This window comes from Schistocerca nitens, chromosome 3 (assembly GCF_023898315.1).
Source record: "Schistocerca nitens isolate TAMUIC-IGC-003100 chromosome 3, iqSchNite1.1, whole genome shotgun sequence".
Taxonomy (NCBI): Eukaryota; Metazoa; Arthropoda; class Insecta; order Orthoptera; family Acrididae; genus Schistocerca; species Schistocerca nitens.
Window position 1 is genome coordinate 568,074,460 of NC_064616.1, and position 72,089 is coordinate 568,146,548.

At 40.5% G+C, this 72,089-nt stretch overlaps 1 protein-coding gene across 3 annotated transcripts; it reads right to left on the reverse strand.

Annotated features, from left to right (window-relative positions):
* Positions 1–3,794: 3,794 nt before the first annotated feature.
* On the reverse strand, positions 3,795–49,370 carry LOC126248474 (ribitol-5-phosphate xylosyltransferase 1-like). Of its 3 annotated transcripts, XM_049949486.1 has the most exons (5): positions 49,154–49,370; positions 44,518–45,061; positions 43,365–43,463; positions 12,341–12,511; positions 3,795–4,609 (listed from the first exon to the last, which is right to left on the reverse strand). In XM_049949486.1, exons 1-5 carry the CDS (start codon positions 49,254–49,256, stop codon positions 4,216–4,218), a joined length of 1,311 nt encoding a protein of 436 aa, XP_049805443.1. In that variant the 5' UTR covers positions 49,257–49,370; the 3' UTR covers positions 3,795–4,215. The 3 variants fall into 3 exon arrangements, with proteins under 3 accessions (XP_049805443.1, XP_049805444.1, XP_049805445.1); XM_049949487.1 differs by lacking the exon at positions 43,365–43,463 and having other exon boundaries at positions 49,154–49,369; XM_049949488.1 differs by lacking the exons at positions 12,341–12,511; positions 43,365–43,463.
* Between the last annotated feature and the right edge of the window lie 22,719 nt (positions 49,371–72,089).

The following is a 72,089-nucleotide window of genomic DNA, read 5'->3' on the forward strand; positions in this document are numbered from 1 at the left end:
TAAAAGCTCCATTGCCCACTCTATTATCTTTGGGTGCCTTCTGGATGCGGTGAATAAAATGGACTCCACACCGTGTCAGATTGGTACGCAGCTCTTCATCAGTTTGTAGCGTTAGGTCCAGATGGAGGATAACACCTTGATTCTGTTGAGCTTGTTATGAGGAGAAATGGTGCCTAGTATATCTCCTATCTTTACATATGCCTGAGGTGCATGTGATCGGTTGGCGTGCGATGTTTTGATCAGCAAAGATGCATTTCTCATACTTTTTATTTCTGAAACCTCCCCAAATCAATCCTCAATATTTTCAACAAAAAACAGTGGCTTTGTTGTAGCAAACGGTCAACCATCAGTTTAGAAACAAACCAAGAACTCAGCAAACTGTCCACTTCCATTTCTCTTGATCTGGCTCTCATCTTGAGGCACGGTCAAAAGTGGAAATGCCATAAGATTGTAAACCTCTGTGTTAAAATCACTATTTCCAACTGTTGAGACAGCTGTGTTGGCACAGCCGCCATCTAGTTTGATCAATTTCATTGCAGACCATCCACCCCGATGCCACTCACTCTGATCACAGGCTCTCCTTACGGGCGCTATCCTGCCAAGGCAAAGGCCACCTGGCTCAGCAGCCATTGCCTGAAGTCCCAGTACCCCGAAGTTGATAGGTACCTACTCCTTAGCTGACACGAGGAGGTATCAGGCATCAGCAGTGCGATCCCTACATTGTCAGGGGCTACCTCCGAGAGGGTACATGACAACCACACTATAATGGACTGGCTACTGTGCCAGATTTCGGGTGCAGAGGCAGATCCACTTGACTGGTAGGTGCAAAAGATAACAACGCATAGTGGAGAGTTAATGCATGACAGTAAGGTGTCCTTCCCCAAGTGGTTCGCACTTCTGTAAAATTTGGAAAGTGGAGATCAAACCCAAAATGGGGACCAGAATTTAAAAATCCAAAAAAGGTGAGGGGGAAAAAGCGTTAAAAATTAAAAACCTTAGGAAGTCCAAAGTATAGTCAAAATACCAAGGTAAAAACATGACCAAACAAAAAGAATCCTATTAGTCGCCTCTTACAACAGGCAAGGAAGGGCTGCGGATCTATTCTACCTTTTTCTACAACTCACATTCCACCTAGTACTTTCCATTGCCATCTTAGATTTAACAGCTTGTCACCACCTTTCTTCAATAAAAGAGAATGGGGAATCAAAGGAACAATGGAATGAAGTAAGTGGTGGCGTTGTGGTTTTGTGTGTGTGTGGGGGGGGGGGGGGGGGAGGAGGTAGGGACGGGATTGTAGCATCTCTAGATGTAAAATATGATATGATATGATATGATGTGATGTGATGTGATTAAGGTCACTATATTTATTCCTATTTCAGATACAGGAATACATTTCTAAACACAATTCTGTATACACTAGTATGCACAATTATGGATACCGCATGTCAGAGTGTGATGGTGGTGGTGGTGGTGGTGGTGGAAATGATGATGATGGTGATGCCCGATTAATAAGTCATTATTCAGCAACACTTTGAATAATGTATATCAATATTTTCATCAGTCTGATGAGAAAGCCACATCAAAATGAGAAATGATTGATCATGTGTAAGCAATTAGTAAATGATTGCAGCCACTGTATTAAAATACAAGTTGCATGAATATGTAACATACAGAAAGTGTCTCAAGAGTGGACTGAGCAGAGGGAAGTAAATATTAAAACTGATGGGTATTGATGAAATACGTAGACTGTAACTGATTGAAGAGTCCACACAGAAAATAGTCACACGTCATAAGGGAGTTCTCCATCTACTGATAGAAAACCCTATCAGCTGTGCCACTGCACATAACTACTGCCTATAAAACACCCTTTTGGGAAATTTGTGTGATGTTCTTCCGAGGGGCAAAGTTCTTAATGCTCCTTTCTTAAAATGACTACAGGAAAGCAGTTACAACTAGAGGTGAAACATTTCCACTCTAGGTGAAGTATGCACTCTGCTGAAAATTAGTGGCAACACGACCACTATCAATCAAAGTACCTACCACATGTGATATCTAAGTAATCATACAGTACACACAAAAGTAAGCTGCACAGCATACCACTGGCAGAAAAAGATGGACTGAATACTGGAAACGAAATCTTGTGAAAACTGTAAGATTTCCATAACTAACTGAATAAAGTCATTTAAATGTCTGAATGGATTAACAAAGGGCTTAAATTTCCAGATATAAGTTTGAATACAATTTTTAATGTATTTTCTTAACTTGAAACATGTTTAACACTCAATATAAAAGATTGGTATTTTCTGAGGACCACATGCTTCGATGCATATGATGCAACAAACTGTTTTTATCTATGTGAAATATGATGTATAGAAATAACAAGAAAATCTTAGTTATCACACAATGAACTGTTTTGGTTTTAACCATTTCAGTATTAGGAGATCCATAAAGAGATACAGAAATACAGTACATTGATAATTTTTACTTCTGGACCTTCTAACTACAACTGAATGAAATAATTTTCATGCCGTACGTATTTTGCCTTTTTCCCCTGCATGGCATGTTCAATAGCCTGAAATATGTACATATTTTTACTATTTAGTTTACATTTTGGGGCAATTTATCTACAGGTTATAAACAATTCTGGTGGTTGGATAGAGATACATTGCCCCAAGAGATAAACTAAATAGTAAAAATATTCCAGGCCACTGAAAATGCCTTGCAGAAAATAAAGGCAAAATGCGTATGGCACAAAAATTGTTTTTCATTCAGTTGTAGTTAGACAGTTCAAAAGTAAAAATTATCAATATACCATATCATTACCAAGCAGCTGAGGAAGACAGGACTACAAAAGTTAAAGATGTTAGATACAGAATTATCACCCACATGTCACAAAGGTGTTGACAGTTTCCGACTTCTTGAGCATCCAGTGCAAAATGAGAAGTGGCTCAAATTCCAGTTTCCATAGGTAACCAAATATTGCACTCCAGTGTTGCAGATGAAGTCGAATCTATAAATCTATTCTGAATAAAAACAATGCTTTGTAGTATTTACTGCATAGAAATTTTCAGGAGTGGTTAGGCATGTTAACATTGCACAGAACATTACATCTCAGCCTCTGACATGTATTCCATATAGCTGCAAAAGTAAATGTCTTAAATAGTCTTATCCTATGGGCTACAAAAATTTTTGTTATTTTATTGTGGTAGTTAGTGTTTTTGTCTCCAACTTTAAAAATAGTAACTTAAAAATAATTGATGGTGCCTGATGAAGGGGGACTCATGATTTAAAGAAGTTGCTCTCAATTTCAAACTGTAAGTGGCTTACTTCAGCCATTATTTGTCTATAATAAATGGCATCAAAAAGAATATGACTTGTACAGAACATTCTGCATGTTCTTTGTCTTTCTAACTATCCCTTTTAAGATTCTAATCTCTGATTCTTTCTTCCAGCCATCAGCTACCCTTCTCACCCTTCCCCTTTTCTCCTCACCACTACTCATCTCAACACACACCTCGTGTGTGTGTGTGTATGTGTGTGTGTGTGTGTGTGTGTGTGTGTGGTGTTTTCTGTTTTACTTAGCTCTGCAGGAAGGCACTGAAAGCTTATTAATGTTCCCAATGTTGTTTATATTCCTACTGTCTGCTCAACACCTCAACTGTAGGATGAGTTGCTATCTTTACTCTTCCCTTCCACCAAGAGTTTTCTATTTTCATAGCTATAAAAACTAGCTTAATATTAAGTGCATTATCACTGACTTCATGTGATCAGTTTCACAACATGTGAAAGCTGGGTTCCACCCACGATAAATTTTATTGGAGTTATTAAATCAACTACATCAACATACAAAAAATATCAAGTCAAGAAGTTTATAACATACTGAAGATAAACAAAACAAAGTGTGGCACACTATCTTTGTTCCTATTTGGCACATTAGATAAAATGTATGTACATTTGTTACTTTAAAAAATAAATTTTAGCAAACACATACTTTGTATTTCAAGAGCAAAAAGCTCAAACAGTTTTTTTCATATACAGTAATAAATTTGTTCTGGTTTTCTGTCACAATGACAACAGCGGATCATATAAGGTTCTTAACTCTATTTAAATATCATCTACCAGAAATATTAGTTCCACAAAAATTACCTGCTAATACTGAACAATAGAATATAGAAACTGTAATTTGTAGTATACAAAATGAAAAGTATATATTTTTTATAAAAATTTCTTTTCAATTAATTGAACAAATGAGGCACTCATATGTGTCTTGAAATTTTTGTACCATTCAGTGACTTGTATTCTCCTTGCAGCTTTTTCCTCAACAGTCAACTGTGATTCCTGGTGAAGCACAATATGAAGCTGGTGCCAGCTTTTAACATAAATGATTGGGGCCCCATACTGCTTCAATAACCTTAGTGGAGAGTCTGCAGACGTATCACAGTTTCCTGGAGTAACAACATCTTCTACAACTGGGACACTCCCTAATGACATTGCTTCATAAATACGGTAACACTCAGTATTTTTTCCCACTGGACTAAGTGTTAAGTCTGATTTAAGAAGAGCTGACATATATATCTTGAGTGTTTCCGGAGTTTCATTTGGCTGCCACCTGATACAGAAATGTCAGAAGAACGAATGAAAAGATTTTACAAAGGGAATCTAAAGCATGCATACTAGAGGTACTGTAAGAAAATACACACACACACACACACACACACACACACACACACACACACACACACACACACACACTTCTTCTGTGACAAGGTTATAACTATGCGGCTGTGTTCACTGGACAGCTTTCATTGTGGATGCGATCGACTAGCCACATACACAAATGGTCATGGCCACATTTTGACAAAAAACAGAATCAGGAACCAAATTTTAGAGCAATCTGCTCAGCACAATGCAATGAACTTCCAATGGCTGTTTGATCAGCCATGTTATCTGGATCCTGTTGATAATCACCTTTTCTAAGTTTTGCGGATAGGAATTATACCTCCTGAAGATCCTATGGATCTGTAACCCTCCTGTCTCAATTTCCAGCAGTCTTAGCTTGCCACCTGCCTTTTCTCATGTACCCTGTTATACTAGAAAACCGTAACCATGTTTCTTTCTTTACCTACCCATAATAAAAGTTCACACTTAATCATTTTGCCACCTGTACCTCAGTCCCCGACTCCTCACATACTAATAATGCTTGTTTTTAGGTTTATCATTTCATTCTCTCTTGCTCTGGGGCTTCTGCTCACTTTCCACATTTTTGTCAGTGATCACCTCCAATCTGACAGACCCCGTCCCACTCACTAATCCATGTGCCAGAAACAAGACCACTACCCCATTAGAAGGATAACGGTTCTGAAAAAAATAAATGTGCTGTAGAGCTCATAAACAATTATTTTACAACAAACAACACAGCACATAACATGTAAGGAATGTTCTTTGGGAAGCCCTTATAGTGTAATTTTTTGTTCCATATGATAATTTTGAATAAATGTAACTCACAAAGTGCTACCTTACATTCACTGCACTGGTAGCTAGCACTTCTGTAGCACACAATTCTGCTTAGTCTCTTGCCCCTCTAGGAACACACTACACAGTATTTTCAGCTTAGTTCGTTCCCTACTTTTTTTAACTGTTTGTTAATTATTTAGAGTGTCTAAATGAGTTGGGCACTGTTTCCATGTCTCCATATCATTGTGTAATAAACATACACAGTGTTAAATATTTATCTGACACTATTCTGAAAGAATGTGGGACTTTACCAACACCATCATATATATATGGAAAGCCACATTTTCTACCCATTCACTACATAATGCTCAAACACTCCATACATCAAGCGCTATTCAGACAAACCAACACTTAAAGTATTTTTGTTGTAATCTACCTAAACACAGATTTTGACCTCTCCCTGCCCCTCCACCTCAGAAGTTTGCCCCTTGCTTATCATGTGTACATGTCATTTCTCCCCCTCACACAGTGCCAAAAAATTCCCTCACTTACAACATTTGAAACCTTCCATTGCATGAGGTAATGTACCTGAATTTTCATGTTCCCACAAAAGCAGTATTTGTAGCCCCCATCTCTGAAATACTGGGTTTTCTATTGTACTCTGTAGTAAATGGTTCAGAGCACTATGATGGCAGTGGAGCTATACAGGGTGGTCCATTGACAGTGACCGGGCCAAAAAACTCACAAAATAAGTGTCAAACGAAAAAACTACAAAGAACGAAACTCCTCCAGCTTGAAGCGGGAAACCATATGCCACTATGGTTGGCCCACTAGATGGCACTGCCATAGGTCAAACGGATATCAACTGCGTTTTTCTTTTTTTAAATAGGAACCCCATTTTTTATGACATATTCCTGTAGTACATAAAGAAATATGAATGTTTTAGTTGGACCACTTTTTTCGCTTTGTGACAGATGGCGCTATAATAGTCACAAACGTATAAGTACATGGTATCACATAACATTCCGCCAGTGCCGACAGTATTTGCTTCGTGATACATTACCTGCGTTAAAATGGACCATTTATCAATTGTGGAAAAGGTCAATATCATGTCGATGTATGGCTATTGTGATCAAAATGCCCAACAGGTGTGTGCTATGTATGCTGCTCGGTATCCTGGACGACATCATCCAAGTGTCTGGACCTTTCGCCGGATAGTTGCGTTATTTAAGGAAGCAGGAAGTGTTCAGTCACATGTGAAACATCAACCACAACCTGCAAAAAATGATGATGCCCAAGTGGTGTTTAAGCTGCTGTAGCAGCTAATCCGCACATCATTAGCAGACAAATTGCACGAGAATCGGGAATCTCAAAGACGTCGGTGTTGAGAATGCTACATCAATATTGTTTGCACCCGTACCATATTTCTATGCACCAGGAATTGCGTGGCAATGACTTTGAACGTTGTTTACAGTTCTGCCACTGGGCACAAGAGAAATTACAGGACGATGACAGATTTTTTGCACGTGTTCTATTTAGCGACGAAGCGTCATTCACCAACAGCGGTAACGTGACCCAGCATTATATGCACTATTGGGCAATGGAAAATCCACGACGGCTGCGACAAGTGGAACATCAGCGACCTTGGCGGGTTAATGTATGGTGCGGCATTATGGGAGGAAGGATAATTGCCCCCATTTTATCGATGGCGGTCTAAATGGTGCAATGTATGCTGATTTCCTACATAATGTTCTACCGATGTTACTACAAGATGTTTCACTGCATGACAGAATGGCGATGTACTTCCAACATGATGGATGTCCGGCACATAGCTCGCGTGTGGTTGAAGTGGTATTGAATAGCATATTTCATGACAGGTGGATTGGTCATCAAAGCAACATACCATGGCCCGCACGTTCACTGGATCTGATGTCCCCGGATTTCCTTCTGTGGGGAAAGTTGAAGGATATTTGCTATCATGATCCACCGACAACTCCTGACAACATGCGTCAGCTCATTTTCAATGCATGTGCGAACATTACGGAAGGTGAACTACTCGCTGTTGAGTGGAATGTAATTACACGTATTGCCAAATGCATTGAGGTGGATGGACATCATTTTGAGTATTTATTGCATTAATGTGGTATTTAGAGGTAATCACGCTGTAACAGCATGCGTTCTCAGAAATGATAAGTTCGCAAAGGTACATGTATCACATTGAAACAACCAAAATAAAATGTTCAAACGTACCTACTTTCTGTATTTTAATTTAAAAAACCTACCTGTTACCAACTATTCATCTAAAATTTTGAGCCATATGTTTGTGACTATTGCAGCGCCATCTATCACAAAGCGAAAAAAGTGCTGCAACTAAAACATTCATATTTCTTTACGTACTACACGAATATGTAATAAAAAATGGGAGTTCCTATTTTTTTAAAAAAAAGCAGTTGATATCCGTTTCATGGCAGCACCATCTAGTGGGCCAACCATAGCGCCATCTGGTTTCCCCCTTCAAGCTAGACAAGTTTTGTTCTTTGTAGTTTTTTCATTTGACATTTATTTTGTGAGATATTTGGCCCAGTCACGATCAATGGACAACACTGTATATATTCATAAGTTCTGAAATAGCAGCAGAGCTGCACAAGCCTGGTTTGAAGCAGTGGAACTACAGAAAAAAACAATGCAGAGAAGGGTGTAGTTGCTTACAAAGTGAATCAAGAACCAAATTGTACCCAAAATAGAAGACAAGTAGTCATAAGCCCGGTTGAGAAATTAAGAGTAAAGTCTGAAGTATAAACAAAGGAGAGCCGAGTAGTATACAGGTATATGAATGTCACTTCATGTACGCATTTTACTGAGTGTCAGGACAGTGTTGTTATTGGTCACAGCATGCTGCACCCCCCCCCCCCCCCCCCCCAACAACCATTGGACTAGTTTTGCATATCCCACCTAGTTCTGCCTGGAAATTAGAAGCTTAGAAGCTCTCTGCCATCTTGTCCTAGTTGATATCTTCATCAGAGGGTAATGTGTAAAATGCATCTACATAGAAAATGTAAATCTTCCTACATAAGTTGTGTAGCAATTCTTTACTATGGTCAGTGTCACACCTCTCACATGCAGAAACAACGATATTCTGTATGTAAACTGCATCTGATAGTATGAACAGATTGAGGTCACATTTCTTTAGTTTTTGTATGATGTCCCGTCCAAAATACACATGCCCATGTAAGTTACTCCATCCAAATTAAGATTCTGTATGATAAAACAGATAGAAATCTGTAATGGCTTGTCACAGAAATTGTGTAACATTAAATGAATAAAAAAATTAAGTTCAGTTAGATTTAAAATATATACAACTTCAAACGATCATGGACAAGAGTAACTGGTGGTAATGACATTAGATAATTACTTTAATATTTATACTAACTGCAAAATTCACTAAACTGGCCATAGTCATTCAAAATTAGCATTAGTTTGTTTGTGTGGATATATGGTGGCCATATCACAATAGTAGTGGGAGAGTTTAACTTGGCTAATATTGACCATGAAAACTACACATGTTACCAAAGGTATACACAAATGGTATTGCAAAGTAATCTTGAACACATTACTACACAACTGTCTCAAACAATTAGCCTGCAAAGAGTTGTGGTTGAACCTCAAACATATGACAAATTGTGCTATAGTGAAAAGCTTAACAAATAAGGTAATAAATGATGTGAAAGATGCATCTTCTGGAGACTGATACAAAAAAATATTTTTACACTTTCACTTCAAACTAGACTGCAGGTAAACTGACGGAGAAAACCAAATGGTAACACATGCATCCATAAAGGAGTCTATACATAATGCCTACAATTTCTACAACCAGATCCTTGAGAAAGACCAATCTGAAAATACTAGTAAGTTCTGTTCCTATGTCAAGTCAATAAACTGAACCAAATCTTTCATTTGGTCTCTTGTGGATCAGTATGCTATTGAAACTTCCAACAACATGCAGATGACACAAATATGAAATCTACAATTAGAAATACATTCACAAATCAGGATGTTACGATCATACCAATGTAAAACCACCACATATACATTCAAATGAAGGTTCTGAAATAAGCTTAAATATTAAAAAGCTAAAGTACTGAAAATGAGCAATATCCTGATTCAATTACTGTTAAATTTTACATTTAATACACCATGGAATTAGCTTCTCACCAGCTCAGTTCATACTCCCAGATCAGTACTCCTAAAGTCTGTCTACTGCAGGAATCTCAAGCATATTCTATGCTCAAACACATAAAAATTAATGAAAGAAAGGCAGTTTCTCTGTAATATTCACCATGGGTTCAGGAAAAATACAGTTTCTATTTTTCATACACATTGTCTGCAAAGAATAGATGAAACCAAACAGGTATATTCTGTCTCCCTAGATTTTCACAAGACATTTGAAACTATGCCACATCATTTACTAATAACCAAGATATGATTTAAAGGAGTATATTCTCAGATACATGACTGACTCAAGAAAGTTTACACTGATTTGACACAGTATGTCATACTGGATTGCAAACATTCAACAGAAATGGAAGTAATTTTGTAGGAAAGTTCCAGTAGAATGTAAATTCTTTAGGTTTAAAGGAAGCCATGCACCGAAAAGTAGAAGTGTTGAGTCACTGAAAGGCACACACAAAAATATAAAGTAAATTTGTAAATTTGCTAGCTTTCAAAGTAATCCTTTTTCAAGCTACAGTACACACACACAAACACGCACACACACACACACGGAGAGACACGTGGGGAGTACGGAAAGGGTTCATATCAGATACATGGTTCATATCGGATGACCATCTGCCGGTTCATCTATGGTTTTACTGCGGAGTGACAGGTTCTTATGTGCACTTGCACCTTGGAAGTCATGGCGCTAGAAGTAAGGGTTTTATATGATCTGCAGATATACCTCCAAGGTATGAAACCAGTCATCATGCAGGGGGAAAAAAAATAAACAAATAAATAGAAATTGTGGATTTGGACTTTCACTCAGTTTAACATAGATAATTTTATCATCTTTGATTTTAAATTGTTTGATTGTCCTTCACATTATGTACAAGTTCTTTAGCTGTAGTTGTCCGACCTATAATGTTGTTTGTCTTTCCATTTTTTTCATGTCCCCATTCTCAAAATATGATTATGAAAACCATTTTCATGAAGCTATTGAAACATAAAAACACGACAATTGTGAAATTTACATGGCTTAAGTATTTTCATAATACCAGTTTGAGAAACACCCAGAAATTTCCCCAATGCTTCCAATGGTTTTTTGTGTACATTTGTATCATACAAGTAATTACACAATGTGAGGCAGAAGAAACAACTGCTAGGACAGAAATTTTTTGTGAGTAAAAGTAATTCACTGTTTCATGTTTCTAGTTAGCACCCACTTTCTTTGACAATAAACACATCAACAACATAATTAGTAAAGCACAAGGTTATTTATTACAGATGTATGTTTCTTTCAGATCCACCACAAATAATGTTTGTATTAGGCATCCCTATCTGTGAAACTAGATGAACTCCACTGCCAAACTAAAGTGAGCCTGATAGATGTATCACTTACTGCAGCATAAAGTAGATTTTCCTTGTGTAGGACAATAAACAGAAATAGAAAACAACTTTTAACATTATATCTGTACGCTTTGTTTGGTACAACAAGGTCAAATCAATGGAAGTTCTTCTTAGAAGGGTATTGAGTTAAAGAAGGGGCCATGTACAAATAAACAAGATTATAGGGGATATGTTCCAATAAAAAAGAAGAAACTAAACGAGGTGAAGATTATTCTATAATACATACCAGATGAACAGAAACCATTCTATAACAGCATCTGCCAGAGTTTTGCTGTATTTTGCTTGTAGTTGTATTTTGAGTACATTATGAATAAACCTGTGTGCTCATAACACACATTTTTATTGCTATAATGACTACAAAAAAATATAAATTTGCATAGCACAATCCTTCAACTGGAAACATACTGCTAGTTGCCTCATCAACATTGCCAGGTTTGAAAAGGGATGTTCTCCAGTACATTCAAATTCTATTATGAACCACAGTCAATGGCTAAAGTATATTGTAATGATGTATATTGTTCCATACTGGGGCCAACTGCTATGTAGCAACTTCATGACACCATGCTTAATCCCACTGCGTAGTAAATCAGTTTTTTGTCCCTCCTGAAAAATTTACTTTCTGGCACATGACATTTTTTCCAACTCACTGATCCAGCTATTTAGTTAGTTAGGAGGACTGTAATTTTTTCTCATGGGATTTAACACTCCAATAAAAAAATAGAAATTCCAGTTAAAAAATTAAGCTACTGCTGATTTCACTATTAAAAACATCATCTGTTAGAAAACTGATAGCAATATTTATTACCCCCTTTGTATAATTAGGTTTGCTTATGGAGAATTTGTTTTGTTATTCGTATTTCTCAAGACACTTTGATGTATCTTGCTTCATGCAGCAAATACACACAACTGAAGTAAAAAGGAACAGAACAAAAATCTTCAATATACTGAACTTGAAATAATTTCAGATAGAAGCCTGTAAACAATTTAAGCATATTTGCACATGATGTAAATGTTCACATGCACCATGAAAACAGGCAAAGGTTGCTGCACAGCATGATATACTGAAGCCAACATTCACTGCCTACTGGCATTTATATATAGGCCTAAAACAATGCAGAATATTTATAGATATGTGTAAGAAAATCAACTACGGCGAAGAAGGAATTCAATCTAAAATCTAACACAACAAAAAACACGTTGTTCAAAAAAGGTATATCGCAGTCATTAGAGATTAAAGATGGTACAGATAACAAAGAAAAATACTAACTTCTTACGGCCTTTTATGTAACAACTATCCTGCAAACCAGACTTTTTTATTACATCCGTTAGTAACTGACGTGATGAGTTCTCGTATATTGTTCCCAAAAAGTTACAGGTGAGGGATCGAGATGACTTGAGATCCAAATCTTTAGGTTTCACATCCGGGAAGCCCCGGTAACTGGAAAGAAAAAAAAAAAAAGAATAGAGAGAGACTGGTGCAAAAATAAAACATGACATGTAAAATCTGTAATGGAAATAAATCATCAACTGCTCACTGAAAATTATGAGCACACACGTGAGAACTGCCAAAGGCACTGCTCACTCTCACAAGGCATATTTGACCATTGTGCTCCTAGCTATGTTAGGCTTTATGGTTTATCACAGCAACATCTTACAGGTTTGATAACTACAAGCACCACTGCATGAAGCCATACCTCCTCAAACAAAAATAAAATAAAATAAAAAAGCTGAATACTGCTGAGTTTAACACTCCTACATCTGATTCACAAAGGACCAGGTGTCTTTAATAGGTGAAAATTTCATTTATCAATCCAGGAAACAGTCGTATGGTTCCATTGAGTGAGTGGTCTGCAGTTGGCCTAGTTAGAAAAGCAGTTTCGCTCATATGCTGCTGCCACTTCAGTCTACTGCCTTTTAAGGTCTTAGGTCATCTGGTACCACTCATCTTTCTTTCAAGCAGCATCCTGACGTCATACCTTTCACTTCTGTTACAAACCAAAATGTGGCTGTTCTAACACAAGCACACTTTTTTAATTTGTTATAGCACAGAGCACCTTGAGTGGCTCTATTATATAGATTTGGTGACATATACTATTATTCTTTATCTTGCCCATTGTTTTCTTGAAAATTCTGTTTCCCATCTGGTACTACACTACTGGCCATTAAAATTGCTACACCAAGAAGAAAAGCAGATGATAAATGGGTATTCACTGGACAAATATATTATACTAGAATTGACATGTGATTACAGTTTCACGCAATTTGGGTGCATAGATCCTGAGAAATCAGTGCGCAGAACAACCACCTCTGGCCATAATAATGGCCTTGATACGCCTGGGCATTGAGTCAAACAGAGCTTGGATGGCGTGTACAGGTACAGCTGCCCATGCAGCTTCAACACGATACACAGTTCATCAATAGTAGTGACTGGCGTATTGTGACGAGCCAGTTGCTCGGCCACCATCGACCAGACATTTTCAGTAGGTGAGAGATCTGGAGAATGTGCTGGCCAGGACAGCAGTCGAACATTTTCTGTATCCAGAAAGGCCTGTACAGGACCTGCAACATGCGGTCGTGCATTATCCTGCTGAAATGTAGGGTTTCGCAGGGATCGAATGAAGGTTAGATCCACAGGTCGTAACACATCTGAAATGTTACGTCCACTGTTCAAAGTGCCGTCAATGTGAACAAGAGGTGACTGAGACATGTAACCAATGGCACCCCATACCATCACTCCGGGTGATACGCCAGTATGGCGATGACGAATACACGCTTCCAATGGGCGTTCACCGCGATGTCGCCAAACATGGATGCGACCATCATGATACTGTAAACATAACCTGGATTCACCCAAAAAAATGACGTTTTGCCATTCACCCGCCCACGTTTGTCATTGAGTACACCATCGCAGGTGCTCCTGTCCGTGATGCAGCATCAACGGTAACCGAAGCCATTGTCTCTGAGCTGATAGTGCATGCTGCTGCAAATGTCATCGAACTGTTCGTGCAGATGGTTGTTGTCTTGCAAACGCCCCCATCTGTTGGCTCAGGGATCGAGATGTGGCTGGACGAACCATTACAGCCATGCAGATAAGATGCCTGTCACCTCGACTGCTAGTGATACGAGGCCGTTGGGATGCAGCACGGTGTTCCGTATTACCCTCCTGAACCCATCAATTCCATATTCTGCTAACAGTCATTGGATCTCGACCAACGCAAGCAGCAATGTTGCGATATGATAAACCACAATCACGATAGGCTACAATCCGACCTTATCAAAGTCGGAAACATGATGGTACGCATTTCTCCTCCTTAGATGAGGCATCACAACAACGTTTCACCAGGCAACGCCAGTCAACTGCTGTTTGTGTATGAGAAATCGGTTGGAAACTTTCCTCTCGTCAGCACGTTGTAGGTATCGCCACCGGCACCAACCTTGCGTGAATGCTCTCAAAAGCTAATCATTTGCATATCACAGCATCTTCTTCCTGTCAGTTAAATTTCGCATCTGTAGCACGTCATCTTCGTGGTGTAGCAATTTTAATGGCCAGTAGTGTATTTAGGCTGTATGTGGTAACTGGTAGAAAGGAGCTCTTGTAGAATGCTTTTCTGAAAGAAAAAAAACTTACTTTATTCTGAAATAGTAAACTCATGCTGTTTTCCATCTTTTACTATTACAATTTCTTGAAATGTGCACTTATCATAACTTCTTTTCTGTATAATGTAGCATTAGTACTTATCGTTAGGCAATGAGCAGTGGCACCAAAGTTTTTTGTGACCTGTCTTGACACTAGAATGCAGTTCCTTTTTACTTAAATTTCACTTCTGCCTCATTCAACATCATTAATCATGGCAAGCAATTTAAATTCAGATAGTTTTCAGAACTTAATTCTCTTCTTTATTTGCATGTGTCAGAACTTAATTCTCTTCTTTATTTGCATTTGTCAGAATTTAATTCTCTTCTTTATTTTAACTACTACATTAATGAATAAAAGCTTGTATTGTATGTTGTCTTGTTTTGGGCTGAAGCAATTGGAACACTGATTACCACTGAACACCGAGCGAGGTGGCGCAGTGGTAGCAAACTGGACTCGCATTCGGGAGGACGACGGTTCAATCCCGTCTCCAGCCATCCTGATTTAGGTTTTCCGTGATTTCCCTAAATCGTTTCAGGCAAATGCCGGGATGGTTCCTTTGAAAGGGCATGGCCGATTTCCTTCTCAATCCTTCCCTAACCCGAGCTTGCGCTCCGTCCCTAATGACCTCGTAGTCGACGGGACGTTAAACACTAACCACCACCACCATTACCACTGAACATAACTTTGGAATTTTTCATTCATCAGTTTGACTTAATAAGTATGTGTGGTGTACATCTATCCTCCACACATTACTAAGTCCCTGAGTTTTTTATCACCACCATAATCACTAGTCTTTCAATCAATGATAATAAAGATAATATGTTCCTTTTCCTCATAAAATTTCTCAATAATCAGCCATACAGGTAATGACTAATCCATTGTAGTCATATTTTCCTAAAACCATACAACTGTTCTTCGCTGCAGTTCAAAGGATGCTCACATCACTATTTTATGACTATCAAAAATTGAAATATTTATATTTCATTGGCATCTACATTTCATTAGCATCAAATGAGGCCAAATGAATGTAGTGTGTTTTCCTGAAAATGAAAGAATAAATTTATAATTTAACAGAGTTGCAGATGAAAATGTGAGCTAATTCATAAGCTAATAAGTCATGTTTGAAAAGTAATGTTTGACACTCAAGTTAGAATTAATTATTTTATGTATATACACCAAGAGAAATTTCCTGTGTCACTTTAAAGAAATTAAAAAGAAACTGTCCATATGATTAGCTTGTTATCTCCTGTAATCATTTACAGCCTTCTAAGTTACAAAATGTAGAAGTATTGAACCGTACATCTGAAGGCGACAATGACAATGGCGACAACGATGACAACAACAACAACAACAACAACAACAACAATAATAATAACCCATCATTTCATTTGCAAACAAATAATGTACTCAGTACAAGTAATAGAATACTTCGATGTCATCATCAAGGAGGGACATTTAGAATTGTGCTTCTTGTTGGTGTCAGAACAAACAGAAAATACCAGAACTTGTGTTTCAGTGATGAAATGCAATTTTAAGTATAAAACCTATAACCTCTCTTTACACAAAAGGAAAAGTCATGGTCTGGTACTCATGTGAATAAATGTAGCAATAAGATGAGCACTATGGTTCAAATTGATAACATACTGGAATAGGATAATTTAATTTTTAAGAACTCTAAAGTCAGCATTCAAAATAAAAGCACTGTGGTAGATGAAGTGTTAAAGCACAAGGTGGGGGCAAAAAAAATTGAAATTTACTACAGATTTAAATGCAAAGCAGCAGAGGTATTCAGAGGAACTATCAGTCTTCTCATAGAATAAAACCCGAGAATACTGATCAGCTGAGAGTCGTCACTCTAGAAACCAATACCAGTGATAGTAACAATATGTTAACAAGCCTTACAAGGGGTAGCCATTAAATTTTATCACTGCGTCCAGAAAAAAAGTTATGTATTTATTTTTGTTTGCTTGCGTGTACATAAAAACAATCCTTATACACACTGAAATCCCCTAGCCACAGCACAACAGCATGCTGCTACAGGAGTGGAAACAAACTGATGCATTCCATTAATAAAGTCGATTACCTACTATGGGTAGTCATCAAGTTTTAATTATTACTTCGAAAAATCAAGTCATGTAGAGAATTTTTTTATGATTGCATGTAAATGTCTAAAGTCCTGGTATATACTGAAATTCTTGGGCCTCAGTACCACACCACACAATTAGAAGCCAGTACAAACTGACACACCGCAAACTAAATTTTATCAATGGGCTGTGCCTTGTGTCTTGGCTCCTCTGGCAGCGTGCTATGATACTATAGCACAAGGATTTCAATGTTTACCAGGTTTGCACATATGTATTTGCAAATGAACAAAAAATTAGTTACGTAATTCTGTATTTTTTAGGTGATAATGCAATCTTTATAACTACCTCTTGCAATGCTTACAAGAAATGTGGTAGGAGACATCTGTTCTTCAGAAATTAGACATCGAAAGCAGCAGTAAATCTCAAAATATCACACTAAAATGTTTAGATTTATGACAACAATAAGGCAGTCTGTGCCTCTTCAGCTTATCGTGGCATACTCCATGACAAAATAGTTCACAGGTGAGTGGCCAGATGTCAGTGTCGAAGAGGCAAAGTATTTTGGCAAGTGATCTTGTTGCCATTATCAGGTACACTGATGAATTGGCTGCTTAGGGGCTAGAGTTGCATTTTTCTCTCTTCCTCTCTTCCCCTCCCCCCCTCCCTGCAATCTGCCACTCTGTCCGTCATCTATGCCCAGCATAATCTCCCCCACACCTCTCACCGACACGGTTGCTCCATACTCGTACGTGTGCTGGCAGTTCGAGTCCAGGTATGCAGGCTGTGTCACCTCTGCTGTTCCTCCTCTTGCCTCCACACTTGGGTCATAGTAGGATACCTCCTTGCTCTTCTTAATCAGACTCAGTGCAGGTTCCCAAGCCTTACAAAGGATGTAGCTGCTATCACAATTGATCAGTGGTTCCCTCACTCAAATCTCGACAGATTCTTTAATAACACAGTTCCAGAAGTTAGACATCCTTGCAGGAAGCATCACATAGCTGTCTCTCTTATATACACTCTAATTTTGATGTCTGACATTCAGGACCTCTGAGAAGACTAGAAGACTGAAACTGATCCTACCAAGAGGGTGGGGAAGAAGACTATAGTGTTTCTCAAAGAATCCAGCTTGCCAGACAACTTTGTTAAGAAGCTACTACACACAGCACCAGATCCACTGAGACTTTATGAACAGCCAAAACCTCACAAAGATGCAGTGCCTTTTACGACCCATTGTTACCAACGTCGGTGTCCCGATGTACTCACTTGCTAATCACCTGAAGAATTTGCTTAGCCCCTACATCAGGAAGTGTTCACATCACATATGCAACTCCATAGATTTTGTCGGATGCTTATTTCAATATGTCATATCTGTGACAATGTGAGGCATTCAACACTGCTATGGTAGTTCCATATTTGTGAATACATTTTTAAGCAAAGAATTTCAGATTTCCACTTTGTGTCAGCTGTCTTCAATTTCAGGACCAGACTGACCCATGACAGACTGTATGGAATGCTTGGATCTATTCACTGACTTTACCCATACAACCAGAATTTTTTAGGATATTCTGACAGATCTTACATGAGGATCTGACTGTGGAAATCACTCTATGCTTCACTCATATATCTTTTCACGGATGCACCTAATTAAATTATGTTATCTCTGCGACTTTCCCAGCACTCTCTTTTGTAGTGAGCAAGTAGTAACCTGTGTTTATGAAACAATTCTCTCAATGGTAGCATTAAACCAAGGTGGGTATTTGCTGTCTTTTATTACTTCACATGGTATGTTTTTGTCTGGAACATGGTTGACCTCTTTAAATTGAATGTCCTCAATTCATGTTTGAAATAGGTTGATGGTGTGCACTGATCAGCCAGAACATTCAATCATGTACCTAATAGCTGGTATGTCGACCTTTGGAACGGATAACAACATCGACGCATCGTGGCATGGAAGCAATGAGGACTTGGTACGTCGCTGGAGGGAGTTAGCACCACATGTGCATACACAAGTCACTTAATCCCCGTAAATTCCAGAGAGAAGGGTGATGAAATCTGAGGCCATGTTCAATCACATCCCAGATGTGTTCAATTGCATTCAGATCTGGTGTGTTGGGGGGCCAGCACATCAATTGGAACTCACCACTATGTTCCTTGAACCATTCAGTCACACTCCTGGTCTTGTGACATGGCACATTATCTTGTTGAAAAATGATACTGCCGATAGGAAACGTGACCGGGTCTGAAACCAGTGTACAATACCTCTTTGCCATTATGGTGCCTTGCATGAGCTCCATTGGATGCCCATGTGAATGTTCCCCAGAGCATAATGGTGTTGCTGCCAGCTTTTCTCAATCCCACACTACAGGTGTCAAGGAGCTGTGTCCTGGAAGATGACGGATTCATGTCCTCCCTTCGGCACAATGAGGAAGGTATCTCCATTCATCAAACCATGTGATATTCTGCTACTGCACCAACATCCAGTGCTGATGGTCACATGCCCATTTCAGTCATAGTTGCCAATGTCATGGTGTTAACACTGGCACATGCATGGGTCATCAGCTGCAGAGGCCAATCGTTAGGAGTGTTTGGTGCACTGTGTGTTCAGACACACTTATACTCTGCCCAGCATTAAAGTCTGATGTTGGTTCCGCAATAGTTCACTGCCTGTCCTGTTTTATCAGTCTACCCAACCTACAATGTCCAACATCTGTAATGAGTGGTGGCTGCATAACCCCACAACATCTGACGTGATTACATTTGGTTTTGTCACATGCTGAAAACACTCACCGCAGCACTCCACGAACACCCGACAAGTCATCGAGTTTTTGAAATGCTTGTGCTGAGCCCCAGTCTATAATGGTCAAACTCAGATTGATCACATGCCTTCCCATTCTATTCATGGACAGCATGCTCACTGATACTAAGTGCACCATTCGTGTGTCTGACTAACAGTCATTCCTCACTAGGCGATGCTGCTATCACCTGGACTGGTTTATATCAATAGTAGGTAGGTGGTGAGAAGTTCTAGCTGATCAGTGTATATCTAACAGTTTGGCATTTGACATTGGGACAAGACCTTTTCACAAAATTTCAATCACCAACTTTCCTTTCCAAATGTGAAAAGATCCTGTAGACTCCCACTTACATAGGGAGCAATTATCATAATAATAAAATAAGATAAATCACAGTTCAGAAATAAAGATTTAGGTGTTCATTTTTCCCGCACACTATTGGAGAGTGAAAAGTCAGAGAAACAGTCTGAAAATGGTTCAATGAACCATCTGTCAGACACTTTACTGTGAACTGCAGAGTTATCATGTATGTGTAGAACAGCATCATTCTCACTAATCCCTCTCTTTCTGGTGACATTTTCAAAAATATCAGGTTTACTTGATAATGAATCATCCTCCTCAAACATTAACTTTTTTTTGTACAGGTAACTGATACTATGTACACTAACAATTGTTGCACAGGTTAAAATTATCTCATCTGTTTCACTAAAAGAATTCATATTATTTTGTATGTGATGCATTATATTTCACCCTAAAATGTATAAAAAAGAAATTCATTTGTTACAACTGATAGGTACTAACATTTAAAATTACTCTTCTTTTAAAAATATTGGAAATTACAAAATTTCTGGCATACTTAAAATTCATATTATTAACTGTACAACCTAACTCTAATTATTAAATTTATTTCTGGATTTATTTATAAAAATAATGATATGACTTGGTGAAGAAAGTTTGTAAACTCTTTTGCTTTGTAAACTCTTTGGACTAATGTGAGTACCACAGAATGAAAGTATGGTGGGCATGCCTCTGATGGAAGCAGATGTTTCCTAAGTTTGTCACTAACAAAGTAATTATTGGTTTTTTTTTTAATGTGGAAAATGTAAATATGGTGTGCTGTTGAAAGATGTAACAAAGAATAAAATTCAAGAATAATACAGGCAAATCGTCATAAGTTATTTAGTAATCAAGAATAATGAATCACCCTCCACTAACATTAACTTTTTTTTGTAGAGGTAACTGATACCATGTACACTAACAATTCTTGCACAGGTTCAGCTGCAAGAATGTACCCCTAGACAAGATTTTGAGCCATCAATGACGACAACAACAACAACAACAACAACAACAACAAGATAATGAAGATAAGTAAAAAGTTATTCTTTTGTATATCTTATGCCTCTCGAAGCTTTCAAAATTTGTGCAAAGAATGAGAATTTTAATAGTGACGTGTGGGAGGGTAAGACTACAACTTGTAGCCTGCAACACTTTTTTCCTGGAGGTATGCAACGGTACACAGTATCTGCACCGTTTTTCTTACTTTTAAAAGTGTTCGATTTATTTAGGGCATATTGCATCCTGCCAGATGGCACTATCTTTGCAAACCAAATTTCCAGTTTTCCTCCTTATAAGTTATCACCACACTTTTTTGTTTCATATGTTGGTATCAAAACAGGAAGTTGCATTCAGTTCACTTTCTATATCAGTTTTTCTTGTTCTGTGGTGTTTTCACCGTTACAAGCAAGTATTTTGGAGCTGTTAATGTCAGTTTTGAGTCTAAGTTAAATCGCTGCAACAATTCTTCAAAATGAGTAAAATAGATAGTTTCTTACATGATTAGTAAAAAAAGGAAGGCTCGCAGAATTTGTTGAACCTACACATGGTCAAGAAAAGACAGATACTGTTTATGAATGGCCACAGTGTTGGACACTGTTGCAGAAAAATCACTTTTGTAAGAGAAATGAAGAGTTGCATGTCAAAAATAAAATGTTGGGCAATAAACAGTGCAATGATATCTGAAGTCTAGCCATTAATAAAAGGATGGGAATGAAAATTTCAGTGGAGAGAGCAAATCGTAAAATCAGTCATTTTGGAGAATCCCACAAACAACAGTTAGATACACAATCGCATGGAGAGTGTGGGGCAAAAAGCTTATCAAAACATAATATTTGAAGGAAAAAAGAAAACAATGGTTAAAGTGTTTGATGTTAAGAATTCCACTGACAGTTGGCAAAATTTTTGTTTTATTGACACACAACTGGTTTCACAGCCTAAAGCCTCATCATCAGCTGCAACCTACATGGTAAAGAACAATACACAGTGTCTCAACTATGTGGATTATTAAAATTAATAAAGATAATATCTAATATACACTCGCAGTGTTAAATGGTCATAGGTGTATTCATCACTCCTAGTCAAGATATATTATTCAGTGAATACTGTCTACATTACATCTTGGCAAATAAGGGTGACAAAGAATGACCCGTTAATTTTGTTAAAACTGCTGGCGGGTGGATCTTGTAGTTATAGATCCTTATTTTAATATTTGCCAGCATCTAAAAGAAGAAAAGACATCTTATAGTGAAAGGACACTACAGAAATTTTTGTAAAAAGCCATATTGGCTATTAAAGTGTCACTACTAAAGTGTTTAGTAGGGGCACAATGCAAATTTCTGTATGGAATGGTATAAGGTGGCACTTTCTTACTGGTATGATGGCAGGGCAACCCGGATGTCGGAGAGAGTAGAAGTGGCCTGCACAAGCGACTAAGTCAGACTAACAGGCTGGTGGAATGGAAACTATCTTGGGGATGGTGTGAGGTCATGTGCTCATGACTAGGAGCACTGGGTTGCTCAATTTACAAGACAATTTAATACTTAATTTTCTTATATACTACTACTTGATTGTATAAATAATCCAAATTTAATCCTAATTGATTACTGAATGTGAACTGTGCATTATTTATTTATTTATTTATTTATTTTTACACCTGAAAATGTCTACTTCCTCTACTACAGGGTGGCGCACGAAATGTGTTACCAATTGCTTCTTTCACAATTTATGACGCACATTAGATATCCCGCTGGGATCTCTACAGCAGTACCAGCAGAGCTTGGAAAAACAAATGAGTTATGAAATGATGTGTATTCACGATAGTGCCACTAGGAGACTAGTAAGCAGCAATGGCTGACAATGGAAGACTGATGACACAGCAACGATCGGCAACTGTGTTACTTTTTCACGAAACGAAAAGCCTTGTTATGACTCAGAAGCGTTTTCGACAACAGTTGAACACACGATGGGTCCCTTGCAAGAAGGCCATCCACAGGTTGTACAATAAATTTGTACAGGAAGGAACAGTATTGGAAGCGAAGCGACCTCGGCCTAAGCCTGTTTGTTCACCAAAGAATATTGAGGCAGTACTAGTTGCTGTACAGAGAAGTCCCGGGAAATTGTGTAGAAAGGCAGCAGTGCAACTGGGAATATCCAGATGCTCCATTCATCACATTCTTAAAAGTGACCTCCATATGTACCCATACAAGATGACCTGCGCACAAAAGCTCACTGAAGAACACAAGCAGCAGAGACTACTGTTTGCTCAGTGGGCGGAGGATAGGGAAGAAACTCTCAACAACGTTTGGTTTTCAGACGAGGCGCATTTTCATTTAGACGGTGTGGTTAACAAACAAAATGTACACTTTTGGGCCACTGAAAACCCACAAGTGCTTCACGAACGACAACATTATGCTCCGAGGATTACAGCGTGGGCAGCAATTTCCAGTCATGGACTTATTGGACCCTTTTTCTTTGAAGAAACTGTGAACAGTAAGCGTTATTTGAGCATGCTTTGCTATAGCTTCATTCCACAGCTTCTTGCTACTGCCTTGCCCTTCAACACGCAATGGTTCATGCGAGATGGAGCAAGGCCACATAATGCACACACTGTGTTGGAGTTTTTACACGAGCATTTTGACATGCGGATCATTTCACTCAGGTTTCCGGGTCGCTTCAATGACGGACAAAATTGGCCCCCCAATAGTCCAGACCTCAATCCATGTGACTTTTTTCCTTGGAGGTACCTAAAGGAAAAAAATTCCCCAAAATGTCCATGTGATTTAATGGAGCTCAGAAGACTTGTTCTTCAAGCTTGCAGTGAAATTACGGAAGACATGTGCCGTAGGGTGATCACTAAGTTCAGTGTTCGTTTGAAGGAAGTCAGGAAACGAAATGGTGGACATATTGAGCATGTGCTGAGTTAGAACAAATCTCCATGGATGGCTCTTCATTGTAGTATATGTTCCTTTCAGATTGTATTGACAATAAAGTTTATATTCAAAAACAAAATGGTAACACATTTCGTGTGCCACCCTGTATATTCAAAATTTGTTTTTTTTATTTTTTTTTATTTTTTAAGAAGTATTTTTAAATTTTCTGAAGGTTTTATGACACTGTGCACCACTTTGCGTAAGTGTGTTGTTAATGCAGACCAAGGATTATTTAAGTTAAGGTGTTCTTGCAAACTTCTGCAAAGTGACCTATTGTTTTGCCTTGTGTATTTCTTAGGGCAACCACTGCCCGTAATGCAGTATATACCCACTTCATTTTATTTATTTTCCACAGCTTTTTCTTATACCTGAGTTTATTACATAGATCCGAATGCATAAAACAAGCTGGAAAAATGTTTTTAGGCTTCACACATCTGCCTGCTTTTTTGGATAATGCACCCAAATATGTTATTCTACTGAAATTAGTGTTCTTTCGATTCGCTGGTGTAAACATTATGAGATCTGCCTCTGACCTGCTATGGGAAAGAACATTTTTCTTTTTTAATATACTTCTATTAATTGTGGATCAGAGACAGATTTCAACAACACCTTAACTCAAATAATTCCTGATCTGCATTAAGAATGCACTTCCGTGAAGCGGGCCCTGAATCACCAGACCTTCAGAAAATTTAAAAATACTTCATAAAAAAGAAAAATTTTCATTGTTTCTATGATTAAGTAGTAGTATGTATTCAAAAGGGGAAGTGGACAATTCAAGTTAGATGTAGGGGGGCTTTGCAAAGTTCAGTGGCAGTAGGAACAGGATTTCTGGTCAGGTGAATACAGGGCTATAAATACAAAGTCAAATAGAGGTAATGCAGAAGTAGGTTTAATAATGACTTAAGAAAATAGGAGTACGGGTAAGTTTCTGTGAACAGCAAGGTGAAGGCATTATCATAGCCAAGATAAACACGAAGCCCTTACCCACCACAGTATTACAAGTTTATAAGTGAACTAGCTTTGCAGATGCTAAAAAGATTGAAGAAAGGTATGATGAGATAAAAGAAATTGTCCATATAGTTAAGGGAGACCAAAGTTTAACTATGATGGGGGACTGGAATTCGATAGTAGGAAAGGAAGAAAAGGAAAAATAATGGGTGGATATGGACTGGGGGAAAGGAATGAAAGAGGAAGCCGCTTGGTAGAATTTTGCATAGAGCATAGTTTAATCATCACTATCATTCGGTTTAAGAATCAGTAAAGATGGTTGTATATGTAGAAGAGACCTGGGGACAGCGCAAGCTTTCAGACTGATTATATAATGGTAATACAGAGATTTTGGAACCAGATTTTAAATTGTAAGACATTTCCAGGGCCAGATGTGGACTCTGGCCACGCAGATGTGGGCTCTGACCACAATTATTGGTTATGAGTTGTAGGAAATTAATCAGATGGGACCGGGATACGTTGGAAGAACCAGAGGTGGCTGAGAGTTTCAGAGGGCACGTTACACAATGATTGACTAGAACAGGGGAACAGAATACTGAAGAAGACAAATGGGTAGCTTTGAGAGATGAAATAGTGAAGGCAGCAGAGGATCAAATAGGCAAAAAAACAAGACCTAGTACAAATCCTTGGATAACATAGGAGACACTGAATTTAACTGATGAAAGGCGAAAACATAAAAATGCAGCAAATTAAGCATTTAAGTGGAAATACAAATCTACAAAATGAGACTGACAGGAAGTGCAAAATGGCTACACAGAAATGACTAGAAGACAAATCTAAGTACATAAAGCACATTTCACGAGGGGAAAGATACCACCTACAAGAAAATTAAAGATGCCTTTGGAGAAAAAAGCAGCACCTGTATGAGTATCAGCGACTCAGATGGCAAACCTGTCCTAAGCAAAGAAGGGAAAACTGAAAGGTGGAAGGAGTATATGGAGGGTCTATATAAGGGAGATGAACTTGAAAGCAGTATTACAGAAAGGGAAGAGGACACAAAGAAGATGGGATGGGAAATACTATACTGCAAGAAAAATGTGACTGAACATTGAAAGACCTAAGTTGGAACAAGGCCACAGGAGTACACAAAATTCCATCAGAGCTACTGATAGCCTTGGGAGAGCCAGCTATGACAAAACTCTTCCAACTGGTGTGCAACGTGAATGAGAAAGGTGAAACACCCTCAGACTTCAAGAAGAATGTACTAATTCCAATTCCAACGAAAGCAGGTGAGAATATTACTGAAGTATCAGTTTAATAAGTCACAGCTGCAAAATACGAACACAAATTCTTTACAGAAGAATGGAAAAACTGGCAGAAGGCAACCTCTGGAAATATCAATTTGGTTTCTGGAGAAATGCTGGAACGTGAGGCAATACTCACCCTAAGACTTATCTTAGAAGATAGGTTACAGAAAGACAAATCTGCATTTGTAGATTTAGAGAAAGCTTTTGACAATGCCGACTAGAGTACTCTCTTCAAAATCCTGAAGGTATCAGAGGTAAAATAGAGGGAGCAAAAGCTATGTATAACCTATACAGAAACCAGACGGCAATTGTAAGAGCTGAGGGTCATGAAAGGGAAGCAGTGGTTGAGAAGGGAGTGTGAGAGGTTGTAGCCAATTCCAATGTTATTCAATCTGTACACTGAGCAAGCAGTAAAGGAAACCAAAGAAAAAATTGGAGTAAGAATTAAAGTTCAGGGAGAAGAAATAAAAAACTTTAAGGTCTGCTGACAACACTGTAATTCTGTCAAGAGACAGCAAAAATTTTGGAAGAGCAGTTGAACAGACTGTACAGTGGCTTGAAAGGAGAATATAAGATGACCATCAGCAGAAGTAAAACAAAAATAATGGATGGTACTCGCATTAAAACAGGAACAACTGAGGGATCTAGATTAGGAAATGAGACACTTAAAAGTAGTAGATAAGTTTTGTTATTTTGGCAAAAAAATAACTGATGATAGCTATCATAGAGAGGATATAAAATGTTGACTGGCAATGGCAAGAAAAGTGTTTGCAAAGAAGAGAAACTTGGTAACATCAAATATAGAGGTAAGTGTTGGGAAGTCCTTTCTGAAAGTGTTTGTATGGAGTGTAGCTACAGGGGATAGGCAAAATAATGTGAACAGTGGTAGTAATCAGATGGCTGTGTTTGACGGTCAACAAAGCAGGTACAGCACGTGTCACGCTGGACTGTCTACGTTCAGTACGGACCAGACATCAGTGCAGGTTGTATACAAGTAGTGCACACTGAAGTGTGCACTACTTGTGCAGTCAGAGGCTGAGGTCGACGTGCAATAAAAGACCTAACAGGGTTCCAAAGAGGGCAGATGGTGGGGACCTGATTAGTTGGAGCATAAGTAATCAAGACAGCCAAATTATTGTACATTTCAAGAGCAACTGTTTCAACAGTCATGACAGCCTACACAAAACATGGAAAAACATCATCGTGTAAACATAATATTCGACACGAATCAAAACTAAATGGCAGAGATCATCGTAGCTAACATAAATTGTGTCAGAACAACACAAAACTACGGCAGCTAAAGTGACTGCAGAGCTCAATAGCCATCAACAAGACCCCGTATCTATTGACACTGTTGGCTGAGAACTCCATAAAGTGAATATTCAAGGATGAGTTGTTATACCGAAACCATTAGTGAAGACAACCAACTCAAAGAAGAGTAAAACATGGTGTTAGGAGCATAAATCCTGGACAGCTGATCAGTGGAAACACGTCACATGGTCCGACAAGACATTTTCATTATTTCCAACATAGAGCTGGGTTTACATCTGGAGAATGCCATAAGAAGACTACAGTCCTGACTGTTTGATTCCAATGGTTAACCATGGAGGTGGAAGTGTGATGGTGTGGGCAGCCACATCGTGGTATTCTGCTGGTACCATCATTACTCTCAAAGGCCGTGTTACAGCCAATGATTATGTGAATATTTTAGGTGATCAGGTGCACCCCCACGATTCGAGGAACATGCAACTGAACTGCAGCGTCTTCCCCAGCTAGCACAGTCCCCAGACTTGAACATTATTGAACCCTTGCAGGCGGTATTTGAGTGCAGACTCAGGAGCAGATTGACACCTTCCTCATCACTACATGAGTTAGAAGAAGTTCTGATCGAAGAGTAGCATAAAATTCCACTGGAGACTACACAATCATTATATGGTAGTGTTCCAAGAAGAATCACAGCTGTATTACAGGCAAATGGGGGTCCAACCCCTTATTAATAAACCTTTTCCAAGTACAGTTGTTCACATTCTACATCTACATCCATACTCCGCAAGCCACCTGACGGCATGTGGCGGAGGGTACCTTGAGTACCTCTATCGGTTCTCCCTTCTATTCCAGTCTCGTATTGTTTGTGGAAAGGAGGATTGTCGGTATGCCACTGTGTGGGCTCTAATCTCTCTGATTTTATCCTCATGGTCTCTTTGCGAAATATAAGTAGGAAGGAGCAATATACTGCTTGACTCCTCGGTGAAGGTATGTTCTCGAAACTTCAACAAAAGCCCGTACCGAGCTACTGAGCGTCTCTCCTGCAGAGTCTTCAACTGGAGTTTATCTATCATCTCCATAACACTTTTGCGATTACTAAATGATCCTGTAACGAAGTGTGATGCTCTCTGTTGGATCTTCTCTATCTCTTCTCTCAACCCTATCTGGTACGGATCCCACACTGCTGAGTAGTATTCAAGCAGAGGGCGAACAAGCGTACTGTAACCTACTTCCTTTGTTTTCGGATTGCATTTCCTTAGGATTCTTCCAATGAATCCCAGTCTGGCATCTGCTTTACCGATGATCAACTTTATATGATCATTCCATTTTAAATCACTCCTAGATAATTTATGGAATTAACTGCTTCCAGTTGCTGACCTGCTATATTGTAGCTAAATGATAAGGGATCTTTCTTTCTTTCTATGTATTCGCAGCACATTACACTTGTCTACACTGAGATTCAATTGCCGTTCCCTGCACCATGCGTCATTATTTTGCCTATCCCCTGTATGTATGGAAGTGAAAAATGGACGATAAACAGCTTAGACAAGAAGAGAATACAAGATTTTGAAATTTGAATATTAAATGATGTGGTAGTGAAAATAACTGGGGAGAAAAGAAATCTGTGGCACAACTTGACTAGAAAAAGGGATCACTTGATAGGACACATACTGAAACATTGAGGGGTCACAAATCTAGTATTAGAGAGAAGTGTTGGGGATAGAAATTGCAGAGGGAGACCAAGAGATGAATACAGTAAGGAGATTTACAAGGATGCAAGTTGGCGTAGTTATTTGAAGATGAAGAGGCTTGCACAGCATAGAATTGCATTGACAGCTGCATCAAACCAGTCTTCGGACTGGAGACCATAACAACAACATTAGCATGCAATAAAATTCAATTTTAAACTGGCCTGTAGAGGGAGTGACCCCTCTGTCATGAGTACACGCTGTTACGCTGTCTAAAAGACAGTTTACATTCCGCCAGCCTGTTAGTCTGTCTTACATCAGTTGAGCGGGCCACTGCACCTCTTCCTAACATCTGTGTTGCCCTGATATCACACCAGTAAGAAAGTGCCACTCTACACCATTTCACACAGTAATTTGCATTGTGCCTGACTGAACACATTACTGGTTACTAGTGACTATTTTATAGCCAATACAGCTCATTTAAAAAAAAAATTTCTTTAGTGTCCAGCCAATTGCAAGCTGACAGACTCCTCCCTAGGATGACAATGCGATGGCAGTGCTCTCTACACGAAGAGAACATAAGCGCTGCACCCAACTGGCCGCAGCCCATTTGAAGACTTCCAGTTCTGCGAGTTCTACAGCAGCGAGTTCAAGAAGAGCATCGAGACTAGTCACTTTCTTGCTAATATGTAGCATTGTCTATACTGAAGAGATTTCTTGTTTTGTCTGTCACCCTTTGCCTGCGACATATCTGTATCTCACAAAGTTAAGTATTGTAATCACTTCCTTTTGTAATAAACTCCATTAATATGATTTGCTTGAATTGTTGTCTAATGATCTGAGAAAGCAGGTTTCCTAGGCACCCCATATTTGACGAGTAGGCAGGATACAACACTCTCACTATAAAATATTTTTTCTTCTTTTAGCTGCTGGAAAATCTTAAAAAAAGAATCTACAAATACATGATTTACCCGCCAGCTATTTTAACCAAATTAACAGATAGCGTCTATGTCACCCTTTGTTCGCCAATGTAATGCAGACAGTATTCACTGAATAATGTATCTTCACTAGAAGCACCTATGACCTTTTAACATTGTGAGTATAGTTTAGATATTACCTTTTCTTTAAGTTTAATAATCCACAGAGTCCTGACACTGTATATTTCTCTTTACCACATAGGTTGTACCTAACAACACAGATTTAGGATGTGAAACCAGTTTTGTGTCAATAGAACAACAATTTTACCAGCTGTCAGCAGAATTCTTCTTAACATCATGCCCTTCAACAACGGCATATGCCTAGAATATAAAATACTTTGCGAATATTGGAGAAAGTTTGCTTAAATGTTTTTTCTTACAATAAAGATGTAAAAGAAAATAATTTTCTAACTACTTATAAAGTTGCGAATAAAAACCAATCACTTAACTATGAAGACAAAATAAATTTACAGGAACTTAATGGCATACATATAGGATATATTCTTTATTCTGCAAATGTATGCATCAACATTGTGTACAACATCGTAAATGAAATGAGAAAAATGGTAATACACAATATAGTGTAGTCCAAGAACTAAGTGTCATTAATTATTGATGAATCGACAATTGTGAGCAACTAACGCACATTCATTGTTATTACATGTGTAGTTCTTCCAAAACTTTCAGCTCCAGAGAGTCTTTTCCTATATTTAATAGAATTATCAGATGTAACTGCAAATGAAATTGTAAAATCTTCAGTCATTTTGAGGATTTGGGACTCTCTAGAGATTACTTAAAGGTGTATCTATTGTCTACATCTTTTGATGGTGCAGCCAAGCAATTTGGCATGCAAAAAGGTGTAAGGAGCCTAAGGCAAGAAAATTTTCCTAATATTATTTCCTGGCAACATGTTAATCATTCCCTCAAATTGTCTGCTAGTTAAACAGTGAACAGTTACACGGTGAACAGAGTGGCAGCAGCGAACCACTTCAGTAGTTTTATGAACTAACTTTACATAACTTACATGGTTCACCTAAGAACACTACAGGCTTGAGCAGTCACTCTGAATCTTCAGGTTCCTAAAATTGACAGAATTTTATGCACTCACAGGGTTACATATAGCTTTCACACCGTTTCTGCAGTGTTGCAAGACTTTGAAGCCCTTATCCATCACTTTCAGAAAGAAAAAGAAGACAGATCATGAAATTCAATAGATCTGAACTCCACAAAAATGAAAGACATAGTTCTGCAGTTAGGTCATCTGATTTTTACAAATGTCTGAAAAAAGTTGTTGGAAAGTGACTGCTTCAAGGAGATGATGCCGATTTGTCTGAGTGCACCATGATTTTAGATTCTAAGTATTGGCCAGAAAATCCTGGGAAGTATCTGACAGGGAAGGAGGAATAATTAGAGATAATAGAAACACATTATAACAGAATTCTGTGCGAAGAGGCACCAGATATTAGGTTTCTAAATAAAAAAGATTGGTAACTTTCAAAAGTGGTTACAGAAAGAACAAACTACATCTCATAGTAGAGAGACCAGGAACAATGGGATTGATGTTACAGGCTGAGAATACTTAATGAATGCAGCATGAATGTAAAGAACACACAAATAAGTCTCAAATTGGCACACTGTAGAGTGGTAAACTCTACGTGATTATCAGGGACACACTTTTGAAGAAATACACATAGCTAATGCTAAATATTAAAAGAAAGGTTCTCAATATGTAGCTATCGTTAAATACAGAATCAAATTATTTATGCCTACCATGCAGCAGCAATAGAAATGCAACAAAAGTGACAACATTGTTGAGTTCTGTAAGCTACCACATTAGGTGACGCAGTAGTTAACACACTGGATTTACATTCAGGTTGGTAGCAGCTAACACCCTTGGATTACTTGGAGAAAATGAGACTACATCATAAAACAGGACACTTTACTATATTCTTAGGTCAAACAAGGCACCGCAAGACAGCACAAGAGAGAAATCAAGAAACTGTTATCTCAACATCACATCAGGCAGATCTATGCATGATCTAATGTGAGGCCTGCTGTTGAATAATCACTTACACACATACTAAGCTGCAACTCTTGCCTACAAAAACTGACCAGATATCCATGTTCACACATGAAAATGCACTGGCAAATCTCGAAGCTTTTTGTACTAGAAGAATAATTTTCTTGATTTCTCTGAATCATTAACTTCCAACATAAGACACAACACTATCAAACAGTGCCTGGTGAGCCGCATGGTATGCCCCAGGTGTTACATGCTTCACCCACGGTCCCTGCTGTTAAGACATCTTCACAGGTAGCGGGCATGGTTGGGCTACCCTCTACCCAAGGGGAGTGGCAGGTTCAGCGGCGTTCGCGTCGCACAAGGCGGAGGGTCAATGTGGAGGCTGGCCATGTGGCATCGCCTGCTCTGCCTGTGAGTGGACATGTGGCCACTCCTTCAGCAAGGTCCAAGCAGGAACACGGGGGGATTGATTGGTGATTGGTTTTTGGGGGAGGAGACCAGACCGCGAGGTCATCGGTCTCATCGGATTAGGGGCGGATGGGGAAGGAAGTCGGCCGTGCCCTTTGAAAGGAACCATCCCGGCATTTGCCTGGAGCGATTTAGGGAAATCACGGAAAACCTAAATCAGGAACACGGGGGGAGGGGTTTATTAGTAATTGGGAGCTCCAGTGTCAGGCGGAGGCTGGAGCCCCTTAGGGAAATGGCGGAAAGGTCGGGGAAGAAAGCCAGTGTTCACTCTGTCTGCTTGCCGGGGAATCTCATCCGAGATGTGGAGGTGACCCTGCCGGCAGCGAGAGAGAGCACTGGATGCACCCGACTGCAAATTGTTGCTCATGTCCGCACAAATGACTACTGCCGTCTGGGTTCAGAGGTCATCATCAGTTCACACAGGTGGTTGGCGGAGTTGGTGAAGGTGGAAAACCTCGGTCGCAGGGTGGAATCTGAGCTAACTATTTGTAGTGTCGTTCCCAGAACCGATCGCAGTCCTCTGGTTTGGAGCCGAGTGAAAGGTTTAAACCAGAGGCTCAGATGATTCTGCGGAGATCTGGCGGCGCAAATTTCTCAACCTCTGCTATCGGGTGGAGAAATGTAGGGTCCCCCTGAATAGGTCAGGCATGCACTACCGACAGGAAGCAGTTACAAGGCTAGCGGAGTACGTGTGGAGTGCACATGTGGGTTTTTTAGATTGGAGAAATCCCTCCCTAGGCCCGACAAGACGCCTCCTGAAACACGACAAGATAGCAGTAGGCAAAATGCAACAGGGAATGACAATATTAATGTGGTAATAGTAAACTGCAGGAGCATCTATAGAAAGGTTCCAGAACTGCTCTCATTAATAGTCACAATGCCCACATAGTACTAGGGATGGAAAGTTGGCTGAAAAAAAATGGTTCAAATGGCTCTGAGCACTATGGGACTCAACATCTGTGGTCATCAGTCCCCTAGAACTTAGAACTACTTAAACCTAACTAACCTAAGGACATCACACACGTCCATGCCCGAGGCAGGATTCGAACCTGCGACCGTAGCAGTCGCGCGGTTCTGGACTGAGCGCTTAGAACCGCGAGACCACCGCGGCCGGCAAAGTTGGCTGAAACCAGATGTAAACAGTAATGAAATTCTAAACTCAGATTGGAATGTATACCGCAGAGACAGGCTGGACAGTGAAGGAGGAGGTGTGTTTATAGCAGTAACAAGTGAAATAGTATCAAAGGAAATTGACGGAGGTCCGAACTGTGAAATAATTTGGGTGAAGGTCACGGTTAAAGCAGGCTCAGACATGGTAATTTGATGTCTCTATAGGCCCCCTGGCTCAGCAGCTGTTGTGGCAGTACACCTGAAGGAAAATTTGGAAAATATTTCGAGTAGATTTCCCGACCATGTTATAGTTTTGGGTGGAGATTTTAATTTACCAGATATAGACTGGGAGACTCAAATGTTTATAACGGGTGGCAGGGACAAACAATCCAGTGAAATTTTTTTAAGTGCATTATCTGAAAACTACTTTAAGCAGTTAAACAGAGAACCAACTCATGGTGATAAAATATTAGACCTTCTGGTGACAAACAGACTCGAACTATTTGAAACAGTTAACGCAGAACGTGGAATCAGCAATCATAAAGCGGTTACAGCATTGGTGATTTCAGCCGTAAATAGAAATATTAAAAAAAAGGTAGGAAGATTTTTCTGTTTAGCAAAAGTGACAAAAAGCAGATTTCAGAGTACTTGATGGCTCAACACAAAAGTTTTATCTCAAGTACAGATAGTGTTGAGGATCAGTGGACAAAGTTCAAAACCATAGTACAATATGCATTAGATGAGTATGTGCCAAGCAAGATCATAAGAGCTGGAAAAGAGCCACCGTGGTACAACAACTGAGTTAGAAAACTGCTACAGAAGCAAAGAGAACTTCATAGCAAGCATAAACATAGCCAAAGCATTGCAGACAAGCAAAAATTACACGAAGCGAAATGTAGTGTGAGGAGGGCTATGCGAGAGGCATTCAACGAATTCGAAAGTGAAGTTCTATGTACTGACCTGGAAAAAAATCCTAAGAAATTTTGGTCTTATGTCGAAGTGGTAGGTGGATCAAAACAAAATGTCCAGACACTCTGTGACCAAAATGGTGCTGAAACAGAGGATGACAGACTAAAGGCCGAAATACTAAATGTCTTTTTCCAAAGCTGTTTCACAGAGGAAGACTGCACTGTACTTCCTTCTCTACATTGTCGCACAGATGACAAAACGGTAGATATCGAAATAGATGACCGAGAGATAGAAAAACAATTAAAATCACTCAAAAGAGGAGGCCGCTGGACCTGATGGGATACCAGTTCAATTTTACACAGAGTACATGAAGGAACTTGCCCCCCTTCTTGCAGCAATGTACCATAGGTCTCTAGAGGAGCGTAGCGTTCCAAAATAATGGAAAAGGGCACAGGTCATCCCCATTTTCAAGTTCCATTATGTTCGAGTATAATGACTTTTCTGGAGGCTATAAATCTACACTGTAGGAATTAGCATGGGTTTCGTAAAAGACGATCGTGTGAAACCCAGCTCGCGCTATTCGTTCACTAGACTCAGACGGCCAAAGACACAGGTTGCGAGGTAGATGCCATGATTCTTGACTTCCACATGGCATTTGTTATAGTTCCCCACAATCGTTATATATAACACTGGAAGTTCACTGAGGCTTTTTGCAGATGATGCTGTAGTATATTGAGAGGTTGTAACAATGGAAAATTGTACTGAAAAGCAGGAGGATCTGCAAGAAATTGACGCCTGGTGCAGGGAATGGCAATTGAATCTCAATGTAGACAAGTGTAATGTGCTGCGAATACACAAAAAGAAAGATCCTCTGTAATTTAGCTACAATAGAGCAGGTCAGCATCTGGAAGCACTTAATTACATAAATTATCTGGGAGTAGACATTAGCAGTGACTTAAAATGGAATGACCATGTAAAATTAATCGTCGGTAAAGCAGATGCCAGACTGAGATTCATTGGAAGTATCCTAAGGAAATGCAATCTGAAAACAAAGAAAGTAGGTTACAGTACTCTTGTTCACCCACTGCTTGAATACTGCTCACCGGTGTGGCACCCATACCAGAGAGGGCTGATAGAAGAGATAGAGAAGATCCAATGGAGAGCAGCGCGCTTCATTACAGGAGCATTTAGTAATCACGAAAGTGTTATGGAGATGATAGATAAACTCCAGTGGAAGACTCTGCAAGAGAGACACTCAGTAGCTTGGTACGAGCTTTTGTTGAAGTTTCGAGAACATACCTTCACCGAGGAGTCAAGCAGTATATTGCTCCCTCCTAGGTATATCTCACATAGAGACCATGGGGATAAAATCAGAGAGATTAGAGCCCACACAGAGGCATACCAACAATCTTTCTTCCCATGAACAATACGAGACTGGAATAGAAGGGAGAACCGATAGAGGTACTCAAGGTACCCTCCGCCACACACCGTCAGGTGGCTTGGGGAGTATGGATGTAGATGTAGTCCCATTTATCATCCATTCCTTCTGCTAACAGTAATTCTCTGGAAAATCTCTAAATCTTCAAGCTAGCCTTACAAATGTGGAACACTAATTCACCAATCATTTCGAATCTCACTGACAGCTAAATGTAGTTGATTAGGGGAAAACTAATCCATCAGATCCCAGTTTCAAAGCAAATACCCCTAGTCCACTGGATTAGTGGAAATCCCAGACGGCACCATCTCTTGCATTACTAATGTCTCCAAGTCACATTTGTCTATCAGATCCAACTTCAAAAAAACACTAGCCTCTACTGGCTCAAAAATTGTACATTACAGTCTGTATATTATGAACAGTTGACAAAAATCACTATTGGTATGAACAGCTCTGTAACCTATGGTCTTTATGTAATGTTAATACAGCCACCTTACTGCTGTATCAATGCTTCACACCTGTAGTGTCGGCAACCACTATCACATCAGTTCTTCGAAGATACCTAACAAACAGGGGACAATTTTCCTGAAGTTAGATGGCCATGCTCTGATCATCCACAAGGTTAAGTGACGCTATAGGCCGCACGGAGCTATTCTCTTCTACAAGGCCAGCTATATCCTAGCAAGGAGTTGTATGTAAGGTAGTGGTCAATCCAGACAAGGCTCATTCACTCCAAGTGAGTTTCCTGGGCCAGGCACCATTTCTGCAAGGATTCCATCAACCAGGAATCTCACTCAAGAGCCACCCCCATGATGTTGCTCCCATTCACATCTCACCTTGTGACCCCAGGAGTGGCCTGCAGTGGACTTAGTGTTCGTGGCCTCCTTGACGAAGAAGACAGGGACACTGTCATCGTGGCAGAATTGTGGACTCATAAATTTATTCCTGTTTAGCTTTCAAACAGCTAAATGCCAGACTTAAACAATTTTGCTCCCTACGGGACTTAAATTCTGTTTGTACTTTAACACTGAGCGTCATACAGGACTCTGATTTTCATAAAGTGTGTCTTCAATGAACTTAGGCTCAGTGACAATCTAACTTACCTTCATCTACCTGTAATATTACTGTTCTGTTTCAAGAAGAGACTTATTTTATGTTTCCAATCAATGGAAAGTCCAGGGTGGATTAACAACAATACTATGAAAAGGATGGATTCCCAGCTTATAGAGGAGACACTACTATACATTTTAGCTTTCAGCTAAATATGGCCTTCTTCTGAGGTGCGCACCCCCTCCTCCGCCTCCCCCCCCCCCCCCCCACACACACACAGAAGCACAGCTCACACACATGATCACTGTTTCTGGCTGCTGTGGCTGGACGGAGTCATAACTGTGCCTCATGGACGCATCAATCTGGGGCTAAAGTTTAGATCAGGGTTAGCGGAGGTTAAAGCAATGCTTATCTACTGCTCATAGGTTGGTAACACGACAGTTTTGCATAGGCAATGGGATGATTCTTTGACATAACTAATGAGAGGCCAGAAGAGAGGCAATGTATTTCTAGCACCAAAATTGAGACCATTGTCTTGCTTCCTGTTTTTTGGTGTGTTGGTGAATTTTGAGAGAAAATTTTGTGATTATGGCAGTGAGCACTATAAAGTGGACTGACGTTGCTGCATGTCTCATGGATTAGTTGCAGAGATGTTAAAATGTATCAAATGTGGTCGTGAAATGAGAACGCAATCGGGGTCTGTGTGAGCTCAATGAGTAAGTGGATCAATGTTTTTTAATTAAATCATGGGAGAAGAGCGGTTGATCAATGTATGTTCATATTAACAAACATTATTGATGCACCTGCCTCCTCTGGTAATTTAATTAAAAATATTGATCTACCAACCTCCTCCAATGATTTAGTTAAAAAAAACATTGATTCACCCACCTTCTCCCAAGATCTAATGAAAAACATTGATTCACCTACCTCCTCCCAAAATTTAATTAAAAAACATTGATGCACTTACTCATTGTGCTCGCACAGATTGATTGCGATAGCAACACAGAGCAGAGAAATATTTCACTGCTTTTTTGAATATATCACGGGTTGCAACAACACTGTCCTTGGTTTGCAGATTCTGGCACAGTTTAAACAACAGCAACTCAAACAAGGAGCAATTAAATTTATAATCCCCATTTACAGCAATGTTTCACCCTGTCTTCCAAAGTATTACATTGCCACACACCGTCTGCTTGCTGCTCTCTCACTGGTTGCATAACACAAACAGCTGACACACCTTCACTTGTTCCCATCATACTGCACACCAAACACTGACAATATTCCTGCAAAAAATAAAAAACACATAAGTATGCCACTGGCCCAATTCTAGACTTTTACCCAATCTGGTGGTGGGGGTAAAGCAAGGCATAGGGTCGAGAGGAGGGGGGGAGGGGGGGGAGGGGGAGGGTACAGCAGGGTAGGGTGGGAGAAAGTGTAGTGCTGCTTGTGGGAGCATGTAGGGATATGGTGAGTGTAGGGAAGGGCTGTTAGGTGCATTTGGGACATTTGGGGGCTGCGGATGGGGAGTGGAAAAGGAGAGGAGGAGGGAAGGGGAAAAGGACTCGTAGGGGTGTTGGAATAGAAACCTGTGTTGTGCTGGAGGGGGGGGGGGGCAGGGAAGGGGATAGGTAAGTGACATGGACTAGCAAAGGATGAGGTCAAGGGGGTTAGGGGATTGTAGGATATATTCGCCTCAAACTTCACTAGTCCCTGTCCTCCACACCTATTTCCTTCTCTGCTCCCACTCCAGCACAACACAGCCTTTCATTCCACCACCAAATCCACTAACTAGTCCTTCTCCCCTTTTCCATCCCCTCCCCCCAAACCTCCCAACTGCACCCAGCTGCCATACCCTGTCCCTGTCCCCACAACATCCCTGCACACTTCAACAAGCAGCACTACACCTTCTCCCACCCCATCCTGTTATCTCCCCCCCCCCCCCCCCCACACTTCCACATCTCTTTACCCCTACCTCTTAGAATTGCTGTCCCATTAGGAGCAATTATGACTCAGTCTGCCCACAGTGGAAAAAGACAGTGATCATATGTGTGTGTGTGTGTGTGGGGGGGGGGGGGTGCCTTCTACTTCAGGAGAAGGATTTTGGCTGAAAGCTAAATTGTATACCAGTCTTTCCATCATGCCTGTCTGCGACTCAGAGTCTTCTCTATGTGGTGAGTATAACCCCATCCTTTGTGTAATATTGTTATTTTAGGTTTTGTTTCAATCCACATCAGAGTAGACATGCTATTAAACTTTGATAAATAAATTTGTTCAATCATTGCTAATGGGATATTTTTTCTGCCACCATCGGAGGGCATATCAGTTGGCAATGAGGTTTTGTGTTCACAGCTGGCTCACGGGTGTGCTCTGGTCCAGGTAGTCACTGCTTGCATGTGTTTTGCAGTTGACAGTATGCCCATTATAACATTGATGACAGTGTGATGGAACCAGTGGATCCATCTGCTCAGATGTTGATTCTACTCCAGCAGATAAAGCACACTCACAAATACCAGATCGAGTGCCTGGCCGCCGTCTTCCGTGTTGCCTTGGGAAATCTCCTCATGTCTCTCCAAGACTGGCTCCACGGTCAAGGGTTTCTGGTCTGAGCGTACCCTCCACCTCAACATCGTTGCGGAAGAAGCTATGGCCAATTTCCCACTGGATGCCAAACTCATTGCACGCCACACCGCAGAGGACCCGGCCCTCAGAGAGATCCTCTGCCTGGTGTGCCGCAGCTGGCCATCAAAATGGCTGCACCTAGGTGGTCATCCCTGCAGCTTTCTAGCAGCATGTTTTGACTCTTCTCCATGTTGGGCACTGGGGCTTGGTGCTCACTAAATGTCTGACCCACCACCATGTCTATTGGCGTGGCATAGACACTGCTATTACTCAAATGGTATCCTCTTGCACCATGTGCCAGAGTATGTAGGCCACCACTCAAAGCCCTGTCTTCCCTTGACCAGACTATTGTAGTCCTTGGTCGAGGCTTCATTTGGATTTCATGGGACTTTCTTGGGCCACACTTGGCTCATTGCAATAGGCACTGGCAGCGGATTCCTATATGTTTCCCTAATGTCTGTCACATCAACTAGTCAAAATTATTCAAACCCATCTCACATTTTTTTTTTCCATTAAAGGAGTTTCTGACACCATTGTCACAAACGATTGTCCCGAATTAGCATCTGCGGAATTCTCCACCTTCTGTGACAAAAATGGAATTGCCCTCATTCACACAGCATCCTTTCATCCTGCCTCAAATGGACTAATGGAACAATTTGTATATACTTTTAAAACCCAGAAGTCTAAACTCCACCATCGCCATCCTTTCTCTGGCATCCTACAGGTCAAAAGCACAGGACAGCTTGGCTCCTGCTGAGAAACTTTTTATTGGTCCCAACTTTCTATCCTTCACCCCCCCCCCCCACCCCCACCCCAGTTCATAGCCCCTTACTCGGAGGTCTAGCTGCCACCATTTTTCATTTAAGGATTCAATTATGGCCCCTGTTCTTAGTAATGGATGCCTAACACTGGTTTCCGGCCATAATTTCCAAGTAACTAGTCAGGCCCATGGCTGAGGCGACAGGATGCCAAACTGTGCCACAAAAATGGCAACGAATACCAAGCCATGGTCCTTCTCCCAACACTGAGATCCTATCACTATCTTTTGTTCCAGAGACAGAGCCACCCATTATTTCCACCCTAGACACTACCATCTCATCTCAACCAGTGTTGGTGGCTAGCTCACGGCAGAGGCCTTCGACAGTTCCACACACTTCGTCAGGACCCTCACCAATGGATGTAGACATCATCCCCCCAATTGCCCCAGCAAGTGGTGGAAGTAGAGAGGGATGCCTAACAAACAGGTGACAATTTTCTGAAATATGGACAATCATGCTCCAGCCATCCTCCAGGAGGCGACTCAAGCTCCATTATGGGTCATGGGCCACAAAGACATATTCTCTTCTGTAAGACACAATATCGAAAATAGACCCAGCTGTACCCTAGCACCAAGTGGTATTTAGGGCAAACCAGTTCGTTCTGAGTGAGTTTTTTTAGGCCAGGTGCTGATTCTGCACAGATTCCATCAATCAGAATTCTCGTTCAACAGCTGTCTTCATTATATTGCTACCATTCACATCTGACTTCATGACCTCGTAAGCTGCCAGCTGTGGACTTACGGGTTTTCACAGCCTCCTTGCCGAATAAGACGAGGACTCTGTTCTTGTGACAGACTTCTGGATCTGTAAATTTATTCCTGTTTAACTTTCAAATGGCTACACACTGGACTTAAGACAATTTTGGTCCGTTAGGGACTTAAATTTTGTTCATTCAGTTTTTCTTCTAACAATGAGCATTCTACAGGACTTTTGAGTTCTATAAAATGTGTTTAATGAAGTTAGGCTCAGTAAGAATCTAATCGGCCTTCATTCGCTGGAAGTATTATTGATCTGTTTCAAGAAATGACTTATTTTATGTTTTGTTTCAGTCAACGTCAGAGTAGACATGCTATTAATCTTGGATAAATAAACTTGTTCAATCACTGCTACCTGGATATTTATCAAGCCACCTTCGGCAGACATATCTCCTACAGGGGAAAAAATCATATTTCTGAAAATATTTGCACAGTACTTCAAACAAAAGTTATGTCATCACGTATGTCGATTTAAAAAAAGCGTATGACAGTACAGACTGTGAATCCCTATTTGAAGTGTTTGCAGAATTTGGACTAGATCAAAAGACAACAAACATCATAAAAGAAACACCCACGGAGACCAAATCCAAAGTAAAATTTATGGGAGAATTGAGCACAGAATTTGAAATAGACACAGGAGTATTACAAGGGCTGTCCCCAGTTCTCTTCAATTGTGCTCTTGAAAAAGTTGTTCAGGAATGGAGAAAAGCAGTTGCACCAGCACAAAGACTGGGACCAAAACATAAGGGGTCGACAGAAGCGTCCGATCCCACGCGTCGGCTTTGACCCGTGACGTAAGGGTGTTCTCGTGTGTGACGTCATGACGGCACGGAGTTTGGTTTGAGTGTGGCTGTCTCCAGTTCTGTTTTATCTTATTTTATTTACGTTTCTGATCTGTTCGTTCTATCTCGTGAGATTTTTTTTTTAATTTAAAAACACTTATTACTTATTTTAATTATCTGTTTCCTCCAATTTCTGTTTTAGTTTATTATATTTATCTTTCTGATCTGTTCATTCTATCCCGTGAGATTTTTTTTTAAAAGACAAAAAACACTAATCAGCTACTGAAGCATCTTTATCTTCTATGGGTTGCAGGGGTTACGACCCCTGGGGAGGTGGGTGGGTATTCATGCATGGCTGTCTTCACTTACACGTTGTAGCTACGCAAGGCGTCTAAATTTGTTTATATTTAGTTTGCCCCCCACCCAAAACACCCCATTTCCCGTGCTTGTCCCGTTAGTGTCATTAGGCTTCTTGTGGAAAGTGTGTGTGTTTGTTTTTGTTTCCGCCATATTTGTGACGTCATGGGTCAAAGCGGACAGGCGGGATTGGACGCTTCCGTATTTCCAACATAAGGGCATAGAATTAGTCTGTTTAGCATTTGCTGACGACATGGCACTGATCGCACAAGACATTACTGATGCACAGAAACAGCTGGAATTATAAGAGCAGGCAGCAAAAATAGAATTACAAATTTCATTTGAAAAAACAAAATTTATGACTGACATCAAAGATGCACCTTCCGATCTCAAAATTGGTAATAACTACATCTCTCGAGTAAAAGAATTTTAATATATAGGTGAATGGATTGCAGAAAATTGTAATGAAAAGAAATCTGTCAGATCAAGAGTCCAGAAAATGGAGACGGTGTTTCAGTTAACAATAAACGTTTACAACAAAGAGAGTCTCTCCTGGAGCTGCAAAATATGACACTACACAACAGTGATTAAACCCGAAGCTCTCTACACATCTGAGACACTAAATCTTCAACACAGAACACTAAAAGGGGAATTAAAAGTGAAAGAACTTAAAATAATGAGGAAAATCCTAGGACCAAGAACTAAAGATGGTGCGCACTATCCGAAACCCAATGCAGAAATATATAAAAATATCTCCAAAATAATGGACAAAATGCGCATGAGAACAATCCAATTCATGAGGCATTTAGAAACAATGGACTCGAACAGGTTAATGGACAAAATCCATACATTTTTAAAGAGCAAATACTACAAGACTGAACTGGTACAAACAGATGGAAAAATACCTGAGAGAATTAGGGTCTCCAAATCTGCATGACAGAAATGAAATCAGAAAAATCACAAACACACCTGGTTTTGAGGAAGAAGAGAGAAAAACTTACCAACATACGTGGTCTGCGCAATGAAAACTAGCCCATTCGTTGTGTACGAAGGAATACTGGGTGAAAAGGAAGGCCAACAAATGTTGATTTCTCGTGGTCCTAAGTGATCCATCCGCGAAGAAGAAGAAATAGAAGAAAGAAAAGAACTTCCTGAGATATTGAGGTTCCACTGATGTAACATTCGGAAATACGGAAGCGTCCGATCCCGCCCGTCTGCTTTGACCCATGACGTCACAAATATGGCGGAAACAAAAACAAACACACACACTTTCCACAAGAAGCCTAATGACACTAACGGGACAGCCGCGGGAAATGGGGTGTTTTGGGTGGGGGGCAAACTAAATATAAACAAATTTAGACGCCTTGCGTAGCTACAACGTGTAAGTGAAGACAGCCATGCATGAATACCCACCCACCTCCCCAGGGATCGTAACCCCTGCAACCCATAGAAGATAAAGATGCTTCAGTAGCTGATTAGTGTTTTTTGTCTTTAAAAAAAAAACTCACGGGATAGAACGAACAGATCAGAAATATATATATAATAAACTAAAACAGAAATTGGAGGAAACAGATAATTAAAATAAGTAATAAGTGTTTTTAAATTTTAAAAAAATCTCACGAGATAGAACGAACAGATCAGAAAAGTAAATAAAATAAGATAAAACAGAACTGGAAACAGCCACACTCAAACCATACTCCGCGCCGTCATGACGTCACACACGACAACACCCTTACATCACGGGTCGAAGCCGACGCGTGGGATCAGACGCTTCTGTCGACCCTAACATTCTATTACTTCTTCATTACGCACAAAAAAATTGATTCCCTCCACATTAATTTTCAGTATGCAAAAAAGGTTTTCTTTCAAATCAATAATCAATTCTTGTCATCATCTGAGAAACATAGGCTACCAATAAATCAAACAACAGCCATGTTCAACATCAAATGAAACACTTGTGAAAATATTAATCTCCCAACAGAGAGCAATAATTCTAATCTCTTGTACTTCTTAACTTGCACATTTTGCTTAAAAAAAATAAGTACATATAAGCACAGAACTGAAAGCAACTAGTAGTTACAGCATTATTTGTATAGTTGGCTTATAATTATTAAATTTTATATTTGCATCAATAACTGTACTATAATTACTTACACCGCAACTCCAAGAGGCCACTGATAAAACTGGACATTATCGATCAGTGGTGAATCATACACCAGAAAGGCAACATCAATTCTTCCTCCTCTGGACTTCATATATGGAAGGAGCCAATCGTTACTACAACCTTCATCTCCTAATAACACAACTGCAATGTGGGTCAGTTTTTTGTAAAGAGGAACATAATCTAACCACTGCTTTGCAACATTAATTTTCTCTTCTGAGCGACCATTTAACACTAGCACAAGTTTTTCCACATCACTAGGCACTGTAGTTTGTATAACACCTGGTCCATATCGATATGTAAAGTTGATGCCATGCAGTATTTTGAAACCTGTCTCAACTAAACCACCTTCTCCATTTTCAACTTTTCCATCCAAAATATGATGCCACAGATATTTCGCTATAGCAGCTTTTCCCCAAATTTCCACATTACTTCTTTTATCTGTTGTTTCACTGTTCAAACTGATTTTCAAGTACTCTGTTTTGGAGATATGAGTATTCATGCCAGGATAATGCAATTGGGAAATGCCATCACTTTCTGAAAAATGAACATCATACTTTAAAACAGTATTATTATTATTATTATTATTATCATCAGTAGTAGTGACTATAGTGACCAAAAATCTAAAAGCAGTACTTATTAAAGCAAAAGTGTACAAAATCATCACTGAATTACTACCATCTTGCCAAGCTGTAATTCCAACCACTAGATACCATATGTCCACGGAAAATAAAAATAAACATGTCCATTTTGCTTGACTACAGATAGTTATATTACACTGCACAGGAGCCATATTAATATACACAAAGCTTAAAATGTGGAGTCTGGATTATCAGTAAGCAGATTTGTGTGCTCTTAGTAGTTATACAGGACCATATGGAGGGTAAGATTAATTTCTTATCTTTCAGTTTCTAACCCCTCATAAGCGGTGCAATGAGCAAATATCGGATACATATCCACTTGTTATGAACAATTTCATATTACCCACTTTGCTGTCAACAAATGGGTCAAATCATCTGAGATTTTGACCAGAGTGTGATCACAGTTCAAGAGTGTTGTTTAGTCAAGATATTATGTATTTGATTGGTCCAAAAAATGTACCAGTAATCATGTTGCTTCAGGAAATGAACATGCAGAATTTAAATGATAGGCTTGCATAATTGTTGTGAGTACTTGGGCCAATCTTTATGCATGTTTTGGGCACTGTCATATGTCTGGAAGATTGATTCTTTATATCCTCAGAAAGAAAAACAGGAAATACATATGATAGCAGTTGCCATTTATTTTGTAGCAACATGAGATGTTTTTGTTAATAAAATTGCAACCTGCTCCATGACATGTCACCCTCACTGCAACCCAGGGAACAAGAGGACACATGCAGAATAAAGGGTAAGTAGGATAGAAATCAAAATCCAAACTCAACTGTCAGCAAGCAAAGATTTTGCAACTCTGTACCGGGTTTCAGAAACTGCGCTGTTCAGAACTTCCTTCTTGACAGAAATACGATAACTGCAGTATACTACTCCATGTTGCTGGGTGACGTGAATAACGCTCAGCAAAATAAATAATGGTGGCGACACATTCACAAACCTTTGATTTTTTGTAACAATGGAAAGCCACATACTGCAGTCAAAACTCAGTTTATCACCATCTTTACAATTTCCTAGCACACCAGAAGTGTGTGCTGGGCAGGAGCTCAAATCAGGCTGCCTGTCATGTTCATGATCATGTTACTCACTGAGTTATCATCACGACTCATCTTCAGAGCTTAAATTCTAACAGTACTTCTCTCCCAGTTTCCAAATATCACTGAAGTGTAAGTTGCTGAACTACTATTCACAGAAGAAGCAGTATCACAAAGAACAGGCTTAGCTACAGCCTGTGTGTCATTTCCAAAATAAATATTTCACTCTAAAGTAGAATGTGTGCTGTTTTGCAACTGGACTATTGGAGTTCCCATTCTCCTCACATATGTATCTGGCAGAAGACATGCATTTATCTTCAAGAAAAATATGTAGCCAATTACTGGGAAGTTGCTACAATAGTGCAAATCATTATACTCTTGCCACAATGCAATGTCTCCAACAACAGGGGTCCAGAGAACAACTACAAAGAAAAGTTCATTTTCTGCACTAAGAAGAGTTCAACGGAAGTGTCCACCCATCTGTTTTAATCCGGGATGTAATAATGTTGTGGAGTGACATTACTATGGCACTGTTTTTGAGTTGGTTGTGTTTGTAGATGTGATGTTGTTGTATTTGATGGTGTCCTCTCGCAGTGGATGTGGACGTGCTGAGTATAACAGGTGGTATTGGGTTCACTTCAGTTTTGGTTGTCATTGTGCTAATGCAGTTCATAGTTTAGGTAGTTGGTGCAGTAATGTGGGTTATGGAAGTGTATCCAGTGAGTTACTAAGGTTTTTTTCTGTTTATGTGTTTGGCATGATTGTTAGGTCTGATTAGAAATCTAATCTTCTTTTTAGTTAGGTATGGATGACAGTGAAGTTCATGAGTGGCGGTTTCAGGAAGGGTGTTCTCTCTCTCTCTCTCTCTCTCTTTTTTTTTTTTTTTTTTGGGGGGGGGGGGGGCAGGGGGGTTGGGGCACGTGCGTAGAGCTGGTACTGCCGGAGGCTTCTGTCAGTAATTTTTGGTTTGGCTTTATTCTAAAGTAATTGTGATATGGGATATTTGGGTTGCTGGGGTTTTGGTTCCACTTTTTGGAGTTGTGGGTGTTGGTTTTTTATATCGACAGCTGCAATTGAGGTCAAGGGAAATGTCTAATTCCACCTTTCAGAGATGTAAGTATTGGTTTTTTGGTATCAATAGCTATAGATCAAGGGAGATGTACAATTCCTGTGGTTTTGTTGGTGTAGCGGAATGTTGTTATTTAAATTTTTTTATATTATTTGTTTTAGGATGTTGCAGTGTATTTTTGTTATTGTTATGATTTTAGCTTGTCCCTGCCCTTAACCCCCAATTTTCCTCAGTTGTCCCATTAGTTTCATTTTATTTTTGTAGTGAAACATTACTGTGTCATTTTTATTTTTGTTCATGTTTGTTGGTGTGTGTATGTAGTGAAATCATTGTCACCATATTATATTCACTGGAACTAGCTGTTTCCATCACATTGATGACATCATGGGTCAGAGCAGACTGGTGGAATCGGGCACTTCTGTAATGCCCTAAAAAGTGTGCTGTACCCTGTACTTAGAAAACATACATCCTCTGGTTGTATGAAGTTCTCAGTTAGTCAACTTGTGGGACATTGGCTCTATGACCACTCAATTGTTCAATGGCGGAGATTGCTTAACAAATTCAAACACTGTTCAAGAGAAACATGAGCACGAAATTAGATACAGAAAAGTGTAGTGTTAAACGGAGTACTGATAGAGAAAGCAATTACTTGCATTTGCTGCTGGTGTGGAATAAGACACATTTTCCTGTTAGATACCTCAATTCTCCTCAGTCTTAAATCCATGGCAACCTAGCATTGGATAAATTCATGTGCAGTATCGTTGCATTTGTTCCGCTACAAGGATGGCAACAAAAAGGAAAAGATTTATTCCATATTGCAGTATTCCTATCTACCATTATAGTCAGAATCATCTGATTTGCTGCTTTTATTTTGGTCATACCCTATAGCTTTGTCCTAGATTACGATAGCACCTATATTGATACTGAGAGTAAGGGCATATTCCTTTCATGCAGAAGTTTTTCTCTGATTATTAACACTTACAACTTGATTACATCATTATCTATTCTCAATGCTTTCAGTGTGACAGTAGGGGTGTTCGTGTCCACACACAAGCATAAGAGTTCATGTTTATTTCTAGAATTTTAACTGAGCAAATGTAGTAACACTAATTCACCAAAATGCAGAAGTGTTCAGTTTCCAACAGGCACACACAAAGATAAAGACTTTGCTTATTGACGACTCAATTCTTTGCATCAAACTATGTATAACACGGCCTGCCTGCTTGATGTGTAACGAAAGTGTAAATAATGCACGTCATTTGCAAACAGTCTGCTTTATTTTCACAACTAACAAACTGTAAAGGTATCCTAATCTAGAATTTTCACTTTGTCATTTACAATTACATGTCTAGAGTCTTGAAATATCTCTCTCAATTTTTCTGTTCTCGTCTAAAGAGTTACGCTCACTATTTGGCATTAACGCATGATTTTCCAATGGTATTATTAATCCTACCTACATATCTACTAATTTTCATCACAAATGATATTAAGGATGTTAAGATGCAGAGGCAGTACGAGATGAACGGTATGTCAGGAATATGGCATGTTCTGAGGCTCAAAGGAAAACTGTACAACCTTGAACCATTAACATCATGCATCAGGTTGAACAAGGATACCCTTCCTCAATCCGTATTACCAGTTCCTCTGTCCATGACGTACCCGTTGATCAATAACACTTCACAAGATTGATATAAACAAACTTTCACGTTACAAGAGCGGATGAAACTAAATTATTATCTAACTCCAGTTGTGTGAAGAAACGCAACTTAAATGAAAAACTGGTACATAGCCAGCACAGAAAACACATTCTCTTTGTTGTCCAGGAACACAGATGTGAGATAGTGAGAAACAAAGTCAGAAAAATACAGTAATGTACCTTTGTCACCAACCACACAGTATAGTTTGTACACAGCTATCAGGGTGACAACCACATAAACAACACACGAAGAAACCATTAAATATCGGCAAAATCGTTTCATTTCTTACTATGCCGTCAGTTACTAATAGTTTCATTTTTCTCTTTATATGGATCAGATTTGTTTTCAATCAAAGCGCGAAAAACAAAAACAACCACAGATGACAATGCATGCTGTTGACAACTTACACCACAGATATTGATCTATGGTCGAATGTTGCTTACGAAGCTACTAGTACGATTAACGTCGATTCACACTTGACGGATAGGAACGGAAAATCAAATGGTGGAATTCACATACGCTGTCAACGGAACAGAACGGGACGTCGAAGTCAACTTTACTTAGGAAGAAGGTTCTTGCATGAACGCCGGTGGGCCGACTGTGTCGTCTGCTAACGTAGGAGTTAAACACAATTCACACTGACCGTCACATTACGTCAAAACATTCCACTGTACAATTTAAATGCCAGCATTCACACAAGCCACCAACGGACCATCACCTCACCTCACGTCACAGTTCCTTGGAAAGGAAGTTTTGATGGCCTCATCGTCTCCTGATATCGAAAGCTAACTTACTTTCGCCCCGCTCACTCGTTTTAAAATAATTGATTTCATGCTTTTGTATCTTCTTAATGTTTACTTTTTTATATATTTTTTCTACTCAATCTTCTTCCACAACAATCGAGGTCAGATATCTGAAAGCGAACAATTATTTAGGTTTAACAGTAACAGGACAGATCTGACGGCCACACTGAACATAAATAAGAACACAAGTTGATGAAGCAATTTTCATTAAATAAAGGGAAAAAGTCAGATCTAATGCAGGAGAAAAATTCAGTGTGTGTGTGTGTGTGTGTGTGTGTGTGTGTGTGTGTGTGTGTGTGTTTTATCCAAAATTCATCTATTGAGTAGAAGCAGTTGTCATTCAGAAATTGTTTTAATTAGTTTTTAATTGTTGGTTGGCTACCTGTCAAACTTTTAATGCTATTTGGCAAATGACCAAAGATTTTTGTGGCAGCCTAATTTACCCACTTCTGTACCAAAGACAGATTTAATGCAAAATAGTGAAGATTATCCTTTCTTCCAGTGTTATAGCTATGCACTTTCCTATTATTTTTGAATTGGGGTGGGTTATTAATAACAAATTTCATAAGTGAATATATTTATTGTGGAAGTATTGTGAATACCCCAAGTTACTAAAATAAATGTGTGCAAGGTGATCTTGGGTGGGCTCATGCTATTATTCTGATTACATCCTTTCATGCAATGAATACTTTTTCTCTCAGTGAGGAATTACCCCAAAACATGATGCCATATGAAAGCAGAGAATGAAAATAGGCATAGTAGGCTAATTTAGTGATATTTTTATCAACAAAATTTGCAATAAACTTAATAGCATCAGTAGTTGAACCTAACCATTTCAACATATCATCAATGTGTTTCTTCTAGTTCAATTTCTCATTGCCACACTGTATGAGGTGCCATGTCAAGGATTGCGCAGCCTTTGCCACCAGAGGTTCGAGTCCTCCCTTGGGCATGGGTATGTGTGTTGTTCTTAGCATATGTAAGATTAAGTTAGTTTAATTAGTGTTTAAGTCTAGTGACCGATGACCTCAGCATCTTGGTCCCCTGGTCGCTTAGGAATTCACACACACTTGAGAATTTTTGAATTTCTCATCAATGCACACACCAAGAAATTTTCAGTATTCTGGCTTACCAACAGACTTCTGTTTGAAGTCTATATTTATCAATGGTGTTTGCTGTTTACTGTATAGAACTGAATATTCTGTGTTTTATCCAAATTTAGTGAGAGTCTATTTGGAGAGAACCACTTTACAATTTTCTGAAAGACTTATTTACAATTTCCTCAGCTAATTCTTGTTTATTAGTTGTGATTACTACACTTGTATCATCAGCAAAAAGGACCAGCTTTGCATCTTCATGAATATAGAGTGGCAAGTCATTAATACACATTAAGAACAATAAGGGACCCAGGACTGAAACCTGTGGGACAGCATTGTTGATACCTCCCCAGTTAGAGGACTCTGCTGGTTTTTGCAGACCATCTGTTAAATATGAATTAAACCATTTCTGCATTGTCCCACACTTACAACAATACTTAAGCTAATCTAGACGAATTACGTGATTCACACAGTGAAAAGCCTTTGAGAGATAACAGAACATCCCAATGGGTGATGCTCAGTTTTTCAGAGCATTTAATATTTGATCAGCAAGTGCATATAGCATTTCCTTTTGAGAAGCTTTTCTGAAAACCATATTGACATTGTGTTAGTACTTCATTTTTAAAAATACACTATGTAATTAAAAGTATCCGGACACCACCACAAACGTATGCTTTTCATATTAGGTGCACTGTGCTGACACCTACTGCCTGGTACTCCATTATCAGCGAGCTCAGTAGTCATTAGACATCGTGAAAGAGCAGAATGGGGGGCTCCCCAGAACTCACAAACTTTGAAGGGTGTCAGGTGATTGGGTGTCACTTGTGTCATACGTCTGTACGTGAGATTTACACAGTCCTAAACATCCCTAGGTCCACTGTTTCCGATGTGATAGTAAAGTGGAAACGTGAAGGGACATGTACAGAACAAAAGCATACAGGCCGACCTCGTCTGTTGACTGACAGAGACCGCCAACAGTTGGAGAGGGTCGTAATGCGAAATAGGCTGACATATATCCAGACCATCACATAGGAATTCCAAACTGTGTCAGGATTCACTGCAAGTACTATGAGAGTTAGGCAGGAGGTGAGCAAACTTGGATTTCATGGCCGAGCGGCTGCTCGTAAGTATTGCATTGGAAATGCCATCAATTCCTTGTTAACTTTTACTTTTGAGTGATTTTATTATTTCCCTAATTTCAGTAGCATAGGTGGGTTGAATTTCAATTTTATCAAGTTGCATGGGTATCTTACATTTACACCCTTGCATCTTCTAATGAATATATTGATCGCATTTTCTCTATGTCACTTAAAAATGATTATTAAATATATTTTCTACTTCTGACTTCTTGTTAAATTACTTTTTATTGAGTTGGGTAGAAATACAGTCTTCCTATGCTCTCAGTTGCCCTGTTTCTCTTTTAACAATATTCCAAATTGTTTTAATTTTGTTATCAGAGGTGCTAATCTTGGCCATAGCACACATACTTCTGGACTTTTTAATAACTTTTCTTAATACAGTACAGTAGTTTTTATAATGTTCAAGTGTTTCTGGATCATAACTCCTTCTAGCTATAAGATTCATTTCGCTCTTCTGATTACAAGATATTTTTATCCCATTAGTGAGCTATGGCTTTTAAAATGGTTTATTACAGTTATGTTTCACTCATTTTTTAGGTAAACTGTTTTCAAATATACTCACAAAGATATCATGAAATAGGATAATATTTAAATTAGCATCAGGTCCCCTGTACACCTCATCCCAGTCTAACTGTTGCAAGCTTTCCCTAAAATTTGCAACTGTTTTTTCGTTAATTGAATGCACTATTTTGGAGGACTGTTTTGTATTACTGTATGGAGCTATGTCATATAGTGTAACTAGCTGTATATTGTGATCAGACAGACCCTTCTTAACAGGAAAAGCTTTTAAATGATTAAATTTATCTTGATCTAAAAAATCGTTATTTATCATTGTGCTGCTTTCCTGTACTATCTGAGTGGGAAAATCAGTAACCGATGCCAAATTGAAAGAACCAAGTAATACTTCAATGTCAAAGCTTTCTATCAAACTCTTTTCGAAAATCTACAGTGAAATCCCCATAAAAATAATTTGCTTCCATCTGTCTAACAGATAGCACAACAAAGGAGCCACGTTTTCCAAAAATATCTGAAAATTTCCCAGCTGGGGCCTATACACAGTTACAGTTATAAAAGTACCATTATTTAGTTTAAGCTGACATGTACATGTTTCTATATGTTGCTCTACATGAAGCGTTTTTAGTTTCTAAATTTTTTACACTATGTAAATTTTGACATATATGGAAACTCCTCCTTTTTACTTACATGTGCTGAAAACTACATTTACCTTTTCCATATCTGTGGCCATATGATGTTCAGACAGGCATAGTGCACCTATTCCTCCCTCAGTTTCTAAATCTTGTAAACAAACAAAAAGGTCATCTACTTTGTTTTTTAATCTCCTGATATTCTGATGCAATATACTGACATTATTTTTTACTGTGCTTTTATGACAATCTTGTGACATACTAACACTATTTTTCACTGTACTCTGATGAGAAGCTTGCGGTATTTTACCATCTATAGTACCCACCTTTCTGAGATTTCCATTAAGCTTAATTTCATTCAGTGTTGAATATTGGACACTGAGTTTTAGCCTAAAGAAGGTACTCCCATAAGTTTCAGTGCCCCCACCCCCCCATTAAAGATTTTGCTATCATCCTAGTTAATTTCCCCTTCCCTTCCATTCCCTTCCCTTCCCTTCCCTTCCCTATTGATGCAACCCATGCCTTGTGAAGTCCCGCCTACCAATAGCATCAACAGGAGCGAAACCTATGCCTGACAAAAGTAGCCAATTTGGAACCTTGTTTCACTTCTCAGCACTGTACCACAAAAAAACCGATCTAGAACATGTGTTATAAAGTTTACTTTGGCCATCAATAAACTTTATCGATATTAGTTCCTCAATTTCGATACTATATTACGACATTGTACATCACATATGGTCACTTATAAGCTCAATTACACCTTTTGGCATTGGGCTAAGCGAACTGATGTGATATGATGCGACAGACAGTGTTAAAACGCCCTGACATGACGAGACAGACCGTGTGAATACATCCTGGCGTGACGGTGTCGTGCCGTGCTGTGATATGGCGTGACGTGACAGTCAGAATTGGCATTAACCTATTCTCATCTGGCCCACTCTTGGCGTAATTGTGTATTTCTTGTTTTTGCATTTTCTTAGTTTTTACTTTATTAGTTTGCTTCGTTTTCATGAGACTATGTAACCATTGCATGACGACTCTGAGTGTTCTTCCACAAGAAGGTACCTGAAAGCGAAAATGATGTAGCTTTTTCAATACTAGGACAAAAATGAAACCTAAACTGATTATAAGTAATTTCATTAAATAATCTTTCTTTATGTTGTAACAGCCAGCTTTATTGAAGGAAAAAAATGCAGGTGTTTTTGACGTTATTTGGTACTCAAAGAGAAAAACGTTAAAATTAAGTTTTGCCTTATAAAAAATGTCTGATGTGTTTATATGCATCTGTTTTCGCTAGCTAACAAATGTCGATGTTTTGAAGTGTTTATACTAATTTTTCCTGTTCCATACTTCTTAGCACTTTGCCAGATAAACTTTATCAAGAACATCCGTTATGGAGTTTGCTTTTGTCATTAATTAACCTTATCACTGCTAGCTCCTTAATTCTGATATAATATTCCGACTTTTTGAGTCATGGGGGATATCTCATTTGCAACTTTTACCGTTCAGCACTGGGATCAGCGAAGCGACGTGGAGGTAAAGTTGCATCTACATCTACATCTATACTCGGCAAATCGCCTGCTGGTGTATGGCAGAGGGTATTTTATGTACCAGTGTCATTTTCCTCCTTTCCTGTTCCACTCACGAACAGCCTGTGGGAAATCGCTGCGTGAGCTTTGATCAATATACTTTTACTTTCGTGGTCTTCTCGGGAGATGTAGGAGGAACAGTATATTAGTTGGCGCATTAGGAACACACTCTCTCAGGATTTTAACAGTCAGCCACATCATGATGCACAACACCTCTCTTGCAGCATTTGCCACTGGAGTTTACATAGCGTCTCTGTGATGTGTTTGTGCCTACTAAATAAATGTTTAATGAAATGTGCTGCACTTCTTCGGATCTTCTTTATTTCATCTACAAATCCTATCTGATACAAATCGCAGACTGATGAGCAGTATTCAAATATTTGTATGTTACTTTCTTGGTGGGTTTACATTTCCTGAGGATTCTCCGAATGAATCTGAGTCTGGCATCTGGCTTTTACCTGCTATTAGTTTTACCTGGTAGTTCCATTTTAAATCGCTCTGTACATGTACTCCTAGACGTTTTATGGACGTGATTGCTTCCAGTGATTGTTCTACAATGGTGTTGTACATGCAATAATGCATCTTTCTGCCTATTTATGTGCAATATGTTATATTTATTTATATATTGAAGGTCGATTGTCAATCCCTGCCGCAAGCATCAACCTGCTGCATGGCTTCTGCACTTCACTACAGTTTTATGGTGGTGTGCCTTCTCTGTATACAACAATCTTCCCCAGAAAGCCTCAGAGAACTTCCAACATTATCCACTAGGTGATTATATACAGCATGTTTACAGATGTGTTCCATATTTCTACAAGAGGTAGGGTTGGTCAGAACTAGAAGAAAAGTTCCTATAATGATGTGGCCAGAAATCAGTATCTGTTGTGATATGGTTCAATCTGTCCTCCCATTCTCATCTGTCTGTTTTTTTTTTTTAAAGTAGACACTACAGACAGTGCTATATGTGGTCACCACACATCCTGACACAGCTTTCAGCCCTCTTCACACTTGATCACACACTCTTTCAAATATACCTGGCATCTTTCAGATTGTGTCACATGCATTGGACACATGCTCCTGTAATGCCTGCACACTCTCAATGGGCTGGGCATACACCAAAGGCTTCAAATGTCCTTATAGAAAGAAATCTACCACATTCATATGCAGTGAATGGGGTGGCCATACTACAAGATCGCCTCAACCAATCTGTCATCCATGAAATGTTGCAGTGATCTACTGTGGTACACTGCATAGAAAATGGGGTTTTACACCATCAAGCATAAATCACAGTCAAGGTCTTTCTGCAGTGACAACGTTCTCCAGTGGTGTTGATAATTCATTGCACAATCAACTGCAACAGTAAGATAGCCTACACCACAAAATACTACACATTACTCATCACATGTAAATTGGCAGATAGGTATTGGTTTCGTGACACAGAATTATATGTATTTTTTCTAATTTTGCCGGCCAGAGTGGCCGTGCGGTTCTAAGCGCTGCAGTCTGGAACCGCGTGACCGCTACGGTCGCAGGTTCGAATCCTGCCTCGGGCATGGATGTGTGTGATGTCCTTAGGTTAGTTAGGTTTAATTAGTTCTATGTTCTAGGGGACTGATGACCTCAGATGTTAAGTCCCATAGTGCTCAGAGCCATTTGAACCATTTTTTTCTAATTTTGACCAATACTACCTCCTGTAGGAACATGTGACACCTTTCTTAAACACCCTGTATACAATGAAGATTGTCGGTCCTATAATGATCCCTTTGGGTATGCCCAGAATTACTTTTGCGTCTGAAAAATTCTCTCTGATGAGAACGAGATACTTTGTTTTGTTTGCAAGAAACTCTTCAGTCCAGTCACTCAGCTAGTCTACTACTCCATACACTCGTATTTTGTTCATTTTGCCATAGTACTGAAGTCAAAGAAAACAGCATCTACCTGGGAGCTGGTATCTGCTGCTTTCTGGGTCTCGTGGACAAACACATCACCATTTGATAGTTACACTGAACGTTTTTTAGTTCTATTGGCATCTAGTGTGAACTGGGCCTTTTCTTTGCATTGGAAACAAAAATAGATAACTATCAATCGAAAGCATAAAAAAAACCACTCTAAACAAAAGCAAAGAGTACTTACTGTTGGGTGATAACCTCATAACAATTAATGCCACTGTGTGGACGATATCCCAGAAGTGTGGACGTAGGGTAGACAGGAATTGGAAGACTTCTTGGTACATTTCTATAGTATCAATCCAAAAATTCAATTACTATGGAAAGAGAGAGCAATGGACAATTTAATTTTCTGGATCTATCTGTGATGAAATAGTGTATGGGATTTTGGGCCACAAGATGCACAGGAAAGTTACACACACATATCGACACCTCCAAGAGAAGAAACAGATGTCATTAGAACCTTGGTGTCCAGGGCTACTAAAATTTGGGAGCAAAATTATTTACCAGATGAGCTTAATCATTTATGGTCAGCTTTCAAGAAAAATGGTTACTCTGGTAAGGGGATGGATTGAGCTCCCTGCCGAAGAAGAGAGAAAGCCAGGACTAATGAGGAGCAATTTGCAGCAACTGCGAAAGTTTTCTTCCAATTTATTAACAAGATTACAGAGCACAACGTGGAGGTGTTGACCAGTGGGACTGAAAGGATCTTTAGACTCACCAAGAAGGTAAAAAAATGATTAAGAATGGCAAAACATGTATGGTGTCCCATGATGGACTTTACTACTCGATGTGTGTTGTCCCTCATTTCAGACTGATGATACTCTCAGTGAGGTAGGATTCTATGTTTTACTGTGAGCTGTTGGCATATGGAGACCAATATATTTTTCCATAGTGTCTCTTGTGCTGCCTTCCACAGGAGTTGAATGTGGAGCTCATATGTCTGTGTACTCAGGTGATCTACAACCCTATGTAATTAAACTATCTCCCCTATCTTCAGTGATGGAGCCAGTAAATGTCAGTGGCCATACTCCCTGCATTTTCTTTGGACACCACTGTTAGTCAAATTTTGCCTTGAGGAATGTTACTATTTTTGTATTGGATAGTACTGAACTGTAAACTACTTTAACAGTGTTTGTTTCTAAAGACTTGTAACTTTTTGCATCTGCATATTATGAATATCTGTGCAATTTTTTTCGGCCTCTAGTCCACGGTCTTTCTAGAGTTGACTAGTTCCTGAAAGAAATTACATATATACTCATAACACAAATATTCAACAAGTAACATTTGTTCGTCTTGCATGATGAGGCTGTGGGTAACACTTGGTTGTATCCCTAATTTAGTGAGACGTAATGATTGCTGTGTAGTAAATAGCGAGCTATTTCTAATTTAGCCCCCAACTCAAGAGAAAGTTTCATAAATAGCTCCTTGACATTCAAATGGTTATGTAAGTAGTTCGACAGTGGCAGGATCGTGGACTATCAAGACTGGTTTATCATTCTGTGATATTGCTGCTTGTGTTGTTTAGGATTCCACGAATATCATGTGAATATGGAAATGAATGGTTCAGGAGAGCCATACTTAGTGCTATGCAGGATCTCAGTGACAAAATATGACTAGCATCTGTGGGGAAGAATATATTGTTCACTCAGCTGCAAATGACTGTACAGGCACATCACCTGCCTTGAGTCAGGAGGGGAGGGAGGAGGAATTTACTGCGACCATACCCTACGCCTCTTACTGCTTTTACAAGAAAGCCACAAAAACATGCCACTGAGCTCTACTAGAATCTTCGCCCCATTTATCCACACAATTTACTTACCATTTGGCGCCTTTCCCTCTCCCTTTTTTTCTCTTGCACACTTTAATCCATGATAGGTTTCACTACTAACTGTGAATTGCATTGTATATAAATGTGTCACTAAGGCGCCCCTGGTTTTCTCCTTACCTTGATGCCTCAAGCATCTGCTATTAATTATGATATGTCCTGATAGAAAACTTAACTGCTGTGGTACATCTGGCGCCTCTCTCAGTTTGGTGCCCCTAGTGGAGGATTGTGTCGCTTGTATCTTAAACTGACCCTGGCTTGAATCTCTGCTTCACTTTTCTCTCTCCCTTGCGCGAATCCCGTGTCTGACTCATGTTCTGCATTTCTCTTCCTTTCTGGCGTTTCCCTGTGTATGTCTACCATTTCCGTTAATTCAGTTATCGGCTTCTAACAACGTCCTTTTACCATTTGTTCTGGGTGTGGGGAAGGGGGTTCTAGTTTGCTACTGCCTCTCCCCCTCCCCCCCCCCTCAATTATATCTTGCCCTCACTCTCACTTCCAACATGTCAAAGAAACCTATGATTTTAATAAAATAATAAAATGTATTAAAAAGTTAATATAATAATTGTAACAATAATTTATTTAGATGATTGCTTAGTACATCGCTTTACCAAAACTACAAGGAATTATAATTCAAAGAAACACATAATATGAAAAGCGTTTGTTCGAAAAATTGAAATTTACATGTTTCGTGCAATTTATTTAAAAACTAAACAGCAAAATATTCTCATAACCATGACAAAGACCTAATTTAAACACAATAAACGTAAAGTGTGTGCTCACTATTATCAGTGTTTCACTTAGTACTATCATTGTGAACACGGCTCTGTAGATTACAGCTATGTGAGGGTGTAAATGGTGAGGAATGATGTTTCTCTAAGAGGATTACATTTACATCCTGGCAAGGGAGTCGCTGTTACTTTTTTCCTTCATCATGCATCTTTCGTTTCCTGGCTTGCATTACTTAACTTCTTGTAGTTTGCCAATTCTTATTGTGGACTCACAAATCATGTTGGACTTTTGTTGACAGCAGCTATGGTCAGCCAGTGAATGGGCGCCTTTTCCTGGCTGTATTGTTCTCTGCAGCCAGTTAGACCGCGAGTCCATCCATGTGATCTAGCAACTGGTAGGTATCCTGTGTTAAAGATATTTTGTAATTTTCTGGAATCCTTGTCATTTTCGAGACTCTTAGTTTCGTGCCACTTTATTCTTCGATATTTATAAATTGATTCCCTCCCCCCCCCCCCCCCAGATTTTCGCCTGCTTTCCAAGTTAGTTATACCCCTTTTACGATACTACAATAATTTTCGTACTGCAAAAGACGATACTATCAACACAACCCCAGGGTGTTGGAAGAGCTGGTGATACTAAGCCTTTTTTCGTTGTTTATCGTCCACATTGGGAGACTGCCGGTTTTCTCCACTCGCCATTCTAGTAACGTGATTTTTATCTGTCGTCATCCTATCAGGAGGTTCCAAAAACGAGGTCTCCGTGGTATATAGGATACTTTTTGTTGGTAGAATGTCGGAATTAGAAACAGATTATGACATACAGTTCCAAAGAATCACGTAGTTACACATTCTTCTTTGTTATGGAACATGTATTATGCTCTCACCATTTTGGTGAACGAAAATCTCCTCTACAAATATTGATTACACAAAAAAATCTTGCAAAACTCACCTCTGACTATCTGTCCATGTAATCCAGTATGCAATAAACAAAGGAGCCCATGTTGATGTGGTGTTCCTTGACTCCAAAAGGCATTCGATACTGTTCAACACAGTCGTTTAGTGAACAAACTACGAATTTACTGGTATCAAACCATATTTGTAACAGCAGTCTGGACGTCGTTGCAGGTACGCTGCCTGACAAAAAAAGTGGAGCACACAGAAGGGGAGGGGGACACGAAATGAAACTTCACAGGTTGAGAGAGTATGTGATGTTATTTCAGGAGTTACCAAACTGAATGAAATTCACAACAAATCTGGTAATATGAGCCTACTTATCATTATGACGTTGCCCCCCTCTGGCTTGGATACATGCAATGATTCTGTGGAGAAAAGTGTCATGAAGTCGCTGTATCCTCTGCTGAGGCAAAGTGGCCCACAAACGTTGTAACTAGTCTCTGATATCCTAAATACTGGCACTGGGCTGGAGTTGACATCCGCACTGGTCCAAAACATGTTCTATTGGAGACAGCTCTGAGGATCTTGCTCAGCATCATGCAAGTAGGTCATAGAAAGATGTACCTTGTGTGGACGAGCATTGTCCTCTTTACAAAGGGCGCCATGGTACTGTCGCATGAGGACACAGAATGTCCGTGACATACTGCTGTGCCATCAGAGTTCCCCCAGTCACTACCAGCTGTGACCTAAAGTCATACCCGATTTTTCCCCACACCATGACACCAGGAATAACACTGCTGCATCTCACCAAAACGTTGAAAGAATAGGACCTCTTCCCAGGTAGCCGACATACTCACTGACGATGGTCAATCGAGGTACTGCAGAACCACAATTCATCACTAAACACAACGTTTCGTCATTCGTCAACAGTCCCTGCTTCCAGTCATTGCACCACTACATATCTACTCATTTGTGTGGGATGACATGGAATGTTGTAAGAAGGCAATTACTTGCTCTTGGATCGCGGGTGCAGATGTGGGAGGGCTATGATGTGTTTCGTGCACAATATGTTGATGCTACCTTGTGGTGATCAGACACTGTTGACTGGAACATGGATGACGAGTACGCCTGCCCTCACGTTCCTGTACAGTCCAAATTGTGCCACTGTCACATTCAAATGCCTCAAAAATCGGGGTATTCCACAATTAGCCCTACTGGGAAACCATGTCAGACACTGTTAACACTGCCTGACAACACCTCTGTGATCACTCAACAGTTGATTATGTTAGCATCCCTTATATATCCTATCAGGCCTGGTAGCAACATTAAACGTGAACAACACTAATACACTCTTGTGGCCGTTCTATCTTCCTTCCTTTCTAGTGCCCTTTATCCAGCCGAGTCAGAACTGTTATGGTTCTTCTGCAGTTTCATAGAGAACCAGTCACATCGTCATACAGGCTATTATTATGACAGTGTTGGCCTGTGCAAATGCATTTTAAAGCTATTGCCAGTTTCCCCTCTCCTCCTCCGCAGTGAGAATCCATGTACTCCTTCTGCATGAGTCTACTGTAGTCTCATGGTCAACTGTGTTATTGCTTTGCGAAGAGTTTGTGTAATGTGTATAGAAAGTGGAACATTGGAACCAGCCTGGTATTTATCTAGGTGGATGTGGAAAATCGCCTAAAAACCACATACAGGCTGGCGAGCACACTGACTCCGATCATTACCCGCAAGGTGGTTTCGATCTAGAGCTATGGTTGTCATTTTACCTGTCAGAAAATTGTAACTCTTATCATTAACAGACACAGCGGTGGTGTGTAGATATGGGAAAGTACATTGGCATCTGACCACGTCTTCTGGGTGATCCACTTTTTTGAGCAGGTACTGTAGACCTCAACATGTTGCTTTTAACGGAACAAAATCGACAGATGTATAATTAATTTTGGGTGTACTCAACTAGAGAGTTATAGGCTCGTTACTGTTTACAGTTTATGTTAATGAATTACTGTGTTGTGATATGGCTATCTGTCGAGTAGCACGTCACTTCCATATGACTTTGCCAGTGTAGTGTCTGAGACACCTACACAAGCAAAGAATCCAAGTACAATACTGTGTCTATTATTACAGTCAAACAAAATATAGAATTCTAGTATAATTGAACATTAATAGCTTTTCCTAGAACAGATAACCATCAATAACTAAGTCTTCAACTTGACATGCAGTATAAGTCTGATAGTTCCTCTTAATAGTCCATACCTACCAAGTTATTTTCCAAGACGACACCGCAGCGATGGTGGTGGTACCGCCAGACCTGGATATCCGAGACCTGGATGTGGGCATTTGGTTTGTGGACACACAGACTCAGACACTGGAGAAGATCAAAGCGCAAAATGTCAGCGGATCTGTATGAACGTGTGACAAGAAACTGCACCAGCACACTGTGACTGAATGGTACTGCACCTGCACATGATAACTACCACCAAGCAGCACTTCATGGAAAGTATAGTTTTTGTGAGCACCTGAAGAAACAATTGTGGAGAACCAATTAAAGCATAAGTGTCTGCAGTAGTAAATAGAGAGAGTTACAAGACCCAGTATCTACTTAAAATTCAACAATCTGTCCATCAGTGTCCAAATCCAGAAAAACTGCACGATAAAAATGTTCAGGAACTAAGGCCACATTAGTTCCAATAGAATTAGCAGAAGAACAATTACTTTTATCTTTATCTACATTATGTTTAATAGAATGTACAGTAAAACAAACATCTTGAGCAGCACCACCTTTACAGCTTCATAACTGAATATGAAGCACCTTATTTTCAAGTCTTAGGGGAGAGTCGCATAGAACATTGGATTGCCTGCAGCACCAGAAGGATTGGTGCAGTGCAGTATTTATAAATGTACTTCAGGTTTGTGACCCTGCTTGTGCCAAAAGAGGCATTGCAGGTCTCGAAAAGGACAAAATGCCCTGTCATAGCGCATGAGGCGTTGGGCACAAGATTTGACAGGCAATGAGTAGAGGGAGTTGATGGGTTCTGGTCCTGTGGAGTAGCCTGAGGTCGTGGTGAGAATGTCTTGTGGTATCACGTATTGCTACCACTTCATGGGCATCATAAATTTTCAACAGAGCTGCAAGTTTAGGACAGATGCCGATAACAGTCGTTCAGGCTCTGGCGGACCCAGTGGTGCATGCCCGCTGACCTCTGCCTACAGTGGGTCTGGACTACAAGCACAATCTGTCGCCGCAATACAATATGGTCGGTGGCAACGACACAACTCACTCGCACTTGGAGCCTCTTTGCTATGTAATGCTATGCAGACGTCGTTAATACTTACTTCAGAGAGCCTCATCCTTGTTTCTATTGTATGAGCTAGCCTTTATTCTTACTGCATTATTTGTAATGAGTCTTTGCACGCTTGGAGAAATACAAGTTAAGTAAATCTTCTGTTTATTATGTTAACTTGTTCGCTAATCATTTCTGTTCCTGTCCAGCTTTGATATGATGATAGTTGCTACGCCGCTCCGTAGCCAACCTCTCCTTACCATTGTGTACGAAGTCGTACACAACATACCTGGCGACGAGTCATCATGCCTATTTGTGGCTGTCTTCGAGTTTTCTTTCTCCCTATTCTGTCGTCTTTTTGGTGAGTTTTTGCTATTATAGGTTTTTTTTACGTGTCTTTTATGTCCCCAGTGTTTGCCTTGCTTGTGCTCTTTATGTTCTACGTTTCAAGGTTACTGCTTTCGCACCCCTTTTTGCTTTCTTTGTGCTTGTTTGTCTTGTTATTTTGTGCATTGCTTAATTAATACGGCTACTAAGCTGCAATCGGCTGCTGGGTTGCCTGCAGTTGATCTAACTCAGTTTATTCAGTTTCAGAGTCAACAAATGGCGCAACTGCTTGAAGTGATCAATTGCTTGAAGACGGCACAGATGACTTCACACAAGACGCCGGACCCAAAGCAGCGCCACCCCCTGCACCGTGTGTGTACATGCCGCCATTTCGTGCGCTTGACGAGGCGAAGGAAGACTGGACGGAGTACCTCGCACGGTTCAACGTGCCCATCGCAGAGCATCACACACAAGGTACTCCTTTTCTCGGGCACGGCGGGAGTGACTATTCATCGGCTGTGCCCGAAGTTATTTCCAGTGTCGTTCTCTGAGCTGGTTCCATATGAGGACCTGTTGCAGGAGCTTAAAAAGTATTATGAGGACTGGATACAAATGGCGGCTGCCTGTTAGAAATTATTTAGGTTGCGTAAGCAACAAGGACAGATATACCGTCCGTGGGTGACTGAATTGCAAGGCCTTACTAGACATTGTAGCCTCAGTTGTGACTGTGGAAAGTACTACAGTGATGCCATGATTCGTGATGCCATCACGCAAAATGTAGCTGACTCTCGAATTCAGGAACAGATTCTTTAATAAAAAATGGTTCAAATGGCTCTGAGCACTATGGGACCTATCATCTGAGGTCATCAGTCCCCTAGTACTTAGAACTACTGAAACCTAACTAACCTAAAGACATCACACACATTTATGCCCGAGGCACGATTCGAACCTGCGGCCGTAGCGGTCGCGCGGTTCCAGACTGAAGCGCCTAGAACCGCTCGGCCACAACGGCCGGCTGATTCTTTAATACCTGGATCATTCCTTGCATCAGAGTCTGCCAATTCTAGACTATCAAGATTTCTGCAGAAGTGCAGTAAACATTTTTAAGGTAGCGCCTGCTCGTTCTGTAGATAGCGGCGAGAAACAGGCCTCGCAGGCAGCTCGCAAACAGTGGCCCGGCCGGCGTCAGCCACAACACTCACGTAAACACATATCGCGTCCGGCACAAGGTGTGAAGTCATGTCGTAGCTTTAATACGGCACGTGATCGCTTATCTTGCCCCTCACGTGAAGCGACTTGCTTTTTTTTTTTTTTTTATATACAGAATGTGTGCTTACAGAAGCGCAAGGCGTCTCCTTTGTTACTCTTCACGCAAGTCTGTCACAAACGGTGTGTAGTGTGTATTCGAGGCGCCACAGTATTGTTAGTGCAAAACAACAGTGTAATAGCCGTTCAGGACAGGCTCCCTACTCTTCTGCAGTGGTACCTGAGAGCAAAAAAGTTTTGGGTTGGGTTGTTTGGGGGAAGAGACCAAACAGCGAGGTCATCGGTTCAAATGGTTCTGAGCACTATGGGACTTAACATCTGTGGTCATCAGTCCCCTAGAACTTAGAACTACTTAAACCTAACTAACCTAAGGACATCACACACATCCATGCCCGAGGCAGGATTCGAACCTGCGACCGTAGCGGTCACGCGGTTCCAAACTGAAGCGCTTAGAACCGCACGGCCACACCGGCCGGCGCGAGGTCATCGGTCTCATCGGATTAGGGAAGGAAGTCGTCCGTGCCCTTTCAAAGGAACCATCCCGGCATTTGCCTGGAACGATTTAGGGAAATCACGGAAAACCTAAATCAGGATGGCCGGACGCGGGATTGGACCGTCGTCCTCCCGAATGCGAGTCCAGTGTGCTAACCACTGCGCCACCTCGCTCGGTACTACTGGTGGACAATCAGTGCATTTGTAACTTGACACTGTCGCTTCAATGGACTCTGCTCATCCGTAGCACTTACGAGTTGCTTGGCAAACCTCAGTTGTACACATTGCGCGATACGCTGACGACATGTAACGGCCAAGATATTGCTGTCTTAGGCACTTGTATCTTTCCTCCTACTTTTCGGAATTTGACAAAGACAGTGACTTTCACAGTGCTTTCCTCCCGAGACAGTGCTAATATTTTTGGTCTAGACTCTTTTTATTTGGGGTTAAGCATTCAGTACAGAGCACTTCCTGTTTCTTCCTTTCATCCTCGGGGCAGTGTTGCTAAGCTATGTGAAGAATTTCAGGATTTGTTTTCGGAGGATTTAGGCAAAGCCAATAATTTTGTTGCTCATGTCACACTGAAGGACGATGCACAGACACGTTTTGTTAAAGCTCGTTCTATCCCTCAGGCTCTTTGAGAGCAGGTGCTCAGGAAGTTTCTGTTCTGCAAGGGACTATCGTCATAGCACTCGCTACTGCCAGTCAGTGGGTATCCCCTCTTCTTATTCTAAAGTCCAGAAGCCTCTCGTTGTACGCCGATTTTAAGAAAACTGTGAATCTTTAAATGGTCATTAACAGTTATCCCTTGCCACGCCAGGAATAATTGATGGATAAACTGGTTGCCAGTAGTTATTTCTCCAAAACTGATTTGCGTGACGCTTGCTTGTAAATACCTCTGGATGAGCAGTCTCAAGCAGTCTTCGTCATTAAGATTCTTCTGGGTCTCTTCAAATTTTGGAGATTGCCGTTTGGTAGTGCTTCCGCACCCGTAACATTTCAGCGCTTTCTGGAGCATATGACTGTAAATGTTCCTTTTTACTCGAATTATTTAGATTGCATTGTCGTCTCAGGTCGCACTCCTGAAGATCACATTAGCAATCTTCCCACTCTGTTTCAAGTGTTGCCTGCAGCTCGTCTCAACTGTGACTGAGACAAATAACAGGTGAGTCAAAAAGGACTTTATAACTTTGGAATGGTACATAAATGTTTTGAGATAACTTACCGAATCAGTAGGCGTGTCATTTTGTAGCAAACAACTTCAAGTTTTTCATAAAGGTGTGAAGTGTCATTTTGGTTCGATGTGACTACCATTTGTGATACAGCAAACATCTCACCGGTAATCAATGTCTTCCCACACTCGCTGTAGCAAATCGGGCGTAACTTGAGCAGTGACAGTGTAGATTCGATTATTCAGGTCCGCTAATTTGTTTGGTAGGGGAGGAACATACACACGGTCTTTAATGAAACGCCAGAGATAGAAATCCAGTGACGTCAAGTCCGGGGAGCGAGATGACCATGCGATTCGCCCTTCACGGCCAATATGCCGACCTGGGAAGCGATTATCGAGGAAACCTCGAACTTCCCGGGAGGAAATGGGGTTGTGCACTGTTTTTCTGGTAATAAACCATACTATGTCGATCATCTTCATCGATCTGTGGAATTAAAAGGTTTTCAAGCATGTCCAGATGTATCCACTGATATGAAATGTTGACTCATCGCTGAAGATTATTGTGTTGTCATCCTCTGTCCTATGCAACATTTCCACACAGAATTCCCCATAAGCAAACTTATCCGCATCACTAATGTCCTGTGCCATTGTGAATCTGTATGGTTTCAAGTGTAAACGTCTACACAGTACTCGCCAAACAGTCTTTTGTGGATTTCCAGTCTCGCAAGACGCACGTCGCGTTGATTTTTGTAGACTGTAGGCAAAGCTCTCCTGAACAGTTGTTGCAGCGTTCCTTTCGTGAAACGAAAACACACAGCCAGCATGCTCCGCACCAATGAAAGCAGCAATTTTGACGGTGCGCTACGCTGACGCTCCTGGTGACTGAATGGAGTACTGATGCACTACGTGAAGCAAACTTGAGGTTGGTTGGTTGGTTGATTCGGCAGAGGAGACCACACAGCGAGGTCATCGGCCCCATCGGATTAGGGAAGGATGGAGAAGGAAGTCGGTCGTGCCCTTTCAGAGGAACCATCCCCGCATTTCCCTGAAGTGGTTTAGGGAAATCACGGAAAACCTAAGTCAGGATGCCCGGACGCTGGTTTGAACCGCCGTCCTCCCGAATGCGAGTCCAGTGTGCTAGCGACTGACCTGCGGTTGTATGCTCCAAAAGGCACTTCTGCCGATTCTGTAAGTCAAATGGTTCAAATGTCTCTGAGCACTATGGGACTTAACTTCTGAGGTCATCAGTCCCCTAGAACTTAGAACTACTTAAACCTAACTAACCTAAGGGCATCACACACATCCATGCCCGAGGCAGGATTCGAACCTGCGACCGTAGCGGTCGCGCGGTTCCAGACTGTAGCGCCTAGAACCGCTCGGCCACACCGACTGGCTCTGTAAGTCATCTCAATAAATTTATATATCATTCCAAAGTTGTGAAGTCCTTTTTGGCTCACCCTGTATGTGTTTTTTCAGATTGAACTTGAGTTACTTAGGACATATCATTATATCCAGGGGGTTCACCATTTGCAATCAAATTTGCTTTCTATCTGTGCCCTTTCACCCCTACGCAATGTGTAGGATTGCAGTCTATGCTAGGGAAGCTCACATATTACATCCGATTTATTCCTAACGCCACTCAAACTGTGACTCACTTTCAGGAAGAATTTTCCTTTTCTTTGGTCGCAAGAGTGTCAGTCTGCTTTCCGGAAGTTGAAAGATGCTTTGATTATTGATCGATGACTCGTTCGTTTTGATCCAGCCAAACCTGTGTTCTTGCCTGTGGATGCTTCCTCTTACAGCATCGATGCAGTTTTGTTGCTTAAATCCAGTGCTGTTGACAGGCTGATTGCCTTTACATCGAACAAAACTCGATGTAATTATTGGAAGATTGAAAAGAAGGCTCTCGCCATTATTCGTGGTGTCAGTAAGTTTCACCAGTATCTATTTGGCGCAAAATTTTACTTGGTTACTGGCCATAGGGCTCTACAGTCTTTGTTTAATCCTTCTCCGTCAGTCCCAACTGGCACAGCGCAGATTGTGCAACGATGGGCTCTCCTTTTGTCAAATTACCAATATGAGATTGTGTTTCAGCCCGCTTCTAAGCATACGAACACAGATGCTCTTTCTCACCTCCCTGTTGGCCCAGATTCCGCATTAGTTCTCTGCTTCTTGTTGTTACATTGATGCAAAAGTCACAGATGCTTTGCGTAGTTTTTAGCCTAATCACCGGAAGATTGTCCAGACCACTGTAGCGGATCCTGATCTGCAGTTTCTGTGGCACTACATACGCACTGGTTGCCCGTGTTCAGCCAGACAAATTCATAGTTCGACGGTTCGCCGATATTTTGCCCATCGGCACGCCCTTGCAGTTTACAGTGGTATCACTTTGCTTCACACCAGTAGTGACCAGTCACTTGGTGTGGTACTCCAGGCTCTCTGGTCTGATGTGCTTCGTTTGATGCACCAAGGTAACTGGGCCGTCGTCTGCACCAAGCAGTCGGCACGACCCCATTGCACTTGGCATGGTCTGGATGCGCAAATTCAATAGTGAACTTCTCAGTGCCACACCTGTGCTGAAGTTCAGTCAGCCCCGCCTCAGCAGTTCTTTGAATGGCCCAAACCTCGTGCACCTTTGCGACGTTTGCACCTGGATTTCGTCGCTCCTTACTGGAATACACGCTGGCTCATCATCATTGACGCTTTCGGCAAATTTTCCTTCTTAGTTCATGTGCACTCTACTAGAGCTCGTTCCACAATACAGGTCTTTTCATCAATCTTTTGCCTCAACGGTTTGCCTGAAATGATTTTGACTGGCAATAGACCTCAGTTTGTTGCCGCTGAGCTTGAACAGTTTTGTACAACCTCCAGCATCAGCTAAATCATGAGTGCGCCATTCCACCCGCAATCCAATGGCGAAGGTGAACGATTTGCACGAACATTTAAGCAACAGATGGACAAACTTTGTGCCTTCAACACATGGGATCAAGCCCTGTTGCTATTCTTGTCTTCCTACTGCTCCTGGCCAAGTGACGGACCATCGTTGGCATTGAGTTGTTACATGGATGGCGCCACTGCACCTTGCCTCGATTGATACACCTTGCTTGACAGGTTGTGCCCACTCCGTCCAGACAGGCAAAGTATCACACTAATTATTCGGTCTTTTAAAGATTGCATGGAAGACGGAGGCGCTGGGAGCGAGGCATCATTTTATGCCTTGTTAGACATTTTCTCTTTTTACTGCAGGGACCGAGAGAATTGCTAAGATACCACAAAAATGGTTCAAATGGCTCTGAGCACTATGGGACTCAACATCTTAGGTCATAAGTCCCCTAGAACTTAGAACTACTTAAACCTAACTAACCTAAGGACATCACACACACCCATGCCCGAGGCAGGATTCGAACCTGCGACCGTAGCAGTCCCGCGGTTCCGGACTGCAGCGCCAGAACCGCTAGACCACCGCGGCCGGCTAAGATACCACAAGGATCAAATTTTTCTACGTGAATTGCATTATCCTGCGGCAGGCTTTGTGCTTTCAGATTTCTTGCCACCTGGACACATAGCCCTTGCTGCATCCAGCTCCCATCCACAGCGTCGGCCCTGGTCCTGGAGCCAATGGAAGTCGATGCTCTTTCATATTTGTGGCTATCCAGACAGCCACAGTCGTCTGGGGTGGGCCTCTCTTCCCAGCTGATGTCCCATGTCCCGCCTCAGGTCCCTCTGCAGTTGTCGAGATGCCTCCAACTTCACTTGCTGCTCCACCACTGGATGTGGATGTGTACCCTTTGCCTGGTTTTTGGCTAAAATTCCCAGGCAGGCTCAGGGCGTATGCCAGGGTGAAGGTGGGAGGTCGGCACCAGCCTCAGTCTTGGCTCCCGTCTTCTCATTTCGACTTGCATCCAGCCCTTTCCCCTATCGTCGTTCTCTCATTTACACTACGTGACAATGGTGAGGAAGATTGGGGGAGAAGGGATGTGGTGTCATGTATTGATACCACCGCACAGACCTCATAAGTTGTCAATGGAATTTCAAGTTTCCGTCAGATCTCAAAAGTGATCGTGCTCGATCTACAGGACGGCCAGTGGCAGCGATACAGCCCATTCGCACATGGAGACTCTTCTCTACGTGACGCTAGACAGGCATTGCCTAGTCGTGGCTCTGGTACCATCATTCATGATTACTTCAGGTAGCTTCGTCCTTGTTGCTGTTGTATGACTCAATTCTGTCGCTTGTTGCATTATTTGTAATGATTCTTCACACACTAGGAGGAATACAAGTTAGGTAAATGTTCTGTTTATTGTATTAACTTGCTTGTTAATCATTTATGCTCCTGTCCAGCTTACCTATGACAACAGTTGCTGTACCATTCTGTAATCCACACCTCCTTGCCATTGTGTACAAAGATGTACACAACATGTTTGGAAGGCGAAATGGAGTGCAGGTGCATGGCATAGCCTAATACCCAGGTGGCAGACGACCACCAGAGGAAGGGGAGGGGGGGGGGTCTAATGTGTGGCCTGAGGTCTGGATGTCTCGTGTAGATTGATATGTCTGCGTAAGCAGAAGAAAATAACGATCAAAGTCCGAAAACAATTTATTGGACTGTTCAATTAACCAACACAAATCCTCCAAGTAGAACACCAACACAAAACAGTGATCCGTCTTCGAATCACAACTACATACAAGAATAATATAGTAAACAACTGAAATAATTTCCGACTAGTCTCCACCAGAGACTTCTCCGATATACCAAGCCTAATCCAGAGATCAGCGAGAAGATCCAAGCCGGGCTACCGGGGTGGCAGCTATCCACGTCTGCTGGCGGCCGATGAACTGCCGATGTGCGGCCGAGCGCCGGCCTTTATAGCGCTTCGGCGGATGAGTACCTTGGAACTATGTTCCATCACATGGTTTGACGTGTGAAAATAGTTCTGGGATCTGCAGCGACCTCTTCCATATGTTTATGTGGGCCGGTAGTGGCCCCTGGTGGCCGCTGATGTCTTTGCTGTGTTGTTGTTGTTGTTGTTGTTGCGGCCGTTCCTCAATATCGCCTGCCGATTGTGTAGTGCTTCGGTGTGCCTGCGAAGCGGGCAACCTGCGGCTGCAGGCTGTCAGTTTGGTTGCTGATACTCTAGGCGCCGTGATGTCTGGTGGAGAAGGCCACAGCATAGATGACCTGACAGAATCATCGCTAATGGCAGGATGATGCAGATGACCTGACTGAGAATCATCACTAATAGCAGGATGCTGAAAAATCATCTGAAACACATCAGAATCATTGCACCAAAATGTCCTTGCAGTGCTTTGAGCTTGTTCAAAAGCACACACCACTAATAAACATTAATGTAAATAGCGATTTTTCAGATGGAGGAAGTCATTCTGGAACCCTGAATCCAG

Bases quoted from the DNA above. Each gene is read 5' to 3' on its own strand.
- LOC126248474 (XM_049949486.1), bottom strand. From the start codon at position 49,256: ATGAAACGATTTTGCCGATATTTAATGGTTTCTTCGTGTGTTGTTTAT. The intron at 43,464-44,517 runs GTAAGTAATTAT...TGGATCACTTAG, and splicing joins TGGCCTCTTGGAGTTGCGGT to GACCACGAGAAATCAACATT. The intron at 4,610-12,340 runs GTTAGTATTTTT...TTTCTGTATCAG, and splicing joins TACATAAAAGGCCGTAAGAA to GTGGCAGCCAAATGAAACTC.